Source organism: Gossypium arboreum, chromosome 7 (assembly GCF_025698485.1).
Source record: "Gossypium arboreum isolate Shixiya-1 chromosome 7, ASM2569848v2, whole genome shotgun sequence".
Classification (NCBI taxonomy): Eukaryota; Viridiplantae; Streptophyta; class Magnoliopsida; order Malvales; family Malvaceae; genus Gossypium; species Gossypium arboreum.
Genome location: NC_069076.1, coordinates 10,512,807 through 10,584,895, shown reverse-complemented (window position 1 = coordinate 10,584,895; position 72,089 = coordinate 10,512,807). Strand labels below are relative to the sequence as shown.

The 72,089-nt window shown below is 30.3% G+C and overlaps 1 protein-coding gene and 1 long non-coding RNA gene across 4 annotated transcripts; one reads left to right on the top strand and one right to left on the bottom strand.

Annotated features, from left to right (window-relative positions):
• The first annotated feature begins 12,867 nt into the window (after positions 1-12,867).
• Positions 12,868-43,466, top strand: LOC128295478 (uncharacterized). Its single transcript, XR_008285908.1, has 3 exons — positions 12,868-13,033; positions 13,953-13,994; positions 43,274-43,466. It is a non-coding gene; the product is annotated as an uncharacterized LOC128295478 (long non-coding RNA).
• Positions 43,467-45,605: 2,139 nt separating this feature from the next.
• Positions 45,606-52,648, bottom strand: LOC108465619 (uncharacterized). Of its 3 annotated transcripts, XR_008285485.1 has the most exons (7): positions 51,554-51,921; positions 50,345-50,436; positions 49,514-50,214; positions 49,354-49,424; positions 47,345-47,618; positions 47,014-47,132; positions 45,606-45,919 (listed from the first exon to the last, which is right to left on the bottom strand). XR_008285485.1 is itself a non-coding variant. In XM_053030420.1 (5 exons), the coding sequence occupies exons 1-5, from the start codon at positions 52,292-52,294 to the stop codon at positions 47,598-47,600; spliced, it is 885 nt and encodes a 294-aa protein (XP_052886380.1). In that variant the 5' UTR covers positions 52,295-52,648; the 3' UTR covers positions 47,274-47,597. The 3 variants fall into 3 exon arrangements, 2 of the variants coding, with proteins under 2 accessions (XP_052886380.1, XP_017621480.2); XM_053030420.1 differs by lacking the exons at positions 45,606-45,919; positions 47,014-47,132; positions 50,345-50,436; positions 51,554-51,921 and adding exons at positions 51,936-51,970; positions 52,238-52,648 and having other exon boundaries at positions 47,274-47,618; XM_017765991.2 differs by lacking the exons at positions 45,606-45,919; positions 47,014-47,132 and having other exon boundaries at positions 47,274-47,618.
• Between the last annotated feature and the right edge of the window lie 19,441 nt (positions 52,649-72,089).

Sequence of the window (72,089 nt, the reverse complement as noted above, 5' to 3'; positions counted from 1 at the left end):
GCTAGCACCGGTGTGTTCTGTTTACCAATACAATCAAACAAATCTGCGACTACCTCATCTATCGCCTTCGGGAAAATCACCAAGCCGTAAAGACTTAAGGCCAAAATGTTGACCTTCTTCTTCACATCTGGGCGTGTCAATATCAGATCCCTCAAATGGCCCAGGGAATGCACTTACTGTTGCCCTTTTGCTGCACTCGAGCTACAGCCCACTGCTCACTCATCCCTGTAATCATCACTAATTTCCTCACGAAAATTGGGAGACTAGCAGGCCTAACATAAGCTTTGTTACCTTGAATTCTCGGACAGCGAAGCAAGGTTGTATACTCCTCCAAAGTAGGCACTACATCTACCTCTCCAAATGTAAAGCAACTATAAGCAGGGTTCCAGAACTGTACCATAGCTCGAAACAAATGCTTATCTACCTTAATGTCTAGCAAATAAGAAAGATCTCCATAAGTCTGAAAGAAAAGCTATCTAGCCTCGTCATCTCATTGGGCCCAAATGTCCTTCATCTCCTGAAAATATTCTGTGTCGAACTGATACGAGTAAAGTCCCACAACTCTGATGTATATCCCTCGGTGACACTAGCTCCTTTCTCTAACTGGGTTTTCTCTGACCACGCGCAAACGGAAGAGTTGTCCTCCACTTTAAGATATTAGTTCCTTATTACAAACCTTCCTAACTCAGAAATCAAACCTTGAATCGACACCTTTTAATGATGAATGATATGCGATTATGACAAATAAAAAAAAACAAGTCAGTATCATATAAAAAGATGTAATAAACAAGCACTTATAAAGGTAGGTACTAAAGGACATCACCATACTACCTAGAGCAAGCACTTAAAGTTCACTATATGTAGTTCAGTTCTAAAGCAAGGGTACCTAAACCAGCAGATTCCTCGATCCTCGCCCATTATAAGCTCATATGGACCAAGTTCGTTTTAGGAGATACATTTCCCTATGACCATGCAGAGATGAAAATCTCACGAAGACATAGGCACAGATATATCCCAGAAGTAATCCACTAACTCATGCGGAGGTGAAAACCTCATGAAAGCTTAGCTTCTCACTCCCACTTAAGGGTGCGACCACAACGGTCATGCAAATGCAATGTGTGCTAGAAAAATAACATATGCAGCAAACACATGAAAAAAAAAAGATCATAATTTTCAAATTGAGTTTTCAAATTTCGATAAAAGGACAGAAATCAATCAATTTTACAGCTTGACTCTATTATTGGTTCCCAGTGGAGTCGCCAAGCTGTCGAAACCATTTTTTAAAGGGATGTTTGAAAAACGGGGATCGACTTTTGAAAAATGAAAATGGGAGTCGCCACCAACTTTTTTAGGTGTGATTGGATCACCTTATAAAACGTTTTGGTCTACGAAAATTAAGAAAATAGGTTCAGGAGTCAGTTACGTACGAGGAAGGATTAGCACCCTCGCAACGCCCAAAATTGGTACCCAATTGAATAGATTTTTGTAATGTCAAAAATTTGAAAGGATTTAAAAATAAGATCCCTTTTTTAAAACTGGAATTATTTAAGTTGAAAAATCGAGATTCCTTAGCTCCGAAAGAATACAAACATCACATCCAACATGATAGGACACAATATTCTTAAACTCTCGTAACTGAAATCATCTCGTGATTTACAAAACCTATTTAGAAGGATACTTTAGGCATTTAGACAAACAGGAAATCGCAACCCAGCATGTTATGGCACTATTTCCCAAATTCCTAAATACGAAAAACATTGCCTCATTTTAGAAAAACTTTTGGATAAAATATGACAATTAAATGAAATATATTTTTAAAATAATGATTTCAGTAAAATTTAAAAATAATTTACTAAGAGTAATACTAAAAAAATTATTAAAAATGAAATAGTTTGATATGATACTAAAATTATTAAAAATTAAAATATATAAAAAAATCAGGAAACATGGATTAAATCAAAATAAAAGGGTTGAAAATGAAAATGAACAAAGAATAAAACAAAAACAAACCGTAGAAAATAAGAACATAATAGGGAGAGAGATTTGAATGAAAACTCTCAAAAATTTTTATTGTTTTCCAAAACTCCAGTGTGTTTGCAATGAAGGGAGAGACCTCTATTTATAGTTGAACCTCCTCAAATCCAACAGTACAGATCAATTACATCAACAGTTAAGATTAAAAGGTATCTACAAATTAAATCTCTAAGATTACAAAATCATATCTTCTAAGATTGCATATCATATCTAAGATTGTAATCATATCTAAGATTGTATCATATCTAAGATTGCATATCATATCTAAGATTGCATATCATTGAAGATTATATTTCCATATGAGTCAAGCTTGTAGATGGACCAAAAATCTTTTCAAGTAATGGGTCATTCCGATCAGGCCAAATTATATTTGTAATTCTGGACTGAACTTGGACTTTTTTTTTGGGTTTATTATTTTTGTTTTTGGACTTATTTCTGGGCCCTGACAATATTGAGTGTCTACAGAGAGAAGTTACAATATTAACTAAATAGGTATATAATATTTCGGAAAATAAAAATATTTTTAAAAAAGTACCACGAATATCATGAATACTAATACCCCCATCCTTTTAGGCTGACACAAATTCTTCCACGGGAGTATCGCCCAATATTTTCCTCTTTCCTTTCCAGACCACCAAATTTTGCTTATCTTTCATAGAAGCTCCTCGATCACAATCCTACTTGTCCAAACCTACTTGTAATCGCAAATTTTCCAAAGTATGTTGTGTTTGTAACGCCCTAAAAATGGGTCTACTAGTTTTGAGTAAGTTTATCGGGTCCGGGTGAAAGCTAGGAGTTAATCGGGTTTACTAGTCATTTCTTTAAAAAAATTTAGTTAGCTTAATATTATTTTAAAATCGATAAATAATATTTTGGAAAATAAAAATATTTTTAGAGAAATCAATTTTATGGTTTTAAATTTTTTTTTTGTTAAAATAAATATTTTATTGAAAAATAAATTAAAATGGGGTTTCATTGAGAGAAGTTACAATATTAACTAAATAGGTTATAATATTCCGGAAAATAAAAATATTTTTAGAAAAATATCACGAATATCATGAATACTAATACCCCCATCCTTTTAGGCTGACACAAATTCTTCCACGGGAGTATCGCCTAATATTTTCCCCGTTCCTTTCCAGCCCACAAAATTCTGCTTATCTTTCATAGAAGCTCCTCGATCACAATCCTAATTGTCCAAACCTACTTGTAATCGCAAATTTTCCAAAGTATGTTGTGTTTGTAACGCCCTAAAAATAGGTATACTAGTTTTGAGTAAGTTTATCAGGTTCCGGGTGAAAGCTAGGAGTTAATCGGGTTTACTAGTCATTTCTTTAAAAAAAATTAGTTAGCTTAATTTTATTTTAAAATCGATAAATAATATTCTGAAAAATAAAAATATTTTTAGAGAAATCAATTTTATGGTTTTAAATATTTTTGGTTAAAATAAATATTTTATTGAAAAATAAATTAAAATGGGGTTTAATTGAGAGAAGTTACAATATTAACTAAATAGGAATACAATATTCTGGAAAATAAAAATATTTTTAGAAAAATATCACGAATATCATGAATACTAATACCCCCATCCTTTTAGGCTGACACAAATTCTTCCACAGGAGTATAGCCCAATATTTTCCTCTTTCCTTTCCAGACCACCAAATTCTGCTTATCTTTGATAGAAGCTCCTCGATCACAATCCTAATTGTCTAAACCTACTTGTAATCAAAAATTTTCCAAAGTATGTTGTGTTTGTAATGCCCTAAAAATAGGTCTACTAGTTTTGAGTAAGTTTATCGGGTCCGGGTGAAAGCTACGAGTTAATCGAGTTTACTAGTCATTTCTTTTAAAAAAAATTAGTTAGCTTAATTTTTTTTAAATCGATAAATAATATTCGGAAAATAAAAATATTTTTAGAGGAATCAATTTTATGGTTTTAAATATTTTTTTAAAATAAATATTTTATTGAAAAATAAATTAAAATGGGGTTTCATTGAGAGAAGTTACATTATTAACTAAATAGGTATATAATATTCGGAAAATAAAAATATTTTTAGAAAAATATCACGAATATCATGAATACTAATACCCCTATCCTTTTAGGCTGACACAAATTCTTCCACGGGAGTATCGCCCAATATTTTCCTCTTTCCTTTCCACACCACCAAATTCTACTTATCTTTCATACAAGCTCCTCGATCACAATCCTAATTGTCCAAGCCTACTTGTAATCGCAAATTTTCCAAAGTATGTTGTGTTTGTAACGCCCTAAAAATAGGTCTACTAGTTTTGAGTAAGTTTATTGAGTTTCGGGTGAAAGCTAGGTGTTAATCGGGTTTACTAGTCATTTCTTTTTAAAAAAAATTAGTTAGCTTAATTTCATTTAAAAATCGGTAAATAATATTCAAAAATAAAAATATTTTTAGAGAAATCAATTTTATGGTTTTAAATATTTTTGGTTAAAATAAATATTTTATTGAAAAATAAATTAAAATGGGGTTTAATTGAGAGAAGTTACAATATTAACTAAATAGGTATATAATATTCCGGAAAATAAAAATATTTTTAGAAAAATATCACTAATATCATGAATACTAATAACCCCATCCTTTTAGGCTGACACAAATTCTTCCACGGGAGTATCGCCCAATATTTTCCCCTTTCCTTTCCAAACCACCAAATTCTGCTTATCTTTGATAGAAGCTCCTTGATCACAATCCTAATTGTCCAAACCTGCTTGTAATCGCAAATTTTCCAAAGTATGTTGTGTTTGTAACGCCCTAAAAATAGGTCTACTAGTTTTGAGTAAGTTTATCGAGTTTCGGGTGAAAGCTAGGAGTTAATCAGGTTTACTAGTCATTTCTTTTTAAAAAAAATTAGTTAGCTTAATTTCATTTAAAAATCGGTAAATAATTTTCGAAAAATAAAAATATTTTTAGAGAAATCAATTTTATGGTTTTAAATATTTTTGGTTAAAATGAATATTTTATTGAAAAATAAATTAAAATGGGGTTTCATTTAGAGAAGTTACAATATTAACTAAATAGGTATATAATATTCCGGAAAATAAAAATATTTTTAGAAAAATATCACGAATATCATGAATACTAATACCCCCATCCTTTTAGGCTGACACAAATTCTTCCACGGGAGTATCACCCAATATTTTCCTCTTTCCTTTCCAGACCACCAAATTCTGCTTATCTTTGATAGAAGCTCCTCGATCACAATCCTAATTGTCCAAACCTACTTGTAATCGCAAATTTTCCAAATTATGTTGTGTTTGTAATGCCCTAAAAATAGGTCTACTAGTTTTGAGTAAGTTTATCGAGTTCCGGGTGAAAGCTAGGAGTTAATCGTGTTTACTAGTCATTTGTATAAAAAAAAATTAGTTAGCTTAATTTCATTTAAAAATAGGTAAATAATATTCGGAAAATTAAAATATTTTTAGAAAAATCAATTTTATGGTTTTAAATATATTTTGGTTAAAATAAATATTTTATTGAAAAATAAATTAAAATGGGGTTCCATTGAGAGAAGTTACAATATTAACTAAATAGGTATATAGTATTCCGGAAAATAAAAATATTTTTAGAAAAATATCACAAATATCATGAATACTAATACCCCCATCCTTTTATGCTGACACAAATTCTTCCATGGGAGTATCGCCCAATATTTTCCCGGCTCCTTTCTAGACCATCAAATTCTGCTTATCTTTCATAGAAGCTCTTCGATCACAATCCTAATTGTCCAAACCTACTTGTAATCGCAAATTTTCCAAAGTATGTTGTGTTTGTAACGCCCTAAAAATAGGTCTACTAGTTTTGAGTAAGTTTATCGAGTTCCGGGTGAAAGCTAGGTGTTAATCGGGTTTACTAGTTATTTATTTAAAAAAATTAGTTTGCTTAATTTCATTTAAAAATAGGTAAATAATTTTCGAAAAATAAAAATATTTTAGAGAAATCAATTTTATGGTTTTAAGTATTTTTGGTTAAAATAAATATTTTATTGAAAAATAAATTAAAATGGGGTTTCATTGAGAGAAGTTACAATATTAACTAAAGAAGTATATAATATTCGGAAAATAAAAAAATTTAGAAAAATATCACGAATATCATGAATACTGTAAGACCCAATTTGTGCCCGGGCTTACACAAAAACTAAAAAAACAAATCAAAATATAAAAAAATAATAAATAATAATAATAATAATCCAATGTCCATTTCTTACATAGCCCAGCAACCAAAATAACGGGCTCAAATTATTGAACTTAACCCAACTAGCCTAAATAACCCAAAATACCCCAAGCCCAAAATACCTATGGAATTTTCGGCAGAAACCCTAGAAGCTTCAGCCACCGATTCTTCCACTCGTGCCATGCTCCACGAACGACTCCTCCACGCCATACACACCTGCAACAGAAAATAACCACAAGCAATGGACAGCAAATGACAGCAAATGACAGTAATGAAATTTGTATTTTTTTATTCATTTATTTTCATTTTTCGGCTATAAAACTGAAGGAAAATTATGTAAATAGGGGATCTAGGGGTTTTTCCTTTTATTTTATTTTTTATTTTTCTTGATTCGGTTATAAAAGAGAACCGATTGTAATTTAGGGTGGATCTTCTTCTTTTCCAGAAATACACATTGCTTTAAAAAAAAAGGTTACTGAAATTAAAAGGTGATTGAAAGTTCTTGAGGCTCTTGATTTTCTTTTCAATTTATTCTTTTGTTCTTTTTAGTTTATTTTTCGCATTTAAAACAGAAAGAAAGAAACAAAAGAAGAGAAAAAAACTTACCGTGAGAATATGCCATGGATTTCTTCTCTTTGTTTTGTTGAAATCGAATCAACAGAGATTCCAAGGCTTAAAGGTTCCTCCAAAATTGAGAGCATTATGTGAAAATGAACCAACAGATAGAAGAAGGGAAAGGCTAGGGATTTGCTTCGGTTGATTGAAGGAATTGGCTAATTGCCATTTCATTTCCTTTAGTTAACTAAAACGGTACCGTTTGAAGAAGGAAAATCCGCGTGGAAAACAAATTCAAAAGCCAAATCTGCACCTTTTCATTTGAAATGGAAAATTTGCGCGTTACATCCTTCTCTTCATGCAAGAATTCAATCGCGCCACATTTGTTTTACTTGGTCTTTTTTAATTTGGATCTTTGATTCGTGTGTGTTTACATTTTAGTCTGCAGTACAGCATTGTGTTTTGGTCTTAGGAGTATTTCCAAGTCTAGTCCTCATACGTTTGTGTGGATTATTTGTTGGTCTTGTTTGTTATTATTTTTATTTGTAAATTATCCCTGTTATTTTGACTTCAATTTTAATTTGGTCTTTTATGTGTATAGTTTGCTTACTTAAAATGCGTTTAATATTTTTATACGTATTAATCCATGTTACTAATTTTGTTTGTTTATATTTGTTCAATTATTTGAGATTTTTTTATCTTATTATTTTTGCACTATGCATCCTATTTCTTTAAATATTATACATATATGGTTACTAATCGTTCTTATTATTTTTTTTATAATAACTATTATTTTGGAATGTTTAAATTTTCACATTACATTGTATAAATACCTTAATGTAAAGTGTTGTCAAAATATTTATATATATATGTTGATACATAAATTATTCAAAGTACTCCTTGATTTATAATACACTTAAACGTTTTTATGTACATATGATACGATTTTGAAACTCCATCTTTGTATTTATAAAATTGTTATTTTAATGCGTCTCAATGTTATGTTATCCAAGTATGTTATTTAGTATTTCTTATAAATATTTTTAGGTAAAATGATATGTATATAATCTATATGATAATATAATTTCACGTGTATTTATTTTTATATGTATGTTTTTTGAATTAGAAAATCTATTATGTGCGCTATACCTTGCAATGTATTATTATTTCTTCATATTTAATATATTATTTAAGTTATCATTAAGCATATATTTTTGTATTTATATTGAATTTACATACATTATCAAAATCATGATATTTTAAATATATAGTTTTTTAAATTTGTACCTAATTATTTTTATTAAATGCATAGAATGTAATAAAATTAAAGTTAATTTTATAATTCACATTTTATTTCCATGTTATTTAAATATACAATTATTTCTAAAGTGTCTTCACATGTATATAACGTATATTAAATTATTTTTACTATGGTGCATGTTATTATTCTCATATAACTACATGTAAATATTTTTATATGTATATATCCTCTTTTAAAGTTATTTATGTGTATAATATATTTCTTTTAAGAACCATATTTTAAATCATATAATTTATTTATTGTATACACTCTCATATTTCATTATCCTTATATGTATTATTTATATGTTCCATCACTCTAAATTAATTTGTTTAATGTAAAATTATATATTATTTGTTTCCAAATTCTCTTTATAAATATAATTTTATAAATACATATCACTAAATTTATGTGAAAATATAGTTTTGCTTTTTGTATATGACCTTGTTTTTTAGAAATTTTGTTACCTATATAACTTATATATTTACTTTGTATTATACCTAATTTTACTTGTATATACATGTTTCATAAATTTATTATGTATATTATTTTATATCATGTATTGTCATTCCTTCATATTTAATACATTATTTAAGTTCTCTTGTGGATTATCAATTTTTGAATGAATTTGTGTTTTAAATATTTCATACATAATTTGATTTGAACTTTGTATTTTATAATAACTATTTCAATAAACATGTATCCCAAGTTTTTATGCAAATTTGTCAACTTATATATATGTTACAGGCCAATTTTGGGCTATTCATAAATTACCCAACCCAAATACAAACAATAACCTACCCTCAGTCCAACACTAACCTAAACCCACTAATCCCCTTAACCCATTTGAACCCAATTCAGAAGCCCACTAACCCATACCCACTAACCGAAACCAACCAAACCCACCTAAACTAAAACCAAACCCACCGAAACCCTAGCCCCATTGTCAGCTCCCACTTGCCCACTTGCCCACTTGCACCTACCCGTGTCCCATCCACCACCGGCCTCTGCCACCACCAAAGACCGCCATACCTCAGAAGACAAAGAGCACACATAAACAAAGAAATTCTAAGGAAACAAAACAATGTAAAAATGGCTATAAAGAAAAAACACGACAATTGTAAAGGATTTGGCAGTTTGAAAACACAAAGAAATAAGAAAATCATTTCAAATCCAGAGCGATAATAGCAATTCCATCAGTATTTAGATACAAGGATAACATCAAAGCAAATCGAATATCAAAGGTTGAGGAATCAAAAAGAAAAAACCTAAGGTAATTTTTCATTTTAATTACTGTTTTATGCCATTTTTTTACACATAAACACTAAAAAAAAAACATAAAAAAATACATAGAAAGATATAAAACAAATAAATATAAAAAAATAAAAAGAAAAATAAAAAACTTACCTTGTACGGTGGCCGGTGCCGGCACCGACGGTGGTCCGGTGACGGACCGGTGACCGGCTCCCCACCGGATTTCCCTCCTTCCCCCTCTTCTCTCCTTCTTTCTTTTCTTTTTTTTCTTTCCCCAGTGCAAATGAATTTTTTTTTAAAAAAATTGTCTTTTATAGGGGACCAGGTTAAAAAAAAAACGACGTCGTTTAGCCTCGGGTCGGGTCGACCCGACCCGCTCCGAGCAGGATCCACGTGTTTTTAAAACGGAAGGGCTATTTGCGCAATCGGTCCTTCCGCTTTTTCATGCATTTACATTAAGGCTTTAAGTTTTAATTTGGCCCTAGAACTTTTCATGGTTTTCAATGTAGTCCCTCCGTGCAGCGCAGCGTTTTAACAGTCAGGAATATTGCACTTTTGGTCCCTTTAAGTCACACACGCGTTGCAATTTGGTCCGATTTCCCTATTTTGTTTCCAATTTCACCCCAAGAATTCTGTTTTGACTTCAATTTCGTCCTTTTTTTGTTTTTTTTTTATTCTTAAATAGCATTTGTAATATTAATTTCACTAGATTATTATATCATTGTTATTTAATATTATTATTATTATATTTACTCTTTTATTTAAAAATATTAGTGTATATTATTATGTACGTATATATATATAATTATCTTAATTACGTTATTTTAATATTATTATATTATATTTATTTTTATATTACATCATCATTTTTGTATTAATGTTATATAATATTAGTGTATATTTTATTATATATGCATACTTATATATTTGTATATAGTATCACTTTCTACTTTATTTTAATATTTTGTATTATGCCTATGTATGTGAATTTAATATATTTATGTATCATATTACATATATCTTTTATATACGTTATATATATGTTTAATACCATACTTTTATATATTATTATGTACACACATTAATATTGTTAGTTATGTATCTTTATACTATTATAGTATATTCCTAACACCATTATTATTTATATATATATATACTTTATGCAACATATTAATAGTTATTCTTTTATTATTATTATTATCTTCTTTGAAATATATGTATATTATATGTATTCTTTTAACATGTGCTGCATTTATATATATTTTATTCTATATATATATATATATATATATATATATATATATATATTTTCAATATTGTTGTTCAAATTATTTATATGTCATCTTATGTACATATTTTCAATATTCTTAAAGCTATATATATATATATATATATATATATATATATCTTTTCATATCACCTCATGTATATATTATTATCTTATTTATTCTGTTACATTTATTATTAACATTAGTACGTATATTTTATTACATGTATATATATATACTTTTCATATAGTGTTGTTTTGTATATCATATTATTCATTGTTATACCTATTATTTTATTCTAAGATTAATATGCCTTTATTTTTAAAGTGTATGTATTTATTTATGTCGTATCATTATTGTATATAATTTTTATGTTATTAATGTTTATAATGTATATTGTATATGTTCATTTTGTATATTATGTACGTATATATTATGTATGTGTTGTTAATATTATCATGTATTACTTTAATATATAATATTGTCCATAAGTGTCTTTCCATCACATTATTATCATTGCTAATGTACATATGTATCTTCTAACGATTTATTGTTATTTTTATTGTTATGCATGTATTGTGATACACGTATGTATATTTTATTATATATATTTCTCATGCTATTTCATGTATGTACCTTTATATAATCTTTATTGTTGTTATTAATACTATTACATATTTCATTATATACGTGTATATGTATATATAGTAGTTTTCATTATTTCATTTCAATATTTTGTATTACTTGTTTCTTTCTTTTGCATTATAATATTATTATTAAATATATTGGTGTATATATTTCTTATGTGCATACATTTTCAATATTTATTTTATACATATATATGTAAATATTATGTATATATTTTAACATTTCAAGTTATATTTTTACTATCTTAAGTATATTCTTCAAACACTATATGTAGTATACTTCTAACATCATTACTATTTATATACATATATATATATATACATGTTTTACATATATGTTCTTAATATCATTATCATGTATATACATTCATTGTTTCCATTCCATATTTAATTCTAGTATTACATATATCTTTATTGTTTGTAATATTATTGTCACACTTATATTTGCTTTGATATATTTCTAGCTCTTCCATTTATTTATGTTTATTCCATATCAATTTTGCTTTGCATTACGTCGAAAATCATATTCTTGCTTTCTAATTAATTTCAATAATCAAGGCAACGTACCGATTTAACATTAAGTCATCGAATTTCATCACTATGTTGGGTGAACATCAATTGACTTGTGTTAAAACGGTATGTCCTTCTAAAAACTGAAAAAACTAAAATTTCTCGTCCTTTCAATCAGATCACGACTAAATATTACATTGAACTCGTATTTTTGAAAATCAAGACAACACGTGTTTTACGAGATACCAATTTTGGGCGTCGTGATGGTGCTAATACCTTCCTCGCGCGTAACTGACTGCCGAACCCTACTTTACTCTGGTTTTCACGTAGACCTAAATTTAGCCTTCGTTTTTGTTCGAGAATAAATTTTCTTTTCAAAAAGATGATTTATTAGGTGTCCGATCACACCTATAAAAAGGATCGGTGGCGACTCCATTTTTTACTTCAAATCAAACTTCAGTTTTCAATTTTTCACTAAATTGCCACAATTAGCGACCAAGCTAAATTTTTACGTCGCTACAATATATATATATATATATATATATATATATATATTATGTGATCATTAATTCAGTACTATGTTGAAAATGTCATATTGATTTCTAATTCCATTTTGCTTCATACATATTTTTTTTTTTGCATCATTTTATTTTGTGTCATGTTAATTATCGTGTATATTATTTTTGTATTAATTACTCACTATCTGTAACGCCCCAATTTTCGGGAATTCTGTAAATGTTGGCAAAATTTCATGCTTTGATTTTGTCATTTGTGAGTGAAATTATGAAATAGGACCTATGTGAAAATGTTTGAAAATGCTATAGGCTAAATTGAAGTTGCCAAATAAATAGGAGTGCAAAATAGGAGGATTTGCATGACAAACCTCCCATTTTACATGAAGTGGCTAGCCATCATGTTATTGTAGACAAAATGTACACTTGATATCCATAATTTATGGTACAAATTGATACAAATTGATAATAGGTTAGGTAAATGTTCCATGATAATAGGTTAGGTAAATGTTCCATGATAATGGGTTAGGTAAATGTTTCATGATAATGGGTTAGGTAAATGTTTCATGATAAGAATTTCATGTCTTTTGTATTAAAGAATTAAATGGATGAAATATGAAGTTTTATTAAAAGAAAAAGGGGTGAAAAGAACAAAGTTTTGTCCATCTTTGTTGATCATAGCTGAAAGTTAGAGAAGAGAAAGGAGAGGAGAAAGCTCTTGAGTATTCGGTCATTAGGAGGAGGAAAATTGAAGGTAAGTTCTTGGTACCTTGTTTCTATTTTGAGGTTCATGAGTTCTTCTTGATTCGACCTTAACTCTTGAAGTATATTTTGATTTTTAGTTGTGTTGTGAGCATTTGGTCATGAATTAAAATGAAGGAAATGGTTGTTGTTTCATGTTCTTTTGATGAAAAATGGAAGATATGTGAAGTTGAGCCAAACAAATGAGCATGCATGTGCCTTAGATGCTAAAGGGAAAAATCGGCTAACATGTTGTGCTTTGAAATGATGAAATGGAGATTATGCTTAAGTAAAAATCATAGATATGTGATGATTGATTGGTGATATACATGTTTAAATAACATGCATGCAAGATAGGTGTATGAAAGAGTGATTTGGTAATAAATCTGCTTGGGACAGCAACAGTAACGTGACTTTAGAAAATCACCATAAATTGTGGGAGATGAATTAGAAGCTGAATAAATTATGTAATTAAAGCTTATTGAGTCTAGTTTCTAATGAAATAAACAAGAACATATTTTGAATTCTGTACAATGAGAAATTTGATTCGTAATGAAGAGTGGTCAGATTAGTCAAACAGTGAAACATGGGAAACTTTGAGAAAAATCTGGTATTGATTGGCTAAACTTAAAATTCTGAAAATTTTATGGATAGAATATATATGAGTCTATTTTCAAGGAAAATTAACGGAACTTGATTTGGAGTTTCGTAGCTCCAGTTATAAATGATTTAGTGACTGTTGCTCAAGAAGACAGCTTGCAGTGAAATTATGATTATGTGGTAAACATTGACAAAAATTTGTTAATGAGTTGCTTATTGTTTTCTTATAAGCTTACTATGATCTGTAGGTGTGGTTGGCCGAATATTGTAAGGGGTTAATACGTAGTTTGTATTTGAATAGTTAGATTAACGTGTTAGTAATCCAATTGTAGGTGGTTCGTGTGTGGATCTCGTCAGCATATCGTCGCAAACAGGTGTGTAACTAACACCCTCTTTCTTAGTCTAGATCGGCAAAAGTCGAAAAGCCAAAATGTGAAAACCGGTATTTTGTAGATTTATGAGTGTGCGAATGCTCGTGAGGTAAATCGATTAATGTTTTTGGTAAGCTGCAATGTTTGGACCGCAAAGTACATGATTTCGTGCCTCGATATTTTTGGGCTTAATGGGCCAAAATTGGAATGATGGGCCAACGGCCCAATTCGGTAAGAACCTTCAGTAGTGATTCTGTTAGTACGTGAAAGGTAGGAATATGCATGAAAACCCTAAAATAGATAAATTACTGAAATACCTTTAAAAGTGGAAAATTTACATTTTACCCCTAGGAGATAAATTACCGAAATACCTTTAGGGTTAAATTGACCTAAATGCATGTTTGACTGTTGTTATTTACTGCATGCCATGTTGTTATTATCTAATGCATGGACCTGGGATATTCACGAGGAAGTACTGAAAGTGACTTGTCCACGCGATTGGAGGCTTTACCTCAATTTATCGTTAACTAAACAAAGAAGGTCAGAATCGTGGAGTGTTAATGGGTGGGTTGAGCTATTCCCACATGGAGTGTATGGCTGGTACGGATGGAGTGTAGTGGTTGGTGGGTTGAGTAGTCTCCCAAATGGGCTTGCATATGTTTACTAATGTTGCATGTATTTTGAAATGGGCCTATGGGCCATATCATTATCTGAATAAGGGGCTAAGGCCCGGTTTATTGTAATCTGAAAAGGGCTCGCCCATACCACTGTTACTGAATGGGCTTAGCCCAATAGGCTTGAGCTGACTTGGGCTTTGAATGGGTTTTCCTTACACCGAGTTTCCCAAACTCACCCTTTTATTTTCATCCACGCAGAAATCTCCAACCATAGTGGGCTTGGAGCTATGAGGGAATTTGAGTGGCCACCCTTCTCGAAAGTTTGATTTTCTTCCGTGAACTGGACATCCTTTTACTTACGTTTGAAGTTTTGGGTTTTAAATGTAATAAGGCCGCTTAATTATTTTTGATGGTTTTAATATGTATTACTAAGATAGGTATTACTTATTTTAACTGTTGAAATTGGATAGCTTTAGGGCGCGTTTTCAAAAAAACAACAATTGATTTCAAAATAACACGACAACAAGCAAAGCTTCCGCAATGAAAGTATTTTCCAAAATTAATCACTTTTCCTAAAAATGACTTAATCAAATCGGTTTCCTAGAAATATCCATGATGTTAAGGTGTGGAAATGGCGGTATGCATGTCTAGGATTGGATCCAAAGGGAGCTTGGTACTTAAGCAGTCCTATGGACTCACCACCTCTTTTCCAGTTTCCTACCTGGTGCACAGCTTCCATTCACTTTAACCCTTAATGAATTAATCTTTTGAACATCAAGTACGATTTTCTGGACTTAGAATAGAAATTTTTTTTAACGTTTTTGATGTGGCATGCCCGATCCGGCCATAACTTCTGGGCCTGGATTGGGGTGCTACATTTAGTGGTATCAGAGCCTAGGTTACAACAACTCGGCTGTGGAATGGGTTTACAAAAACAAAGATTTTTGAAAGCGAAAATTTTATAAAGAATGCGAAAAACTTGATTTTCAAAATTTAGATCTTTAGAAGGTGGCATTCCGAATCTCCAGCTCAAGTCTGTAAGTATTCTGAATTTTTCTGAATATTTTCCTGAATTATCTGTCTGTACTGAAACCCTAATAGGACACTCTAGGTAGGATGATACTGAAACCATAGAAAAATCTGATAAGAGATTGAAACTGTAGCTAGACTTCGATTCTGCGAAAACAAACTCGAACTCATCATTCGATTCATAAAACATCTGTAATAAACACTGGAATATTAATTGATGCATAAAAATTTGTACTCAAGATAATACGATATGAGTACAAGAGTCCGTAGACGGAGCCGAGGAAGTGCTCAAGTGGATCTTCGTCTTCTGAACACATACCCACTGGAGTAGCACGACCACCACCGACGGATGAGAATGGGCCGTATGATCGGGCCGCCGAGGATGATGCCTTGTCACAGGCAATGCTTCATGTTCTGGAAAGGGTTGTTTGACAAGTTCGGCAACGAAATTGTGGATCAATTTCGAATGACTTGGGACTAACGAAATGAAATCTTTAAGGCGTGTCTCGGTATAGCCCGAATGTGGCGGAATATTGGTTGGAGGCCACGAATGGATTATGGACGACTTGGACCGCTCTCGAGGAGATTGTGAATGGGGTATCTGTACTAAGTCCCTTGGGTCACTTTCGGTTAGGGTAGACAAACTGTATAGGGATGTACCCTTAGAAACTCAAGGTAGGATTTTCCCTGGAGATCTGATGGAGTTACCGTTCGGAGAGTTTGATCTCATTTTGGGAATGGACTAGCTTGTTAAGCATAAGGCGACCCTGGATTGTACTGCTAAACGAATGGTGTTAAGGACCACAAAGGATGAGGAGGTTATGGTGATAGGTGAGCGAAGGGATTATTTGTCCAATGTGGTGTCGGCATTAAGGGCCGAAAAGTGGATTCGGAAAGGTTGTGAGGTCTATTTGGTATTTGTAAGTCAGTCGAAAGAGGAGGGACTGACAGTGGATAAGGTTAGGACCGTAAAGGAGTTCCAAGATGTTTTTCCGGAGGAGCTTCCAGGATTGCCTCCGAATCGAGAAGTTGAGTTTGGAATAGACTTGTTGCTTGGAATGGCGCTTGTGTCTATCGCACCGTATAGGATGGCACCGAAGGAGTTAGTAGAGTTAAATGCTCAAATTCAAGAGTTGTTGGATAGGGGCTTTATTAGGCCAAACGTGTCTCCATGGGGAGCACCAGTGCTATTCGTGAAAAAAAAGGATGGTACGATGCGGATGTGCATTGATTATCTCCAGTTGAACAAACTGACGATTAAGAATAAGTATCCACTGCCAAGGATTGACGATCTATTCGACCAGCTTAGAGGAGCTTCTGTATTTTCCAAGATCGACCTTCGATCTGGATATCATTAGTTAAGGGTCAAGGAGGCAGACATCCAAAAGACAACATTCAGGACTCGGTATGGTCATTACGAGTTTCTGGTTATGCCATTTGGACTAACGAACGCTCCTGCAGCATTTATGGATCTGATGAATCGTGTGTTCCAACCATTTTTGGATCAGTTCGTAGTCGTCTTTATTGATGATATCCTGGTATATTCTGAAACTGAAACGAAACATGATGAGCATCTCCGTATAGTGCTGTAAGTGTTAAGGGAGAAGGAACTTTTGTGAAGTTCAGCAAGTCTGAACTTTGGTTGAGGGAGGTAACCTTCTTAGGACATGTGGTCTCTGCTGAGGGGATTAAGGTGGACCCTCGGAAAATTGAAGTGATTTTGGAGTGGAAGCCGCCTAGGTCAATGTCAGAAATACGGAGTTTTCTAGGACTGGCAGGATACTACAGAAGGTTTGTGGAAGGTTTTTTTTCTATGATGGCAGCACCTCTGACAAAACACATAAGGAAGGGAGTACCGTTTGTATGGACTAAGAAACAGCAGGAAGCTTTTGAGAAGTTGAAGAAAGTTCGATCAAGCACTTGTGTTAATTCAATGAGTCTGGGAATGATTTTATCTGTATCAAAGTGACGCATCACACGTAGGTTTGGGCTGCGTGTTAATGCAAGAGGGTAAGGTGGTTGCATATGCATCACGATAGCTTAAGCCTCATGAGGGAAACTATTTGACTCATGATTTAGAGTTGGCGCAGATGATATTTGCACTTAAGATTTGGAGACATTACTTGTACGGAGAAAGGTGTATTATATACACTGACCATAAGAGTCTTAAGTATTTGTTGACTCAGAAGGAGCTGAACCTTAGGCAAAGGAGATGGATTGAGTTGCTTAAGGATTATGACTGTTCGATCGAGTATCACCCAAGCAAGGCTAATGTGGTGGCTGATGCTCTAAGTTGTAGAGCTGTATCTGATCTGAGAGCAATGTTTGCTCATCTGAGTCTATATGATGATGGAAGTCTGTTGGCTGAGTTGCAAGTGAGGCCAACCTGGGTGGATCAAATTAAGGAAAAACAGTTGAACGATGAGTCTTTGGTCGCTCGTTTTCAACAAGTTAAGGAAGGGGAAACTTCTGAGTTTGGGAGCCAGAAGAGACGATGCAACAGCAATACCCTTATCTGTTTGGATTAGGTAAATTTCGAGGATGAAATTTCTTTAAGGAGGGTAGAGTTGTAACGCCCCAATTTTCGGGAATTCTGTGAACGTTGGCAAAATTTCATGCTTTGATTTTGTCATTTGTGAGTGAAATTATGAAATAGGACCTATGTGAAAATGTTTGAAAATGCTATAGGCTAAATTGACGTGGCCAAATAAATAGGAGTGCAAAATAGGAGGATTTGCATGACAAACCTCCCATTTTACATGAAGTGGCTAGCCATCATGTTATTGTAGACAAAATGTACACTTGATATCCATAATTTATGGTACAAATTGATACAAATTGATAATAGGTTAGGTAAATGTTCCATGATAATAGGTTAGGTAAATGTTCCATGATAATGGGTTAGGTAAATGTTTCATGATAATGGGTTAGGTAAATGTTTCATGATAAGAATTTCATGTCTTTTGTATTAAATAATTAAATGGATGAAATATGAAGTTTTATTAAAAGAAAAAGGGGTGAAAAGAACAAAGTTTTGTCCATCTTTGTTGATCATAGCTGAAAGTTAGAGAAGAGAAAGGAGAGGAGAAAGCTCTTGAGTATTCGGTCATTAGGAGGAGGAAAATTGAAGGTAAGTTCTTGGTACCTTGTTTCTATTTTGAGGTTCATGAGTTCTTCTTGATTCTACCTTAACTCTTGAAGTATATTTTGATTTTTAGTTGTGTTGTGAGCATTTGGTCATGAATTAAAATAAAGGAAATGGTTGTTGTTTCATATTCTTTTGATGTAAAATGGAAGATATGTGAAGTTGAGCCAAACAAATGAGCATGCATGTGCCTTAGATGCTAAAGGGAAAAATCGGCTAACATGTTGTGCTTTGAAATGATGAAATGGAGATTATGCTTAAGTAAAAATCATAGATATGTGATGATTGATTGGTGATATACATGTTTAAATAACATGCATGCAAGATAGGTGTATGAAAGAGTGATTTGGTAATAAATCTGCTTGGGACAGCAGCAGTAACGTGACTTTGGAAAATCACCATAAATTGTGGGAGATGAATTAGAAGCTGAATAAATTATGTAATTAAAGCTTATTGAGTCTAGTTTCTAATGAAATAAACAAGAACATATTTTGAATTCTGTACAATGAGAAATTTGATTCGTAATGAAGAGTGGTCAGATTAGTCAAACAGTGAAACATGGGAAACTTTGAGAAAAATCTGGTATTGATTGGCTAAACTAAAAATTCTGAAAATTTTATGGATAGAAGATATATGAGTCTATTTTCAAGGAAAATTAACGGAACTTGATTTGGAGTTTCGTAGCTCCAGTTATAACTGATTTAGTGATTGTTGCTCAGGAAGACAGCTTTGCAGTGAAATTATGATTATGTGGTAAACATTGACAAAAATTTGTTAATGAGTTGCTTATTGTTTTCTTATAAGCTTACTATGATCTGTAGGTGTGGTTGGCCGAATATTGTAAGGGGTTAATACGTAGTTTGTATTTGAATAGTTAGATTAACGTGTTAGTAATCCAATTGTAGGCGGTTCGTGTGTGGATCTTGTCAGCATATCGTCACAAACAGGTGTGTAACTAACACCCTCTTTCTTAGTCTAGATCGACAAAAGTCGAAAAGCCAAAATGCCGAAAACCGGTATTTTGTAGATTTATGAAAAGCGAATGCTCGTGAGGTAAATCGATTAATGTTTTTGGTAAGCTGCAATGTTTGGACTGCAAAGTGCATGATTTCTGTGCCCTCGATATTTTTGGGCTTAATGGGCCAAAATTGGAATGATGGGCCAACGGGCCCAATTTGGTAAGAACCCTCGGTACTGATTTTGTTAGTACGTGAAAGGTAGGAATATGCATGAAAAACCCTAAAATAGATAAATTACTGAAATACCTTTAAAATGGAAAATTTACGCTTTTACCCTAAGAGATAAATTACCAAATACCCCTAGGGTTAAATTGACCTAAATGCATGTTTGATGTTGTTATTTATTGCATGCCATGTTGTTATTATCGATGCATGGGACTGGGATATTGACGGAGGAAGTACTGAAAGTGGCTTGTCCACGATTGGAGGCTTTGCCTCAATTTATCGATAATCGAGCAAAGCAAGGCAAGCAATCGTGGAGTGTTAATGGGTGGGTTGAGCTATTCCCACATGGAGTGTATGGGTGGTACGGTGGAGTGTAGTGGTTGGTGGGTTGAGTAGTCTCCCAAATGGGCTTGCAGATGTTTCTTGATGTTGCATGTATTTTGAAATGGGCCTATGGGCCATCTTGTTATCTGAATAAGGGCTAAGACCTAGTTTATTATAATCTGAAAGGGCTCGCCCAGACCACTGTTACACTGAATGGGCTTAGGCCCAATAGGCTTGAGTGACTTGGGCTTTGAATGGGTTTTGCTTACACCGAGTTTCCCAAACTCACCCTTTTATTTTCATCCACGCAGAAATCCCCAACCATAGTGGGCTTGAGTCGTGAGGGAATTCGGAGTGGCCACCCGCTCGAAAGTTTGATTTTCTTCGGTGAATTGGACATCCTTTTATTTACGTTTGAAGTTTTGGGTTTTTAAATGTAATAAGGCCGCTTAATTATTTTTGATGGTTTTAATATGTATTACTAACATAGGTATTACTTATTTTAACTGTCAAAATTGGATAGCTTTAGGGCGCGTTTTCAAAAAAAAAAAACAACAATTGATTTCAAAATAACACGACAACAAGCAAAGCTTCCGCAATGAAAGTATTTTCCAAAATTAATCACTTTTCCTAAAAATGACTTAATCAAATCGGTTTCCTAGAAATATCCATGACGTTAAGGTGTGGAAATGGCGGTATGCATGTCTAGGATTGGATCCGAAGGAGCTTGGTACTTAGCAAATCCGATGGACTCACCACCTCTTTTCAGTTTCCTACTACGGTGCATGACTTCCATTCACTTTAACCCTTAATGAATTAATCTTTTGAACATCAAGTACGATTTTCTGGACTTAGAATGGAAATTTTTTTTTAACGTTTTTGATGTGGCATGCCGGATCCGACCATAACTTCTGGGCCGGGTTTGGGGTGCTACACTATCCATGCTTAAAGAATTTTTGGTTACATTATACCTAGAATAATTGTATATAATTGTTAGATGTATTAAGTGAGGTTTATTGTACTTTATGTATATTATTTCATATTCATGAACCCTTTTTTATATATATATGTTTTCTTACACTGCATTAAATATTTCATCTATTTTAAAATGAATAAACATGTTTTTGAGCAAATTTTTAATTTTCTGTTATTCAACAATTCTGAAATAAGGCAATATCTAATATTTGGGGAATTCGGAAAATCGTGCTCAATCGTACTGGGTAAGACTTTTTCAGTGAACCAAATATTTTGATAACCTTTTATAATTTTAATGTATGAGTTTTTAAGTCGAAAATCAATCGCATCTTAAAGGTATAAGGGATCGTATCCAATCGTACTGGGTATGAAACCGTATATCTTTGAAACGAAAGATTTTTGACCGCTAATTTGAGCTATTCAAACATTTTAAAAAACAATCATACTTCGGAAAATCTTTTCTTTTAAAACTTTTGACATAAGGACAGCATCAAATCAATTTGGTACCAATTTTTGGGCGTAATGAGGGTGCTAACCCTTCCTCATGCGTGAACTTAACTCTGAACCCATTTTTTTATTTTACATGAACCAAATTTATTTTCATTGAATAAAGAGTTTTAATAGGTGGTCCAATCACACCTAAATCAAGAGATTGGTGGCGACTCCACATTTTTGTTTTCACAAGTCGATCCCCATTGTTTTCAAAATAAAAAGGGTTTCGACAAAAACTAATACCCCCATCCTTTTAGGCTGACACAAATTCTTCCACGGGAGTATCGCCCAATATTTTCCCCTTTCCGTTCCAGACCACCAAATTCTGCTTATCTTTGATAGAAGCTCCTCGACCACAATCCTAAATGTCCAAACCTACTTGTAATCGCAAATTTTCCAAAGTATGTTGTGTTTGTAACGCCCTAAAAATAGGTCTACTAGTTTTGAGTAAGTTTATTAGGTTCCGGGTGAAAGCTAGGAGTTAATCGGGTTTACTAGTTATTTATTTAAAAAAAAATTAGTTAGCTTAATTTCATTTAAAAATCGATAAATAATTTTTCGGAAAATAAAAATATTTTTAGAGAAATCAATTTTATGGTTTTAAATATTTTTGGTTAAAATAAATATTTTATTGAAAAATAAATTAAAATGGGGTTTCATTAAGAGAAGTTACAATATTAACTAAATAGGTATATAATATTCGGAAAATAAAAATATTTTTAAAAAAAATCACGAATATCGTGAATACTAATACCCCCATCCTTTTAGGTTGACACAAATTCTTCCAAGGGAATATCGCCCAATATTTTCCTCTTTCCTCTATAGACCACCAAATTCTGCTTATCTTTTATAGAAGCTCCTCGATCACAATCCTAATTGTCCAAACCTACTTGTAATCGCAAATTTTCCAAAGTATGTTGTGTTTGTAACGCCCTAAAAATAGGTCTACTAGTTTTGAGTAAGTTTATCGAGTCCGGGTGAAAGCTAGGAGTTAATCGGGTTTACTAGTCATTTCTTTAAAAAAAATTTAGTTAGCTTAATTTTATTTTAAAATCGATAAATAATATTCCGGAAAATAAAAATATTTTTAGAGAAATCAATATTATGGTTTTAAATATTTTTTGTTAAAATAAATATTTTATTTAAAAATAAATGAAAATGGGGTTTCATTGAAAGAAGTTACAATATTAACTAAATAGGTATATAATATTCGAGAAAATAAAAATATTTTTAGAAAAATATCACGAACATCATGAATACTAATACCCCCATCGTTTTAGGCTGACACAAATTCTTCCACGGGAGTATCGCCCAATATTTTCCTCTTTCCTTTACAGACCACCAAATTCTACTTATCTTTGATAGAAGCTCCTCGATCACAATCCTAATTGTCCAAACCTAATTGTAATCGCAAATTTTCCAAAGTATGTTGTGCTTGTAAAGCCCTAAAAATAGGTCTACTAGTTTTGAGTAAGTTTATCAGGTTCCGAGTGAAAGCTAAGAGTTAATCGGGTTTACTAGTCATGTTTTTTTAAAAAAAATTAGTTAGCTTAATTTCATTTAAAAATCGGTAAATAATATTCCAAAAAATAAAAATATTTTAGAGAAATCAATTTTATGGTTTTAAATATTTTTGGTTAAAATAAATATTTTATTTAAAATAAATTAAAATGGGGTTTCATTAAGAGAAGTTACAATATTAACTAAATAGGTATATAATATTCCGGAAAATAAAAATATTTTTAAGAAAATATCACGAATATCATGAATACTAATACCCCCATCCTTTTAGGCTGACACAAATTCTTCCACGGGAGTATCGCCCAATATTTTCCTCTTTCCTTTCCAGACCACCAAATTCTGCTTATCTTTCATAGAAGCTCCTCGATCACAATCCTAATTGTCCAAACCCACTTGTAATCGCAAATTTTCCAAAGTATGTTGTGTTTGTAACGCCCTAAAAATAGGTCTACTAGTTTTGAGTAAGTTTATTGGATTCCGGGTGAAAGCTAGCAGTTAATCGGGTCTACTAGTCAATTCTTTTAAAAAAATTAGTTAGCTTAATTTCATTTAAAAATCGGTAAATAATTTTCCGAAAAATAAAAATATTTTTAGAGAAATCAATTTTATGGTTTTAAATATTTTTGGTTAAAATAAATATTTTATTGAAAAATAAATTAAAATGGGGTTTCATTGAGAGAAGTTACAATATTAACTAAATGGGTATATAATATTCGGGAGAATAAAAATATTTTTAGAAAAATATCATGAATATCATGAATACTAATACCCCCATCCTTTTAGGCTGACACAAATTCTTCCACGAGAGTATCGCCCAATATTTTCCTCTTTCCTTTCCAGATCACCAAATTATGCTTATCTTTGATAAAAGCTCCTCGATCACAATCCTTATTCTCCAAGCCTACTTGTAATCGCAAATTTTCCAAAGTATGTTGTGTTTGTAATGCCCTAAAAATAGGTCTACTAGTTTTGAGTAAATTTATCGGGTTCCGGGTGAAAGATAGGAGTTAATCAGGCTTACTAGTCATTTCTTTAAAAAAAAATTATTTAGCTTAATTTCATTTAAAAAACGGTAAATAATATTCCGGAAAATAAAAATATTTTTAGAGAAATCAATTTTATGGTTTTAAATATTTTTGGTTAAAATAAATATTTTATTGAAAAATAAATTAAAATGCGGTTTCATTGAGAGAAGTTACAATATTAACTAAATCGGCATATAATATTCGGGAAAATAAAAATATTTTTAGAAAAATATTACGAATATCATGAATACTAATACCCCATCCTTTTAGGCTGACACAAATTCTTCCACGGGAGTATCGCCCAATATTTTCCCCTTTCCTTTCCAGACCACCAAATTCTGCTTATCTTTCATAGAAGCTCCTTGATCACAATCCTAATTGTCGAAACCTACTTTTAATCGCAAATTTTCCAAAGTATGTTGTGTTTGTAACGCCTTAAAAAGAGCAATACTAGTTTTTAGTAAGTTTATTGAGTTCCGGGTGAAAGTTAGGAGTTAATCAGGTTTACTAGTCATTTCTTTAAAAAAAATTAGTTAGCTTAATTTTATTTAAATATCGATAAATGATATTCGAAAAATAGAAATATTTTTAGAGAAATCAATTTTATGGTTTTAAATATTTTTGGTTAAAATAAATATTTTATTGAAAAATAAATTAAAATGGGGTTTCATTGAGAGAAGTTACAATATTAACTAAATTGATATTTAATATTCGGGAGAATAAAAATATTTTTAGAAAAATATCACAAATATTATTAATACTAATACCCCCATCCTTTTAGGCTGACACAAATTCTTCCACGGGAGTATCGCCCAATATTTTCCTCTTTCCTTTCCAGACCACCAAATTCTGCTTATCTTTCATAGAAGCTCCTCGATCACAATTCTAATTGTCCAAACCCACTTTTAATCGCAAATTTTCCAAAGTATGTTGTGTTTGTAACGCCCTCAAAATAGGTCTACTAGTTTTGAGTAACTTTATCGGATTCCGGGTGAAAGCTAGGAGTTAATCGGGTTTAGTAGTCATTTCTTTTAAAAAATAATTAGTTAGCTTAATTTCATTTAAAAATCGGCAAATAATTTTCTGAAAAATAAAAATATTTTTAGAGAAATCAATTTTATTATTTTAAATATTTTTGGTTAAAATAAATATTTTATTGAAAAATAAATAAAATGGGTTTCATTGAGAGAAGTTACAATATTAACTAAATAGGTATATAATATTCGGGAGAATAAAAATATTTTTAGAAAAATATCACGAATATCATGAATACTAATACCCCCATCCTTTTAGGCTGACACAAATTCTTCCACGAGAGTATCGCCCAATATTTTCCTATTTCCTTTCCAGACCACCAAATTATGCTTATCTTTGATAGAAGCTTCTCGATCACAATCCTAATTGTCCAAGCCTACTTGTAATCCCAAATTTTCCAAAGTATGTTGTGTTTGTAACGCCCTAAAAATAGGTCTACTAGTTTTAGGTAAGTTTATCGGGTTCCGGGTGAAAGTTAGGAGTTAATCAAGCTTACAAGTCATTTCTTTAAAAAAAATTTATTTAGCTTAATTTCATTTAAAAATCGGTAAATAATATTCCGGAAAATAAAAATATTTTAGAGAAATCAATTTTATGGTTTTAAATATTTTTGGTTAAAATAAATATTTTATTGAAAATTAAATTAAAATGCGGTTTCATTGAGAGAAGTTATAATATTGACTAAATAGGTATATAATATTCGGGAAAATAAAATATTTTTAGAAAAATATTACGAATATCATGAATACTAATACCCCATCCTTTTAGGCTAACACAAATTCTTCCACGGGAGTATCGCCCAATATTTTCCCCTTTCCTTTCCAGACCACCAAATTTTGCTTATCTTTCGTAGAAGCTCCTTGATCACAATTCTAATTTTGAAACCTACTTTTAATCGCAAATTTTCCAAAGTATGTTGTGTTTGTAATGCCTTAAAATAGCTCTACTAGTTTTGAGTAAGTTTATTGAGTTCGGGTGAAAGCTAGGAGTTAATAGGGTTTACTAGTCATTTCTTTAAAAAATTAGTTAGCTTAATTTCATTTAAATATCGGTAAATATTATTCGGAAAATAAAAATATTTTTAGAGAAATCAATTTTATGGTTTTAAATATTTTTTGGTTAAAATAAAAATTTTATTGAAAAATAAATTAAAATACGTTTCATTGAGAGACATTACAATATCGACTAAATAGGTAGATAATATTCGGGAAAATAAAAATATTTTTAGAAAAATATCACGAATATCATGAATACTAATACCCCCATCCTTTTAGGCTGACACAAATTCTTCCACGGGAGTATCGCCCAATATTTTCCTCTTTCCTTTCCAGACCACCAAATTCTGCTTATCTTTAATAAAAGCTCCTCGATCACAATCCTAATTGTCCAAACCCACTTTTAATCGCAAATTTTCCAAAGTATGTTATGTTTGTAACACCCTAAAAATAGGTCTACTTGTTTTGAGTAAGTTTATTGGATTACAGGTGAAAGCTAGGAGTTAATCGGGTTTACTAATTATTTCTTTTAAAAAAAAATTAGTTAGCTTAATTTCATTTAAAAATCGGTAAATAATTTTCCGAAAAATAAAAATATTTTAGAGAAATCAATTTTATGGTTTTAAATATTTTTGGTTAAAATAAATATTTTATTGAAAAATAAATTAAAATGGGGTTTCATTAAGAGAAGTTACTATATTAACTAAATAGGTATATAATATTCGGAGAATAAAAATATTTTAGAAAAATATCACGAATATCATGAATACTAATACCCCATCCTTTTAGGTGACACAAATTCTTCCACGAGTATCGCCTAATATTTTCCTATTTCCTTTCCGCACCGCCAAATTGTGCTTATCTTTGATAGAAGCTCCTCGATCACAATCCTAATTGTCCAAGCCTACTTGTAATCCCAAATTTTCCAAATTATGTTGTGTTTGTAACGCCCTAAAAATGGGTCTACTAGTTTTAGGTAAGTTTATCGGGTTCCGGGTGAAAGTTAGGTGTTAATCAGGCTTACAAGTCATTTCTTTAAAAAAAAATTATTTAGCTTAATTTCATTTAAAAATCGGTAAATAATATTCCGGAAAATAAAAATATTTTTAGAGAAATCAATTTTATGGTTTTAAATATTTTTGGTTAAAATAAATATTTTATTGAAAATTAAATTAAAATGCGGTTTCATTGAGAGAAGTTACAATATTGACTAAATAGGTATATAATATTCGGGAAAATAAAAATATTTTTAGAAAAATTTTACGAATAACATGAATACTAATACCCCATCCTTTTAGGCTAACACAAATTCTTCCACGGGAGTATCGCCCAATATTTTCCCCTTTCCTTTTTAGACCACCAAATTCTGCTTATCTTCCATAGAAGCTCCTTGATCACAATTCTAATTGTCGAAACCTACTTTTAATCGCAAATTTTCCAAAGTATGTTGTGTTTGTAATGCCTTAAAAATAGCTCTACTAGTTTTGAGTAAGTTTATTGAGTTCCGGGTGAAAGCTAGGAGTTAATAGGGTTTACTAGTCATTTCTTTAAAAAAAATTAGTTAGCTTAATTTCATTTAAATATCGGTTAATATTATTCCGGAAAATAAAAATATTTTTAGAGAAATCAATTTTATGGTTTTAAAAATTTTTTGTTTAAAATAAAAATTTTATTGAAAAATAAATTAAAATGCGGTTTCATTGAGAGACGTTACAATATCGACTAAATAGGTAGATAATATTCGATAAAATAAAAATATTTTTAGAAAAATATCACGAATATCATGAATACTAATACCCCCATCCTTTTAGGCTGACACAAATTCTTCCACGGGAGTATCGCCCAATATTTTCCTCTTTCCTTTCCAGACCACCAAATTCTGCTTATCTTTAATAGAATCTCCTCGATCACAATTCTAATTGTCCAAACCCACTTTTAATCGCAAATTTTCCAAAGTATGTTATGTTTGTAACACCCTAAAAATAGGTGTACTAGTTTTGAGTAAGTTTATCGGATTACAGGTGAAAGCTAAGAGTTAATCGGGTTTATTAGTTATTTCTTTTAAAAAAAAATTAGTTAGCTTAATTTCATTTAAAAATCGGTAAATAATTTTCCGAAAAATAAAAATATTTTTAGAGAAATCAATTTTATGGTTTTAAATATTTTTGGTTAAAATAAATAATTTATTGAAAAATAAATTAAAATGGGGTTTCATTAAGAGAAGTTACTATATTAACTAAATAGGTATATAATATTCGGGAGAATAAAAATAGTTTTAGAAAAATATCACGAATATCATGAATACTAATACCCCCATCCTTTTAGGCTGACACAAATTCTTCCACGAGAGTATCGCCTAATATTTTCCTATTTCCTTTCCAGACCACCAAATTATGCTTATCTTTGATAGAAGCTCCTCGATCACAATCCTAATTGTCCAAGCCTACTTGTAATCCCAAATTTTCCAAATTATGTTGTGTTTGTAACGCCCTAAAAATAGGTCTACTAGTTTTAGGTAAGTTTATCGGGTTCCGGGTGAAAGTTAGGTGTTAATCAGGCTTACAAGTCATTTCTTTAAAAAAAAAATTATTTAGCTTATTTTCATTTAAAAATCGGTAAATAATATTCCGGAAAATAAAAATATTTTTAGAGAAATCAATTTTATGGTTTTAAATATTTTTTGGTTAAAATAAATATTTTATTGAAAATTAAATTAAAATGCGGTTTCATTGAGAGAAGTTACAATATTGACTAAATAGGTTTATAATAGTCGGGAAAATAAAAATATTTTTAGAAAAATATTACGAATACCATGAATACTAATACCCCATCCTTTTAGGCTAACACAAATTCTTCTACGGGAGTATTGCCCAATATTTTCCCCTTTCCTTTCCAGACCACCAAATTCTGCTTATCTTTCATAGAAGCTCCTTGATACAATTCTAATTGTCGAAACCTACTTTTAATCGCAAATTTTCCAAAGTATGTTGTGTTTCTAATGCCTTAAAAATAGCTCTACTAGTTTTGAGTAAGTTTATTGAGTTCCGGGTGAAAGCTAGGAGTTAATAGGGTTTACTAGTCATTTCTTTAAAAAAAATTAGTTAGCTTAATTTCATTTAAATATCGGTAAATATTATTCCGGAAAATAAAAATATTTTAGAGAAATCAATTTTATGGTTTTAAAAATTTTTGTTTAAAATAAAAATTTTATTGAAAAATAAATTAAAATGGGGTTTAATTGAGAGAAGTTACAATATTAACTAAATAGGTATATAATATTCGGGAGAATAAAAATAGTTTTAGAAAAATATCACGAATATCATGAATACTAATACCCCCATCCTTTTAGGCTGACACAAATTCTTCCACGAGAGTATCGCCTAATATTTTCCTATTTCCTTTCCAGACCACCAAATTATGCTTATCTTTAATAGAAGCTCCTCGATCACAATCCTAATTGTCCAAGCCTACTTGTAATCCCAAATTTTCCAAATTATGTTGTGTTTGTAACGCCCTAAAAATAGGTCTACTAGTTTTAGGTAAGTTTATCGGGTTCCGGGTGAAAGTTAGGTGTTAATCAGGCTTACAAGTCATTTCTTTAAAAAAAAAATTATTTAGCTTATTTTCATTTAAAAATCGGTAAATAATATTCGGAAAATAAAAATATTTTAGAGAAATCAATTTTATGGTTTTAAATATTTTTGGTTAAAATAAATATTTTATTGAAAATTAAATTAAAATGCGGTTTCATTGAGAGAAGTTACAATATTGACTAAATAGGTATATAATATTCGGGAAAATAAAAATATTTTTAGAAAAATATTACGAATACCATGAATACTAATACCCCATCCTTTTAGGCTAACACAAATTCTTCTACGGGAGTATCGCCCAATATTTTCCCCTTTCCTTTCCAGACCACCAAATTCTGCTTATCTTTCATAGAAGCTCCTTGATACAATTCTAATTGTCGAAACCTACTTTTAATCGCAAATTTTCCAAAGTATGTTGTGTTTGTAATGCCTTAAAAATAGCTCTACTAGTTTTGAGTAAGTTTATTGAGTTCCGGGTGAAAGCTAGGAGTTAATAGGGTTTACTAGTCATTTCTTTAAAAAAAATTAGTTAGCTTAATTTCATTTAAATATCGGTAAATATTATTCCGGAAAATAAAAATATTTTTAGAGAAATCAATTTTATGGTTTTAAATATTTTTTGTTAAAATAAATATTTTATTGAAAAATAAATTAAAATGGGGTTTCATTTAGAGAAGTTACAATATTAACTAAATAGGTATATAATATTCGGGAGAATAAAAATATTTTTAGAAAAATATCACGAATATCATGAATACTAATACCCCCATCCTTTTAGGCTGACACAAATTCTTCCACGGGAGTATCGCCCAATATTTTCCTCTTTCCTTTCCAGACTACCAAATTCTGCTTATCTTTAATAAAAGCTCCTCGATCACAATCCTAATTGTCCAAACCCACTTTTAATCGCAAATTTTCCAAAGTATGTTATGTTTGTAACACCCTAAAAATAGGTCTACTTGTTTTGAGTAAGTTTATCGGATTACAGGTGAAAGCTAGGAGTTAATCGGGTTTACTAGTCATTTCTTTTAAAAAAAATTAGTTAGCTTAATTTCATTTAAAAATCGGTAAATAATTTCGAAAAATAAAAATATTTTTAGAGAAATCCATTTTATGGTTTTAAATATTGTTAGTTAAAATAAATATTTTATTTAAAAATAAATTAAAATGGGGTTTCATTGAGAGAAGTTACAATATTAACTAAATAGGTATATAATATTCGGGAGAACAAAAATATTTTTAGAAAAATTTCACGAATATCATGAATACTAATACCCCCATCCTTTTAGGCTGACACAAATTCTTCCACGGGAGTATCGCCCAATATTTTCCTTTTGCCTTTCTGGACCACCAAATTATGCTTATCTTTGATAGAAGCTCCTCGATCACAATCCTAATTGTCCAAGCCTACTTCTAATCGCAAATTTTCCAAAGTATGTTGTGTTTGTAACGCCCTAAAAATAGGTCTACTAGTTTTGAGTAAGTTTATCGGGTTCCGGGTGAAAGCTAAGAGTTAATCAGTCTTACTAGTCATTTCTTCAAAAAAAATTATTTAGCTTAATTTCATGTAAAAATCGGTATATAATATTCCAGAAAATAAAAATATTTTAAAGAAATCAATTTTATGGTTTTAAATATTTTTGGTTAAAATAAATATTTTATTGAAAAATAAATTAAAATGCGGTTTCATTGAGAGAAGTTACAATATTAACTAAATAGGTATATAATATTCGGGAAAATAAAAATATTTTTAGAAAAATATTACAAATATCATGAATACTAATACCCCATCCTTTTAGGCTGACACAAATTCTTCCACGGGAGTATCGCCTAATATTTTCCCCTTTCCTTTCCAGACCACCAAATTCTGCTTATCTTTCATATAAGCTCCTTGATCACAATCCTAATTGTCGAAACCTACTTGTAATCGCAAATTTAGCAAAGTATGTTATGTTTGTAACGCCTTAAAAATAGCTCTACTAGTTTTGAGTAAGTTTATTTAATTCCGGGTGAAAGCTAGGAGTTAATCGGGTTTACTAGTCATTTCTTTAAAAAAATTAGTTAGCTTAATTTCATTTAAATATCGGTAAATAATATTCGAAAAATAAAAATATTTTTAGAGAAATCAATTTTATGGTTTTAAACATTTTTTTGTTAAAATAAATATTTTATTGAAAATTAAATTAAAATGCGGTTTCATTTAGAGAAGTTACAATATTAACTAAATAGGTATATAATATTCGAAAATAAAAATATTTTAGAAAAATATCACGAATATAATAAATACTAATACCCCCATCCTTTTAGGCTGACACATATTCTTCCACGGGAGTATCGCCCAATATTTTCCCCTTTCCTTTCCAGACCACCAAATTCTGCTTATCTTTCATAGAAGCTCCTTGATCACAATTCTAATTGTCGAAACCTACTTTTAATCGCAAATTTTCCAAAGTATGTTTTGTTTGTAATTCCTTAAAATTTGTTTGTAATTCCTTGAAAATAGCTCTACTAGTTTTGAGTAAATTTATTGAGTTCCGGGTGAAAACTAGGAGTTAATAGGGTTTACTAGTCATTTCTTTAAAAAAAATTAGTTAGCTTAATTTCATTTAAATATCGGTAAATATTATTCCGGAAAATAAAAATATTTTTAGAGAAATCAATTTTATGGTTTTAAATATTTTTTGGTTAAAATAAAAATTTTATTGAAAAATAAATTAAAATGCGGTTTCATTGAGAGACGTTACAATATCGACTAAATAGGTATATAATATTCGGGAAAATAAAAATATTTTTAGAAAAATATCACGAATATCATGAATACTAATACCCCCATCCTTTTAGGCAGACACAAATTCTTCCATTAGAGTATCACCCAATATTTTCCTCGTTCCTTTCCAGACCACCAAATTATGCTTATCTTTCATAGAAGCTCCTCGATCACAATCCTAATTGGCCAAGCCTACTTGTAATCGCAAATTTTCCAAAGTATGTTGTGTTTGTAAGGCCCTAAAAATAGGTCTACTAGTTTTGAGTAAGTTTATCGGGTTCCAGGTGAAAGCTAAGAGTTAATCAGGCTTACTAGTCATTTCTTTAAAAAAAATTAGTTATCTTAATTTCATTTAAATATCGGTAAATAATATTCCGGAAAATAAAAATATTTTTAGAGAAATCAATTTTATGGTTTTAAATATTTTTGGTTAAAATAAATATTTTATTGAAAAATAAATTAAAATGGGGTTTCATTTAGAGAAGTTACAATATTAACTAAATAGGTATATAATATTTGGGAGAATAAAAATATTTTTAGAAAAATATCACGAATATCATGAATACTAATAGCCCCATCCTTTTAGGCTGACACAAATTCTTCCACGAGAGTATCGCCCAATATTTTCCTATTTCCTTTCCAGACCACCAAATTCTGCTTATCTTTCATAGAAGCTCCTCGATCACAGTCCTAATTGTCCAAACTCACTTGTAATCGCAAATTTTCCAAAGTATTTTGTGTTTGTAACGCCCTAAAAATAGATCTGCTAGTTTTGAGTAAGTTTATCGGATTCCGGGTGAAAGCTAGGAGTTAATCGGGTTTACTAGTTATTTCTTTTTAAAAAAAATTAGTTAGTTTAATTTCATTTAAAAATAGTAAATAATTTTCCGAAAAATAAAAATATTTTCAGAGAAATCAATTTTATGGTTTTAAATATTTTTCGGTTAAAATAAATATTTTATTGAGAAATAAATTAAAATGGGGTTTAATTGAGAGAAGTTACAATATTAACTAAATAGGTATATAATATTCGGGAAAATAAAAATATTTTTAGAAAAATATCACGAATATCATGAATACTAATACCCCCATCATTTTAGGCTGACACAAATTCTTCCACAGGAGTATCGACCAATATTTTCCTCTTTCCTTTCCAGACCACCAAATTCTGCTTATCTTTCATAGAAGCTCCTCGATCACAGTCCTAATTGTCCAAACCCACTTGTAAACGCAAATTTTCCAAAGTATGTTGTGTTTGTAACGCCCTAAAAATAGATCTACTAGTTTTGAGTAAGTTTATCGGATTCCGGGTGAAAGCTAGGAGTTAATCGGGTTTACTAGTCATTTCTTTTTAAAAAAAATTAGTTAGCTTAATTTCATTTAAAATCGGTAAATAATTTCGAAAAATAAAAATATTTTAGAGAAATCCATTTTATGGTTTTAAATATTGTTGGTTAAAATAAATATTTTTTGAAAAATAAATTATAATGGGGTTTTATTGAGAGAAGTTATAATATTAACTAAATAGGTATATAATATTCGGGAGAATAAAAATATTTTTAGAAAAATATCACGAATATCATTAATACTAATAACCCCATCCTTTTAGGCTGACACAAATTCTTCCACGTGAGTATCGCCCAATATTTTCCTATTTCCTTTCCAGACCACCAAATTCTGCTTATCTTTCATAGAAGCTCCTCGATCACAGTCCTAATTGTCCAAACTCACTTGTAATCGCAAATTTTCCAAAGTATGTTGTGTTTGTAACGCCCTAAAAATAGATCTGCTAGTTTTGAGTAAGTTTATCGGATTCCGGGTGAAAGCTAGGAGTTAATCGGGTTTACTAGTCAATTCTTTTTAAAAAAAATTAGTTAGTTTAATTTCATTTAAAAATCGGTAAATAATTTTCCGAAAAATAAAAATATTTTCAGAGAAATCAATTTTATGGTTTTAAATATTTTTCGGTTAAAATAAATATTTTATTGAGAAATAAATTAAAATGGGGTTTAATTGAGAGAAGTTACAATATTAACTAAATAGGTATATAATATTCGGGAAAATAAAAATATTTTTAGAAAAATATCACGAATATCACGAATACTAATACCCCCATCCTTTTAGGCTGACACAAATTCTTCCACAGGAGTATCGACCAATATTTTCCTCTTTCCTTTCCAGACCACCAAATTCTGCTTATCTTTCATAGAAGCTCCTCGATCACAGTCCTAATTGTCCAAACCCACTTGTAATCGCAAATTTTCCAAAGTATGTTGTGTTTGTAACGCCCTAAAAATAGATCTACTAGTTTTGAGTAAGTTTATCGGATTCCGGGTGAAAGCTAGTAGTTAATCGGGTTTACTAGTGATTTCTTTTTAAAAAAAATTAGTTAGCTTAATTTCATTTAAAAATCGGTAAATAATTTCCGAAAAATAAAAATATTTTTAGAGAAATCAATTTTATGGTTTTAAATATTGTTGGTTAAAATAAATATTTTATTGAAAAATAAATTAAAATGGGGTTTCATTTAGAGAAGTTATAATATTAACTAAATAGGTATATAATATTCGGGAGAATAAAAATATTTTTAGAAAAAATATCACGAATATCATGAATACTAATACCCCCATCCTTTTAGGCTGACACAAATTCTTCCACGGGAGTATCGCCTAATATTTTACTTTTGCCTTTCTGGACCACCAAATTATGCTTATCTTTGATAGAAGCTCCTCGATCACAATCCTAATTGTCCAAGCCTACTTCTAATCGCAAATTTTCCAAAGTATGTTGTGTTTGTAACGCCCTAAAAATAGGTCTACTAGTTTTGAGTAAGTTTATCGGGTTCCGGGTGAAAGCTAGGAGTTAATCAGGCTTACTAGTCATTTCTTTAAAAAAAATTATTTAGCTTAATTTCATGTAAAAATTGGTAAATACTATTCCGAAAAATAAAAATATTTTTAGAGAAATCAATTTTATGGTTTTAAATATTTTTTGGTTAAAATAAATATTTTATTGAAAAAAAAATTAAAATGCGGTTTCATTGAGAGATGTTACAATATTGACTAAATAAGTATATAATATTCGGGAAAATAAAAATATTTTTAGAAAAATATTACGAATATCATTAATACTAATACCCCATCCTTTTAGGCTGACACAAATTTTTCCACGGGAGTATCGCCTAATATTTTCCCCTTTCCTTTCCAGACCACCAAATTCTACTTATCTTTCATAGAAGCTCCTTGATCACAATCCTAATTGTCGAAACCTACTTGTAATCGCAAATTTACCAAAGTATGTTGTGTTTGTAACGCCTTAAAAATAGCTCTACTAGTTTTGAGTAAGTTTATTTAGTTCCGGGTGAAAGCTAGGAGTTAATCGGGTTTACTAGTCATTTCTTTAAAAAAAATTAGTTAGCTTAATTTCATTTAAATATCGGTAAATATTATTCCGAAAAATAAAAATATTTTCATAGAAATCAATTTTATGGTTTTAAATATTTTTTGTTAAAATAAATATTTTATTGAAAATTAAATTAAAATGCGGTTTCATTAAAAGAAGTTACAATATTAACTAAATAGGTATATAATATTCCGGAAAATAAAAATATTTTTAGAAAAATATCACGAATATCATGAATACTAATACCCCCATCCTTTTAGGCTGACACATATTCTTCCACGGGAGTATCGCCCAATATTTTCCCCTTTCCTTTCCAGACCACCAAATTCTGCTTATCTTTCATAGAAGCTCCTTGATCACAATTCTAATTGTCGAAACCTACTTTTAATCGCAAATTTTCCAAAGTATGTTGTGTTTGTAATTCCTTAAAAATAGCTCTACTAGTTTTGAGTAAGTTTATTGAGTTCCGGGTGAAAGCTAGGAGTTAATAGGGTTTACTAGTCATTTCTTTAAAAAAAATTAGTTAGCTTAATTTCATTTAAATATCGGTAAATAATATTCCGGAAAATAAAAATATTTTTAGAGAAATCAATTTTATGGTTTTAAATATTTTTGGTTAAAATAAATATTTTATTAAAAATAAATTAAAATGGGGTTTCATTTAGAGAAGTTACAACATTAACTAAATAGGTATATAATATTAGGAGAATAAAAATATTTTTAGAAAAATATCACGAATATCATGAATACTAATACCCCCATCCTTTTTGGCTGACACAAATTCTTCCACGAGAGTATCGCCCAATATTTTCCTATTTCCTTTCCATACCACCAAATTCTGTTTATCTTTCATAGAAGCTCCTCGATCACAGTCCTAATTGTCCAAACCCACTTGTAATCGCAAATTTTCCAAAGTATGTTGTGTTTGTAACGCCCTAAAAATAGATCTGCTAGTTTTGCGTAAGTTTATCGGATTCCGGGTGAAAGCTAGGAGTTAATCGGGTTACTAGTCATTTCTTTTAAAAAAAAATTAGTTAGCTTAATTTCATTTAAAAATCGGTAAATAATTTTCCGAAAAATAAAAATATTTTAGAGAAATCAATTTTATGGTTTTAAATATTTTTGGTTAAAATAAATATTTTATTGAAAAATAAATTAAAATAGGGTTTCATTGAGAGGAGTTACAATATTAACTAAATAGGTATATAATATTAGGAAAATAAAATATTTTTAGAAAAATATTACGAATATCATGAATACTAATACCCCCATCCTTTTAGGTGACACAAATTCTTCCATGAGAGTATCACCCAATATTTTCCTCGTTCCTTTCCAGACCACCAAATTATGCTTATCTTTCATAGAAGCTCCTCGATCACAATCCTAATTGGCCAAGCCTACTTGTAATCATAAATTTTCCAAAGTATGTTGTGTTTGTAAGGCCCTAAAAATAGGTCTACTAGTTTTGAGTAAGTTTATCGGGTTCGGGTGAAAGCTAGGAGTTAATCGGGTTTACTAGTCATTTCTTTAAAAAATTAGTTATCTTAATTTCATTTAAATATCGGTAAATAATATTCGGAAAATAAAAATATTTTTAGAGAAATCAATTTTATGGTTTTAAATATTTTTGGTTAAAATAAATATTTTATTGAAAAATAAATTAAAATGGGGTTTCATTTAGAGAAGTTACAATATTAACTAAATAGGTATATAATATTTGGGAGAATAAAAATATTTTTAGAAAAATATCACGAATATCATGAATACTAATACCCCTATCCTTTTAGGCTGACACAAATTCTTCCACGAGAGTATCGCCCAATATTTTCCGATTTCCTTTCCAGACCACCAAATTCTGTTTATCTTTCATAGAAGCTCCTCGATCACAGTCCTAATTGTCCAAACCCACTTGTAATCGCAAATTTTCCAAAGTATGTTGTGTTTGTAACGCCCTAAAAATAGATCTGCTAGTTTTGAGTAAGTTTATCGGATTCCGGGTGAAAGCTAGGAATTAATCGGGTTTACTAGTCATTTCTTTTTAAAAAAAATTAGTTAGTTTAATTTCATTTAAAAATCGGTAAATAATTTTCCGAAAAATAAAAATATTTTCAGAGAAATCAATTTTATGGTTTTAAATATTTTTCGGTTAAAATAAATATTTTATTGAGAAATAAATTAAAATGGGGTTTAATTGAGAGAAGTTACAATATTAACTAAATAGGTATATAATATTCGGAAAATAAAAATATTTTTAGAAAAATATCACGAATATCATGAATACTAATACCCCATCCTTTTAGGTGACACAAATTCTTCCACGGAGTATCGACCAATATTTTCCTCTTTCCTTTCCAGCACCACCAAATTCGCTTATCTTTCATAGAAGCTCCTCGATCACAGTCCTAATTGTCCAAACCCACTTGTAATCATAAATTTTCCAAAGTATGTTGTGTTTGTAACGCTCTAAAAATAGATCTACTAGTTTTGAGTAAGTTTATCGGATTCGGGTGAAAGCTAGGAGTTAATCGGGTTTACTAGTAATTTCTTTTTAAAAAATTAGTTAGCTTAATTTCATTTAAAATCGGTAAATAATTTCCGAAAAATAAAAATATTTTAGAGAAATCAATTTTATGGTTTTAAATATTTTTGGCTAAAATAAATATTTTGTTGAAAAATAAATTAAAATGGGGTTTCATTGAGAGAAGTTATAATATTAACTAAATAGGTATATAATATTCAGGAGAATAAAAATATTTTTAGAAAAATATCACGAATATCATGAATACTAATACCCACATCCTTTTAGGCTAACACAAATTCTTCCACGGGAGTATCGCCCAATATTTTCCTTTTTCCTTTCTGGACCACCAAATTATGCTTATCTTTGATAGAAGCTCCTCGATCACAATCCTAATTGTCCAAGCCTACTTCTAATCGCAAATTTTCCAAAGTATGTTGTGTTTGTAATGCCCTAAAAATAGGTCTACTAGTTTTGAGTAAGTTTATCGGGTTCCGGGTGAAAGCTAGGAGTTAATCAGCTTACTAGTCATTTCTTTAAAAAAATTATTTAGCTTAATTTCATGTAAAAATCGGTAAATAATATTCGGAAAATAAAAATATTTTAGAGAAATCAATTTTATGGTTTTAAATATTTTTGGTTAAAATAAATATTTTATTGAAAAAGAAATTAAAATGGGGTTTCATTGAGAGATGTTACAATATTGACTAAATAGGTATATAATATTCGGGAAAATAAAAATATTTTTAGAAAAATATTACGAGTATAATGAATACTAATACCCCATCCTTTTAGGCTGACACAAATTCTTCCACGGGAGTATCGCCCAATATTTTCCCCTTTCCTTTCCAGACCACCAAATTCTGCTTATCTTTCATAGAAACTCCTTGATCACAATCCTAATTGTCGAAACCTACTTGTAATCGCAAATTTTCCAAAGTATGTTGTGTTTGTAACGCCTTAAAAATAGCTCTACTAGTTTTGAGTAAGTTTATTCAGTTCCGGGTGAAAGCTAGGAGTTAATCGGGTTTACTAGTCATTTCTTTAAAAAAAATTAGTTAGCTTAATTTTATTTAAATATCGGTAAATAATATTCCGAAAAATAACAATATTTTTAGAGAAATCAATTTTATGGTTTTAAATATTTTTTTGTTAAAATAAATATTTTATTGAAAAATAAATTAAAATGGGGTTTCATTGAGAGAAGTTACAATATTAACTAAATAGGTATATAATATTTCAGAAAATAAAATATTTTTAGAAAAATATCACGAATATCATGAATACTAATACCCCAATCCTTTTAGGCTGACACAAATTCTTCCACGGGAGTATCGCCCAATATTTTCCTCTTTCCTTTCCAGACCACCAAATTCTGCTTATCTTTCATAGAAGCTCCTCGATCACGATCCTAATTGTCCAAACCCACTTGTAATCGCAAATTTTCCAAAGTATGTTGTGTTTGTAACGCCCTAAAAATAGGTCTACTAGTTTTGAGTAAGTTTATCGAATTCCGGGTGAAAGATAGGAGTTAATCGGGTTTACTAGTCATTTCTTTTAAAAAAAAATTAGTTAGCTTAATTTCATTTAAAAATCGGTAAATAATTTTCCGAAAAATAAAAATATTTTTAGAGAAATCAATTTTATGGTTTTAAATATTTTTGGTTAAAATAAATATTTTATTGAAAAATAAATTAAAATGGGGTTTCATTGAGAGAAGTTACTATATTAACTAAATAGGTATATAATATTCGGGAGAATAAAAATATTTTTAGAAAAATATCACGAATATCATGAATACTAATACCCCCATCCTTTTAGGCTGACACAAATTCTTCCCCGAGAGTATCGTCTAATATTTTCCTCTTTCCTTTCTAGACCACCAAATTATGCTTATCTTTGATAGAATCTCCTCGATCACATTCCTAATTGTCTAAGCCTACTTGTAATCCCAAATTTTCCAAAGTATGTTGTGTTTGTAATGCCCTAAAAATAGGTCTACTAGTTTTGAGTAAGTTTATCGGGTTCCGGGTGAAAGCTAAGAGTTAATCGGGCTTACTAGTCATTTCTTTAAAAAAAAATTATTTAGCTTAATTTCATTTAAAAATCGGTAAATAATATTCCGGAAAATAAAAATATTTTTAGAGAAATCAATTTTATGGTTTTAAATATTTTTTTGTTAAAATAAATATTTTATTGAGAAATAAATTAAAATGGGGTTTCATTGAGAGATGTGTAACGCCCCAATTTTTGGGAATTCTGCGAATGTTGGCATAGGTTTAATTATGTTAGTGGGCATCTAGAAGGCCCAAGCTTAAGATAGAACCCGGTAATTTTAGTTACTTTTTGTTCCATAAGAAAAAGGGGGTGAAATTATGAAATAAGACCTATGTGAAAATGTTTGAAAATGCTATAGGCTAAATTGAAGTGGCCAAATAAATAGGAGTGCAAAATAGGAGGATTTGCATGACAAACCTCCCATTTTACATGTAGTGGCTGGTTATCATGTTGTTGTAGACAAAATGTGCACTTGATACCCATAATTTATGGTACAAATTGATACAAATTGATAATGGGTTAGGTAAATGTTCCTTGATAATGGGTTAGGTAAATGTTCCATGATGGGAATTTCATGTCTTTTGTATTAAAGAATTAAATGGATGAAATATGAAATTTTATTAAAAAAAAAAGGGGTGAAAAGAACAAAGTTTTGTCCATCTTTGTTCATCATAGCCTAAAGTTAGAGAAGAGAAAGGAGAGGAGAAAGCTCTTGAATGTTCGGTCACTTGGGAAAGAAAAATTGAAGGTAAGTTCATGGTAGTTTGCTTTTATTTTGAGGTTCATGAGTTCTTCTTGATTCTACCTTCACTCTTGAAGCATATTTTGGTTTTTAGTTGTATTGTGAGCATTTAGTCATGAATTAAAATGAAGGAAATGGTTGTTGTTTCATGTTCTTTTGATGAAAAATCTAAGATAGGTGAAGTTGAGCCAAACAAATGAGCATGCATGTGCCTTAGATGCTAAGGGGAAAAATCGGCTAACATGTTGTTCTTTAAAATGATGAAATGGAGATTATACTTAAGTAAAATCATAGATATGTGATGATTGATTGGTGATATACATGTTTAAATAACATGCATGCAAGTTATGTGTGAAAGAGTGAATTTGGTAATAAATCTGCTTGGGACAGCAGCAGTAACGTGACTTTGGAAAATCACCATAAATTTTGGGAGATGAATTAGAAGTTGAATAAATTATGTAATTAAATCTTGTTGAGTCTAGTTTCAAATTAAATAAACGAGAACATATTTTGAATTCTGTACAATGAGAAATTTGATTCGTAATGAAGAGTGGTCAGATTAGTCAAACAGTGAAACATGTGAAACTTTGAGAAAAATCTGGTATTGATTGGCTAAACCAAAAATTCTGAAAATTTTATGGATATAAGATATATGAGTCTATTTTCAGGGAAAATTAACGGAACTTGATTTGGAGTTTCGTAGCTCCAGTTCTAAATGATTTAGTGACTGTTGCTCAGGAAGACAGCTTGCAGTGAAATTATGATTATGTGGTAAACATTGACAAAAATTTGTTAATGAGTTGCTTATTGATTTCTTATAAGCTTACTATGATCTGTAGGTGTGGTTGGCCGAATATTGTAAGGGGTTAATACGTAGTTTGTATTTGAATAGTTAGATTAACGTGTTAGTAATCCAATTGTAGGCGGTTCGTGTGTGGATCTCGTCAGCATATCGTTGCAAACAGGTGTATAACTAACACCCTCTTTCTTAGTCTGGATCGGCAAAAGTTGAAAAGCCGAAATGCCGAAAACCGGTATTTTGTAGATTTGCGAGTGTGCGAATGCTCGTGAGGTAAATCGATTAATAATTTTGGTAAGCTGCAAAATTTGGACTGCAAAGTGCATGATTTCTGTGCCCTCGATATTTTTGGGCTTAATGGGCCAAAATTGGAATGATGGGCCAACGGGCCCAATTCGGTAAGAACTCTCGGTACGTGATTCTGTTAGTACGTGAAAAGTAGGAATATGCATGAAAAACCCTAAAATAGATAAATTACTGACATACCTTTAAAAGTGGAAAATTTACAGTTTTACCCCTAGTAGATAAATTACCGAAATACCCCTAGGGTTAAATTGACCTAAATGCATGTTTGACTGTTGTTATTTACTGCATGCCATGTTGTTATTATCTGATGCATGGAATTGGGATATTGACGGAGGAAGTACTGAAAATGGCTTGTCCACGTCTTTGGAGGCTTTGCCTCAATTTATCGTTAGCGAGCAAAGAAGGCTTCAACTGTGGAGTGTTGAAATTTGGGTGGGTTGAGTTATTCCCACATGGAGTGTAGGGCTGAAATGCGGTGGAGTGTAGTCGTTGGTGGGTTGAGTAGGCTCCCAAATGGGCTTGTATATGTTATTGATGTTGCATGTATTTTGAAATGGGCCTATGGGCCATACTGTTATCTAAATAAGGGGCTAAGGCCCAGTTTATTGTAATCAATGAAAAGGGCTCTGGTCCAGTACCATTGTTACCTGAATGGGCTTAGGCCCAATAGGCTTGAGCTGACTTTGGCTTTGAAGGGGTTTTCCTTACACACTGAGTTTCCCCAAACTCACCTTTTTTTATTTTCATCCACGTAGGTAATCCCCAACCATAGTGGGCTTGGAGCTGTGAGGGAATTCGGAGTGGCCACCCGTTCTGAAAGTTTGATTTTCTTCTAGTGAACTGGACATCCTTTTATTTACGTTTGAAGTTTTGGGTTTTTAAAAGTAATAAGGCCGCTTAATTATTTTTGATGGTTTTAATATGTATTACTAAGATAGGTATTACTTATTTTAACTGTTGAAATTGGATAGCTTTAGGGCGCGTTTTCAAAAAAAAAACAACAATTGATTTCAAAATAACACGAAAACAAGCAAAGCTTCCTCAATGAAAGTATTTTCCAAAATTAATCACTTTTCCTAAAAATGACTTAATAAAATCGGTTTCCTAGAAATATACATGACGTTAAGGTGTGGCAATGGCGGTGTGCATGTCTAGGATTGGATCCGAAGGGAGCTTGGTACTTAAGTAGTCCGATAGACTCACCTCCTCTTTTCCGGTTTCCTACCTGGTGTACAGCTTCCATTCACTTTAACCTATAATGAAATTATCTTTTAAAATACTAAGTAGGTTTTTCTGGATCAATAATAAAAAAATGTTTTGAACGCTTCGATGTGGCATCCGGCCATAACGTCTGGGCCGGGTTTGGGGTGTTTCAAGAAGTTACAATATTGACTAAATAGGTATATAATATTCGGGAAAATAAAAATATTTTTAGAAAAATATTACGAATATCATGAATACTAATACCCCATCCTTTTAGGCTGACACAAATTCTTCCACGGGAGTATCGCCCAATATTTTCCCCTTTCCTTTCCAGACCACCAAATTCTGCTTATCTTTCATAGAAGCTCCTTAATCACAATCCTAATTGTCTAAACCTACTTTTAATCACAAATTTTCCAAAGTATGTTGTGTTTGTAACGCCTTAAAAATAGCTCTACTAGTTTTGAGTAAGTTTATTGAGTTCCGGGTAAAAGCTAGGAGTTAATCGGGTTTACTAGTCATTTCTTTAAAAAAAAATTAGTTAGGTTAATTTCATTTAAATATCGGTAAATAATATTCCGAAAAATAAAAATATTTTTAGAGAAATCAATTTTATGGTTTTAAATATTTTTTGGTTAAAATAAATATTTTATTGAAAAATAAATTAAAATGAGGTTTCATTGAGAGATGTTACAATATCGACTAAATAGGTATATAATATTCGGGAAAATAAAAATATTTTTAGAAAAATATAACGAATATCATGAATACTAATACCCCCATCCTTTTAGGCTGACACAAATTCTTCCACGGGAGTATCGCCCAATATTTTCCTCTTTCCTTTCCAGACCACCAAATTCTGCTTATCTTTCATAGAAGCTCCTCGATCACAATCCTAATTGTCCAAACCCACTTGTAATCGCAAATTTTTCAAAGTATGTTATGTTTGTAACGCCTTAAAAATAGCTCTACTAGTTTTGAGTAAGTTTATTGAGTTCTGGGTAAAAGCTAGGAGTTAATCGGGTTTACTAGTCATTTCTTTTAAAAAAAAAATCAGTTAGCTTAATTTCATTTAAAAATCGGTAAATAATTTTCCAGAAAATAAAAATATTTTAGAGAAATCAATTTTAAGGTTTTAAATATTTTTGGTTAAAATAAATATTTTATTGAAAAATAAATTAAAATGGGGTTTTATTGAGAGAAGTTACAATATTAACTAAATAGGTATATAATATTCGGAGAATAAAAATATTTTTAGAAAAATATCACGAATATCATGAATACTAATACCCCCATCCTTTTAGGCTGACACAAATTCTTCCACGACAGTATCGCCCAATATTTTCCTCTTTCCTTTCCAGACCACCAAATTATGCTTATCTCACTACAGCAAAACTGACTTTTAGCGGCGTTTTTTTAGACGTTTAGCGGCGCTTTTAAGTGCCACTAAAACTATTTGCGGCGTTTTTTCAAGCGCCGCTAAAAACGCCTTTGTTTCCGCCGCCGCTGAATTTTGCGGCGTTTATTTGAAAAAAATGCCGCTAAAGATCATGACCTTTAGCGGCGCTTTTTGGGTAAACGCCGCAAAAGATCATGACCTTTAGAGGCGCTTTTCCCACTAACGCCGCTAAAGGCCATGACCTTTAGCGGCGCTTTTCCCACAAACGCCGCTAAAGGTCATGAAATTCAAAAAAAAAATTATAAAATGTTATAAAAGTCGTGAAAAATATAAAAATTTAAAATTCATTATCAAAATATTGAATGTAATAAATATAAAAATTTTCTATTAAAATTTTAACTTTAAAACTAAATACAAAAATTAATGAATTTAAATTTAGAATTTAAAATAATAAATTAATAACACAATTAAAATCCAAAAGTTAGAACTCAAGTTATCTTAAATATTAAAATAAAAATAAAATTTAGAATCAAAACTAAAATAAATAATAAAACTAGATTAAATATAAAAATATGAATAAAATAAGACATTATAATAAAGTTACTTAAATGAAATAAGGAAATGCATTAGATTTGGCGACCTTTTCTCTCCACCCTTTCTCGACGAGCTCTTATTTCCCAAATTGCTGTTAATTTCATTTGAGGCAATAGTGCTTCTTCACTTTCTCCTTCTTCATGCGTGTCCATACCGAATTACATTTGTCCGCTTCCTTTTGATATTGTGATGCTAACTTCTTAGCCTCGAGTAAAAAAATTATGTAAAAATTATAACAATTAAGCATTAGTGACATACAATTAACGATTAAAATAAAATAAAACATATATGTAACAAATAAATTGTTGGTCAGAAAAAGTTGTAAAAAATGAAAAATGGCATTTGCAATCAATCTTAAAATTAGAGGTGATCTAAAAGGCATAGAAAATCAAATGTAAAATTTCTTTGTATTAAGTTACTTTGTCCCATTTTCCAATAAATACATCCATCCATGACAGAGAAACAGGAAACTGACCTGTAAAGGAAGCATTGCTCAGTCATGCATTAATTAAAGATAGAACCATAAAATTAGCTTAATTCTACTGGGCAAAATTGCCAAAGATCAGATAATTAACATTTCCAAATACCCGATTGCCATCTTTAATAAAAATGGAAACTTGGAACTTTGCAGGGCAAGTAGCATAGAGAATGCTAATACAAAGCAACAAACATAATAGAAAGAAAGGCTAACAACAGCTTGCCATGCATGTAAGCATTCATAAAACAGGCATGAGTTTCAACTTTCAATAAATAGCTGCATAACTACCAAGCAAAACCCCATAGCCAAGGAAATGCATAAAAAACATGACAACTGGGACAAGTGGCTTTGGCAAAAAAAGAAAAAAAGAAAATGCAAAACAAAGGAACTAATAGCATAACAAGGGACAAAGAATTGATTGACACTACTATCATCTAAAAATTCAAAATGAAAGACATAAATGTAGAAATTCGACATTAAAGGACATAAATGCCAATGTTAAAGAAACTGGACCACAGGTTAAACCAGTTGGTTTGATTGTTTCTTATTTTATTTTTTATGTTTAAACATTAATTTAATTTAAAATAAATAGTTAATATAATTAATAGTTAACAATAATATGCATTTACCTTAATGGCATGGTCTTTAATTTAAGAAAAAGGGAAAAAAATATTGGTTTTTTACCTGTTCAATAAATAATGGCATGGTCTGTTTCATATTTTGTATCTACTATATGGTATTACAGTGTTCTAGCCTCTAAAACCCTCCACTATAAAAACATAATAAGGAAAAAAAAGAAAATGCAAGAAAAAGATAAAAACCTTTTGTAATGTAATTCCAGCAGCTTCTCTTCTCTTTCCCGTTGCTTTTTCAGCTCAACCTCTGCCCATTTTTGCTGCTGCTTCAGCAGCTAAGATTTGAGCTTCAATCTTTGCCTTTTCTGTGAAGGTTCAATCATCATCTATAAGATCTCATAGTAGTAGACATATTTAAATTAAACTAATAAAAACGACGAATTAAAACATTATAATTAAATATTATAAATATTTATAATGAATCAATTTTTATTAAGTAAATATACCATAATTTCGTATCTTTTTATCAGCTTGATCAAGTTTGGCTTTTATAGCCGGATCTTCGTAGAAGCGATACCTAATAAAATGAAAAGAGTGGATCTGCTTAGGTGCAGGCCACTCGTTGACCACATCCTTCGGAAAGTGGGGATCAAATGCACCATTCTCTTCTTCCTTATCTGGTTCCTCACTATGTGAATCAACTTCAATGGGGTTATTATAAACTGGATCCTTATCTAGTTTCCCATTTTCATGAAGAAATGATTTGTCTACTTCAGTCACTTTGTCAATAGACAATTGTGCCAGGTCTGAGTCAACAACCTCAACACCCATTAAACACAAATTTGAGCTACCTGAAAACATCCAAAAGCAAAGATTATGATACCATGTCATATAACAACAAATATAAATATAAAAATTATTTCATTCATAAAATAAAAATTTTAAAACCAGACACCTGATAGACATGTATAAAACAATATATATTAAAAATAAATAATTTTTAAAGAACAGTGTAGCCAATACAATTTGAAATGGTGCAATCTAAAGCCATTCCTTTAGCTAGTATTCTCATTAATCAAATCAAAGGAGTGAACAAACAGTAGAATTGCAAAAATAGATGTAAATATTCTAAATAAATGATCAACTATAACGGAAAAAACCAATAATCAGATAAAATCTAGATCAAAACTAAATTATAAGTACATTAGCTCATGCTACAACAAAAGATCAAGCCTTTATCCATCAAGATAATTAACATGCAAAATCATATGAAACTAATAGAAAAGAAAAAAAAACCCAGAAATTTACAAACATGAGATAAAATGAAAAACAAAAAACCCTGAAACAAAAACATGAGAAATGAAAGAAAAACTATATGATTAGCCTTTTAGAGGGATTATTAAGAGGTGAAAGACCCTTTTTGTGGAGTAAAAGGGTGTAAAGAAAATATAGAAGAGAGTTTGGAAATAAAGGAGAAATGGGGTCAAATCTCAGTTTTGTTTCTCTCCAATTTCAGTTCTTCTTCATCACTAGAAAGAGAAACGTACGAAAAGGAAGGAATTTCTGAAAGGGAAAGATTTTAGCTTTATATTAATGCTTGTCTTCTAGAGAGAGAAATTCAACAGATTGAACTTTTTTAAGGTAATTCAAAAATAACAAATTGATTATGATTTTAAATACTGATTAGTATTTTTTTAATATAAAAATAATATTTTATACAATGGAACTGGTTGGTCTTAAAAAATAAGGGCATAAATTTTCAGCAGCAGGATCAAGGTTCACAATATGTATTGACTGTCCAAGGGTTTCACAATGCTGGCACAGACTAAAGCAGTAGGTTGACTGGCTCCAAAAACACGGATACTCACTTTAGGACGCAATTATACATCATGATGTAAATAAAAACTCATTTACTAAGCAGACCAAAAACAAACGATGATTTTATTTCCCCATTTTACAAAAGACACTGGAAAATACAGGGAAGATAGACCCTATCTCAAGCCTTAAACAGAATAATCGATAGACTAGCACACCTTTCCACTGCCTGCAGGACCAATAACTAGTTGTGCATATCCCATTACAGCGTTCCACACCATTCAAATTGCTTTACTGACTCAGAATGAATAGATTGAATTGAAGATGTGCAAAGACGCCACAACAGCGACAGTAATATATGCAGTACACCACACACCGACAGTAAACAAAAATTCAAGAAACTAGAGTGGCCCATATACAATGGCAATAAAGATACTCAAACATCAACTAACCTGATTTGTCAATATCAAAGAACAAAAAAAACGGAATTAAATGTTATTTACATTATGCATAAAACAGGGAAAAATGCCATCCTCAGCTTTCAGTATCGATAGCAATGTTGATAAAACAACTTAAACATAAACTCAATAGAGGAAATAAGCAGATGAGAATGCTGTAGTGAGGGTATAAATAAAACGTAATATCATCAGTTCTTGACAATAGAAGGTCCTCGATCAATCTATACTTGAATCTTTATAATATATCTAGAAAATGAAGGGAGAACGTATAAAGAAAGAATGAAACGATAAGCTCATGAGGCACACAACTTACTTGCACCAAGAGATAGAAAAATATCCCCATAGTAATGCAATATAACCCACCAAGATCGGCAAGGAAACCCACTACAAGTCGAATAAAACAATATCGCATTAATACATGGAACAGCAACAGGAATTAAACAAAATACGCACAGGCAAGGAATATTACTCACCAGCACCTATTATATTTTGATTTTCGGTCTCAATGATGTAGGAAGAAAGATAGTTGACGTATAACGTAGTGTTGATTACTCCATCATTAGCATTCTCAAGTGAGGCTCGGAGCTGAGAAGTGTTACGCAAAGATGACCCTGGGACGAATTCATGAAAGAGAGGTTGAATTAGCCTCAGATTTTTTGCACTGCGGTATATACGGGGAAACAAATTGAATATCAATATGTTTGTGTCTGTCCCTCTGAATGTAACCGGGCTATTATCAAAGTTGCTTCCATTCATCAATGTTCCACTAACGAAACTCACATGATCCCTCCTAATATGATCTTTTGCAGTTACATTGAACTGAAAACCTACAGCACTTGCAGGGCTGTTCGGAAGATCGAAAAATTGCCATGAAATGGACATAAAATCTTGATTGAGTCGACAATTGCTGCACTTGAGAGTTATAGTTGGCCCTAAACTTGTGTTATGACATGAAACATTGAGAATATCCGAAATAGGGAGAAATTTGTCTTCAAGGAAACTGGAACTTCCGGAAAGTAAAGTAGTAGGACTCCGTAAATTCGAGCAACTCATACTAGAAACAGCGGTCATGTTAAATTCAACGTCATTCCTGAAGGAAGCTAGGTCAGGCGCATTTGTCGCTTTCACGTTATGTACTTCAATGGTTCTCTTTGCGATGAGTTGGTAAAGCAACCTAAGATAAATCACAAAGACAAGGAGGAAAACATAAATCAATGTTTATTCATATGTCAAAAGGGTTTAAGAAAACATCCATAAGAATTCGAAAATCAAATGCTCGCTTCGAGAACATTATCCTCACTCACACAGCAAACAGCCCAGTGAAAAGTATCCAACTAGCAATCGAGAAAGTTCCACCGAGTTCTGTTTTCCGTTTCACAACCAATTTTTGATCATCCTAAATAACAAACGATACAAATCAAAGCTTATCAGGTTTATACATCAAGAAAACATGTTTAACATACATTTATTCTAGTTCCCAAAATCATAATTGTAATCATTCCTTAGACATACGAATTTCAATTTCGACAACGCCGTCTTTCAACCTTCCTAAGTAAGATCCAAATGACCAGTTTCAACAATAATACACCCGAATCCAAGCATGCAAAAGTTAAATACTTCTCAATAAAACACATTATCAAGGACTTCTTCATTAGCTTAACATAAACCAATACCTAGGTCACTCCAAAATTTTCAAGACAATCTAAACTCGAGCACACGCTATCATCCTATACATCTATGTTGCTCTGACTCTTCATTTTGCTTGAAATACCACGGCACATATTTGAATATGGATATGAAATATGACCTTCTAAAGGTCCTTCAAATACATGAAAAACATTGAATAAAAAACTAAATATTCCCATATTGGATACATACCCTATCGGACACTTACATAGCTTATAAAAACACATTAATAAGGACTTCTTAATTAGCTAACAAAAATAAATCCCTAGGTCACCCCAAAATTTTCAAAGCACTCCAAAATCTCAACCATCATCCTATACATCTATGTCGCTCAGACTCTTCATTTTACTTGAAATATCCAGCACATTTTTCGAAAATGACCTCCCAAAGATCCTCCAAATACACTAAATATACCCGTATTGGATACATACCTATCGGACACTTACACCCAAGTCCAAAACCATCCAAATAACATAGCTATAAATACTTGTTGACTGCAAAAAAGAAATCCCACTTAGGAAAAACACATATAAATCCATTTGGGCCCCGTAAAGTGGAAAATTGCTGCTTTAGTCCCTCCAAATTTATAAAATCCTAAATGAATATATGTTAAAATTGTAGTTTGACACAAAAATGCTAGAATTTCAATTTAGTCCTTCTAGAAACCATAAAGATATAAGCCAATACAACATTGAAATTGCATTTGGAGCATTTAAAAATGCCTCAAGTTCGAATCGTAGAAAGGCAATATGCCCCCTTTTTTTTTCACTTTCTAGTACATTAAAAAGAATTCATTACTGTAAGAAGATTAAAAGAAAGGGACTAACCAGCCAATGCCTAGTAGCAAAGCAAACATTCAAACGACTAATCCACCACCTAATCTTAAACCAAACATTTCTTCCATCACCAAGCTTCATAAACCTCAAAAAGAAGCAAAAAACAAGCCAAGAAAGCAACATCACAAGCGTAGCTTCCAAGAAAACAGCTTGGGATTGAGTAAACTTCTTGATGTAGGAATTTTGATCATCCAAAGAACAGTAACATAATCTAAAGAAGCAAACATGCAAATAGTTTCTCATAAAAAGAACCCCAAATTAAAAAAAAAACGAAAAGGAGCTATTATTAGGATCAAAATCATTAGATTACATGACTATTCCAAATTCTCAATGCAACCAGAAAGAAGTTAACCAAGCAGCAAAGGAGACCTACCTATTTTGGCTGCCTTCCAAAAGAAACCATGAAACCTATCAAACAAGCATATTACACCAAATTAGCTCCAATTCTCAACACTTCCTACCAATAATTTTTGATTCCAAAGTAGAAGCTATAAATACTAGAAACAAAAACGTTAATATAACCAGTTTAGATACCAAAAAGAAAAGACAAAGAGGGCCAAGATTAACTGGAGTTATGCAACTTTAATTAATCCCATCGTTAATTAATCCCATCGTTAACTGAAGCTATGGTATAACAAAGAGGGCCAGAGCAAGTAAAAGGAGAATGAAAGCAACTCTTTGATCAATGGAAGTACTATCGTTGGACGGAAGTGGTGCAAGCGATGAACCCATCTTCACTACTAGGCGTCACTGGCTCTTTCTTCTCAGCCGAATCTCGACTAGATTTCCTAGAACTCCCCTTTCTACTACTACCTTTGACCTTTTTAGTCCCTTCATCTTCACTCTCTTCTTCTTCCTCCTCCCCCGTCTTCTCTTTATCTTCTTCTTTTTCTTCTTCCTCGTTCTCCTTCTCTTTAATAACTATTTGTTTCTCCAAAACCCTAATAGATCGATAGAAAAGAGTAGCTATGGTGGGTGAATTCAAATTTTGAGAGTAAAAGGAGCATTTGGGGATTTGGTTAATGAGCGGGTAAACAATTTGGATGAGTGGGATTTTGCTTTTTTTTTATAAAAAATAATGGCTTTTGTGGCGTTTTTTAAAAAAACGCCAGTAATTCTTTAATTTTTTGCGGCGTTTTCACTAAAAACGCTACTATTGTTTAATTTTATTTTTTTATTTTTAACATATTTTTTTATTTTTTCTTTCAAAATTTTTGTGTTGAGATTATCAATTTTAGATTTTTAAAATTTTGAATATTAAACCTTTTAACTGAAATATGGACTAAAATTTTAAATTTTAAATATTAAATTTTAAGTTTTTATTCTTGATTTAATCATAGAGATTTTAAAAATAAATACATTAATATATTTTTATATTGAATAAATATAAATATTTATGTATGCAATATATAAATATAAAATGATGTTATATCAATAATTGTGTTAAAAATTTATAAGAACTAGATTAAATTAAAGTTCATATATACAATTGCACCCGATCCCCATATTTATCCCTAAACACCTGAAAACTAAACCCTAAATCATAAGTCTTAAACCATAAACTCTAAACTATAACTATAATTAACTCAATAATTTAAAATTAATACTCTTTTTATAATTATATAATAAAATATTTATCATATAAATTAAAAATACTAATTAATTTAAACCCTAAATTTCTAATCCTAAACCATAAATCCTAAAACATAAACCCTAAATCATGAACCCTTAACCCTTAACCTCTAACCCCTAACCCCTAACCCTAACACCTAACACCCAAACCTTAAACCCCAACCCTTAAACCTCACTTAAACCATAATCCCTAAACCTGCTTAAAATAGTAACTCATAGACATTAAACCATTAACCATATATGTAAACCCTAAACTATAATGCTAATTAGTTCAATATTTTAAAATTAATACAATCTCTTTTACAATTATATAAGAAAATATTTAACATATAAATTAAAAATAATTTGTCATATACCAAAAATAATTACGGGTATTGATTTGGAAGGTGGTGGGAGGGTGAATCTTGGGATTTCAAATCGGGAAAATCGTTAGGGATTTGGGATGTCGAATTCAGAATGGGTGATAATACTTTAGGGATTTAGGATGAGGAAAAGGGGAAGTAGAAATGGGAAAAATGGGAAAATGATAGATGGGATTACGGGATATTGACGGGAAGGCGGTGGGAGGGTGAATCTTGGCGGTGGGAGGGTTTAGGTTTTAGGGATATAATTTAGTGTTTAGGGTTTTTAAGGTTTAAGCGTTTACTCTTTTAAGGGTTATAGATTAGTGTTTATGATATTTTTTGGGGTTTAAGATTTTAAGGGTTATATGACTTTTAGCGGCGTTTTACCAAAAGCGCCGCTAATGCTCTGGTTTTTAGCGGCGTTTTACCAAAAGCGCCGCTAATGCTCTGGTTTTTAGCGGGGTTTTACCAAAAGTGCCGCTAATTCTCTGGTTTTTAGCAGCGTTTTACCAAAAGCGCCGCTAATGCTCTGATTTTTAGCGACGTTTTACCAAAAGCGCCGCTAATGCTCTGGTTTTTAGCGGCGTTTTACCAAAAGCCCCGTTATTTCTCTGTTTTTAGCGGCGTTTTAACAAAAAACGCCGGTATTGCTCCATTTTTAGCGGCGCTTTTGGTAAAACGCCGCTATTGCTCTGTGTTTTACAATTTTTGCGGCGTTTTTTTATTAAACGCCGCTAAAAATTCCGATAAAGCCCTATTTTCCTGTAGTGTCTTTGATAGAAGCTCCTCAATCACAATCCTAATTGTCCAAGCCTACTTGTAATCCCAAATTTTCCAAAGTATGTTGTGTTTGTAACGCCCTAAAAATAGGTCTACTAGTTTTGAGTAAGTTTATCGGGTTCCAGGTGAAAGCTAGGAGTTAATCAGGCTTACTAGTCATTTCTTTAAAAAAAATATTTAGCTTAATTTCATTTAAAAATTGGTAAATAATATTCCGGAAAATAAAAATATTTTTAGAGAAATCAATTTTATAGTTTTAAATATTTTTTGGTTAAAATAAATATTTTATTGAAAAATAAATTAAAATGCGGTTTCATTGAGAGAAGTTACAATATTGACTAAATAGGTATATAACATTCGGGAAAATAAAAATATTGCTAGAAAAATATTATGAATATCATGAATACTAATACCCCATCCTTTTAGGCTGACACAAATTCTTCCACGGGAGTATCGCCCAATATTTTCCCCTTTCCTTTCCAGACCACCAAATTCTACTTATCTTTCATAGAAGCTCCTTGATCACAATCCTAATTGCCGAAACCTACTTTTAATCGCAAATTTTCCAAAGTATGTTGTGTTTGTAACGCCTTAAAAATAGCTCTACTAGTTTTGAGTAAGTTTATTGAGTTCCGGGTGAAAGCTAGGAGTTAATCGGGTTTATTAGTCATTTCTTTAAAAAAAATTAGTTAGGTTAATTTCATTTAAATATCGGTAAATAATATTCCAGAAAATAAAATATTTTAGAGAAACCAATTTTATGGTTTTAAATATTTTTGTTTAAAAAAATATTTTATTGAAAAATAAATTAAAATGCGGTTTCATTGAGAGACGTTACAATATAGACTAAATAGGTAGATAATATTCGGGAAAATAAAAATATTTTTAGAAAAATATCATGAATATCATGAATACTAATCCCCCATCCTTTTAGGCTGACACAAATTCTTCCACGGGAGTATCGCCCAATATTTTCCTCTTTCCTTTTCAGACCACCAAATTCTACTCATCTTTCATAAAAGCTCCTCAATCACAATACTAATTGTCCAAACCCACTTGTAATCGCAAATTTTCCAAAGTATGTTGTGTTTCTAACGCCCTAAAAATAGGTCTACTAGTTTTGAGTAAGTTTATCGGATTCCGGGTGAAAGCTAGGAGTTAATCAGGTTTACTAGTCATTTCTTTTAAAAAAAAATTAGTTAGCTTAATTTCATTTAAAAATCGGTAAATAATTTTCCGAAAAATAAAAATATTTTTAGAGAAATCAATTTTATGGTTTTAAATATTTTTAGTTAAAATAAATATTTTATTGAAAAATAAATTAAAATGCGGTTTCATTGAGAGAAGTTACAATATTGACTAAATAGTTATATAATATTCGGGAAAATAAAAATATTTTTAGAAAAATATTACGAATATCATGAATACTAATACCCCATCCTTTTAGGCTGACACAAATTCTTCCACGGGAGTATCGCCCAATATTTTCCCCTTTCCTTTCCAGACCACCAAATTCTGCTTATCTTTCATAGAATCTCCTTGATCACAATCCTAATTGTCGAAACCTACTTTTAATCGCAAATTTTCCAAAGTATGTCGTGTTTGTAACGCCTTAAAAATAGCTCTACTAGTTTTGAGTAAGTTTATTGAGTTCCGGGTGAAAGCTAGGAGTTAATCGGGTTTACTAGTCATTTCTTTAAAAAAAAATTAGTTAGCTTAATTTCATTTAAATATCGGTAAATAATATTCCGGAAAATAAAAATATGTTTAGAGAAATAATTTTATAGTTTTAAATATTTTTTGGTTGAAATAAATATTTTATTGAAAAATAAATTAAAATGCGGTTTCATTGAGAGACGTTACAATATCGACTAAATAGGTATATAATATTCGGGAAAATAAAAATATTTTTAGAAAAATATCACGAATATCATGAATAGTAATACCCCATCCTTTTAGGTCGACACAAATTCTTCTACGGAGTATCGCAATATTTTCCCCTTTCCTTTCCAGACCACCAAATTTCGCTTATCTTTCATAGAAGCTCCTCGATCACAATCCTAATTGTCCAAACCCACTTGTAATCGCAAATTTTCTAAAGTATGTTGTGTTTGTAACGCCCTAAAAATAGGTCTACTAGTTTTGAGTAAGTTTATCGGATTCCGGGTGAAAGCTAGGAGTTAATCGGGTTTACTAGTCATTTCTTTTAAAAAAAAATTAGTTAGCTTAATTTCATTTAAAAATCGGTAAATAATTTTCCGAAAAATAAAAATATTTTAGAGAAATCAATTTTATGGTTTTAAATATTTTGGTTAAAATTAATATTTTATTGAAAAATAAATTAAAATGGGGTTTCATTGAGAGAATTTACAATATTAACTAAATAGGTACATAATATTCGGGAGAATAAAAATATTTTTAGAAAAATATCACGAATATCATGAATACTAATACCCCCATCCTTTTACGCTGACACAAATTCTTCCATGAGAGTATCACCCAATATTTTCCTCGTTCCTTTCCAGACCACCAAATTATGCTTATCTTTCATAGAAGCTCCTCGATCACAATCCTAATTGGCCAAGCCTACTTGTAATCGCAAATTTTCCAAAGTATGTTGTGTTTGTAAGGCCCTAAAAATAGGTCTACTAGTTTTGAGTAAGTTTATCGGGTTCCGGGTGAAAGCTAGGAGTTAATCAGGTTTACTAGTAATTTCTTTAAAAAAAATTAGTTATCTAAATTTCATTTAAATATCGGTAAATAATATTCGGAAAATAAAAATATTTTAGAGAAATCAATTTGATGGTTTTAAATATTTTTGGTTAAAATAAATATTTTATTGAAAATAAATTAAAATGGGGTTTCATTTAGAGAAGTTACAATATTAACTAAATAGGTATATAATATTCGGGAGAATAAAAATATTTTTAGAAAAATATCACGAATATCATGAATACTAATACCCCTATCCTTTTAGGCTGACACAAATTCTTCCACGAGAGTATCGCCCAATATTTTCCTATTTCCTTTCCAGACCACCAAATTCTGCTTATCTTTGATAGAAGCTCCTCGATCACAGTCCTAATTGTCCAAACCCACTTGTAATCGCAAATTTTCCAAAGTATGTTGTGTTTGTAACGCCCTAAAAATAGATCTACTAGTTTTGAGTAAGTTTATCAGATTCCGGGTGATAGCTAGGAGTTAATCGGGCTTACTAGTCATTTCTTTTTAAAAAAAATTAGTTAGTTTAATTTCATTTAAAAATCGGTAAATAATTTTCGAAAAATAAAAATATTTTCAGAGAAATCAATTTTAAGGTTTTAAATATTTTTGGTTAAAATAAATATTTTATTGAGAAATAAATTAAAATGGGGTTTAATTGAGAGAAGTTACAATATTAACTAAATAGGTATATAATATTCGGAAAATAAAAATATTTTTAGAAAAATATGACGAATATCATGAATACTAATACCCCATCCTTTTAGGTGACACAAATTCTTCCACAGGAGTATCGACTAATATTTTCCTCTTTCCTTTCCGCACCACCAAATTATGCTTATATTTGATAGAAGCTTCTCGATCACAATCCTAATTGTCCAAGCCTACTTGTAATCGCAAATTTTCCAAAGTATGTTGTGTTTGTAACGCCCTAAAAATAGATCTACTAGTTTTGAGTAAGTTTATCAGATTCCGGGTGAAAGCTAGGAGTTAATCGGGTTTACTAGTCATTTCTGTAAAAAAAAAATTAGTTAGCTTAATTTCATTTAAAAATCGGTGAATAATTTCCGAAAAATAAAAATATTTTTAGAGAAATCAATTTTATGGTTTTAAATATTGTTAAAATAAATATTTTATTGAAAAATAAATTAAAATGGGGTTTCATTGAGAGAAGTTACAATATTAACTAAATAGGTATATAATATTCGAGAGAATAAAATAATTTTAGAAAAATATCACGAATATCATGAATACTAATACCCCATCCTTTTAGGTCGACACAAATTCTTCCACGGAGTATCGCCTAATATTTTCCTTTTTCCTTTCTGGACCCCCAAATTTTGCTTATCTTTGATAGAAGCTCCTCGATCACAATCCTAATTGTCCAAGCCTACTTCTAATCGCAAATTTTCCAAAGTATGTTGTGTTTGTAACGCCCTAAAAATAGGTCTACTAGTTTTGAGTAAGTTTATCGGGTTCCGGGTGAAAGCTAGGAGTTAATCGGGCTTACTAGTCATTTCTTTAAAAAAAATTATTTAGCTTAATTTCATGTAAAAATCGGTAAATAATATTCCGGAAAATAAAAATATTTTTAGAGAAATCAATTTTATGGTTTTAAATATTTTTTGGTTAAAATAAATATTTTATTGAAAAAGAAATTAAAATGCGGTTTCATTGAGAGAAGTTACAATATTGACTAAATAGGTATATAATATTCGGAAAATAAAAATATTTTTGGAAAAATATTACGAATATCATGAATACTAATACCCCATCCTTTTAGGTGACACAAATTCTTCCACGGGAGTATACCCCAATATTTTCCCCTTTCCTTTCCGGACCACCAAATTATGCTTATCTTTGATAGAAGCTCCTCAATCACAATCCTAATTGTCCAAGCCTACTTGTAATCGCAAATTTTCCAAAGTATTTTGTGTTTGTAACGCCTAAAAATAGGTCTACTAGTTTTGAGTAAGTTTATCGGGTTCCGGTGAAAGCTAGGAGTTAATTAGGCTTACTAGTCATTTCTTTAAAAAATATTTAGCTTAATTTCATTTAAAAATTGGTAAATAATATTCGGAAAATAAAAATATTTTAGAGAAATCAATTTTATGGTTTTAAATATTTTTGGTTAAAATAAATATTTTATTGAAAAATAAATTAAAATGCGGTTTCATTGGGAGAAGTTACAATATTGACTAAATAGGTATATAACATTCGGAAAATAAAAATATTGCTAGAAAGATATTATGAATATCATGAATACTAATACCCCATCCTTTTAGGCGGACACAAATTCTTCCAAGGGAGTATCGCCCAATATTTTTCTCTTTCCTTTCCAGACCACCAAATTCTGCTTATCTTTCATAGAAGCTCCTTGATCACAATCCTAATTGTCGAAACCTACTTTTAATCGCAAATTTTCCAAAGTATGTCGTGTTTGTAACGCCTTAAAAATAGCTCTACTAGTTTTGAGTAAGTTTATTGAGTTCCGGGTGAAAGCTAGGAGTTAATCGGGTTTATTAGTCATTTCTTTAAAAAAAATTAGTTAGCTTAATTTCATTTAAATATCGGTAAATAATATTCCGGAAAATAAAAATATTTTTAGAGAAATCAATTTTATGGTTTTAAATATTTTTTAGTTAAAATAAATATTTTATTGAAAAATAAATTAAAATGCGGTTTCATTGAGAGACGTTACAATATAGACTAAATAGGTAGATAATATTCGGGAAAATAAAAATATTTTCAGAAAAATATCACGAATATCATGAATACTAATCCCCCATCCTTTTAGGCTGACACAAATTCTTCCACGGGAGTATCGCCTAATATTTTCCTCTTTCCTTTTCAGACCACCAAATTCTACTCATCTTTCATAGAAGCTCCTCGATCACAATACTAATTGTCCAAACCCACTTGTAATCGCAAATTTTCCAAAGTATGTTGTGTTTGCAACGCCCTAAAAATAGGTCTACTAGTTTTGAGTAAGTTTATCGGATTCCGGGTGAAAGCTAGGAGTTAGTCGGGTTTACTAGTCATTCCTTTTAAAAAAAAAATTAGTTAGCTTAATTTCATTTAAAAATCGGTAAATAATTTTCCGAAAAATAAAAATATTTTAGAGAAATCAATTTTATGGTTTAAAATATTTTTGGTTAAAATTAATATTTTATTGAAAAATAAATTAAAATGGGGTTTCATTGAGAGAAGTTACAATATTGACTAATTAGTTATATAATATTCGGAGAATAAAAATATTTTAGAAAAATATCACGAATATCATGAATACTAATACCCCATCCTTTTAGGTTGACACAAATTCTTCCACGAGAGTATCACCCAATATTTTCCTCGTTCCTTTCCGACCACCAAATTATGCTTATCTTTCATAGAAGCTCCTCGATCACAATCCTAATTGTCCAAGCCTACTTGTAATCGCAAATTTTCCAAAGTATGTTGTGTTTGTAAGGCCCTAAAATAGGTCTACTAGTTTTGAGTAAGTTTATCGGGTTCGGGTGAAAGTTAGGAGTTAATCAGTTTACTAGTCATTTCTTTAAAAAAATAGTTATCTTAATTTCATTTAAATATCGATAAATAATATTCAGAAAATAAAAATATTTTTAGAGAAATCAATTTTATGGTTTTAAATATTTTTGGTTAAAATAAATATTTTATTGAAAAATAAATTAAAATGCGGTTTCATTGAGAGACGTTGCAATATCGACTAAATAGGTATAAAATATTATGGAAGATAAAAATATTTTTAGAAAAATATCACGAATATCATGAATACTAATACCCCCATCCTTTTAAGCTGACACAAATTCTTACACGGGAGTATCGCCCAATATTTTCCCCTTTCCTTTCCAGACCACCAAATTCTGCTTATCTTTCATAGAATCTCCTTGATCACAATCCTAATTGTCGAAACCTACTTTTAATCGCAAATTTTCCAAAGTATGTCGTGTTTGTAACGCCTTAAAAATAGCTCTACTAGTTTTGAGTAAGTTTATTGAGTTCCGGGTGAAAGCTAGGAGTTAATCGGGTTTACTAGTCATTTCTTTAAAAAAATTAGTTAGCTTAATTTCATTTAAATATCGGTAAATAATATTCGGAAAATAAAAATATGTTTAGAGAAATAATTTTATAGTTTTAAATATTTTTGGTTGAAATAAATATTTTATTGAAAAATAAATTAAAATGCGGTTTCATTGAGAGACGTTACAATATCGACTAAATAGGTATATAATATTCGGGAAAATAAAAATATTTTTAGAAAAATATCACGAATATCATGAATACTAATACCCCATCCTTTTAGGCTGACACAAATTCTTCTACGGGAGTATCGCGCAATATTTTCCCCTTTCCTTTCCAGACCACCAAATTCTACTTATCTTTCATAGAAGCTCCTCGATCACAATCCTAATTGTCCAAACCCACTTGTAATCGCAAATTTTCCAAAGTATGTTGTGTTTGTAACGCCCTAAAAATAGGTCTACTAGTTTTGAGTAAGTTTATCGGATTCCGGGTGAAAGCTAGGAGTTAATCGGGTTTACTAGTCATTTCTTTTAAAAAAAAATTAGTTAGCTTAATTTCATTTAAAAATCGGTAAATAATTTTCCGAAAAATAAAAATATTTTTAGAGAAATCAATTTTATGGTTTTAAATATTTTTGGTTAAAATTAATATTTTATTGAAAAATAAATTAAAATGGGGTTTAATTGAGAGAATTTACAATATTAACTAAATAGGTACATAATATTCGGGAGAATAAAAATATTTTTAGAAAAATATCACGAATATCATGAATACTAATACCCCATCCTTTTTACTGACACAAATTCTTCCATGAGAGTATCACCCAATATTTTCCTCGTTCCTTTCCAGACCACCAAATTATGCTTATCTTTCATAGAAGCTCCTCGATCACAATCCTAATTGGCCAAGCCTACTTGTAATCGCAAATTTTCCAAAGTATGTTGTGTTTGTAAGGCCCTAAAAATAGGTCTACTAGTTTTGAGTAAGTTTATCGGGTTCGGGTGAAAGCTAGGAGTTAATCAGGTTTACTAGTAATTTCTTTAAAAAATTAGTTATCTAAATTTCATTTAAATATCGGTAAATAATATTCGGAAAATAAAAATATTTTAGAGAAATCAATTTGATGGTTTTAAATATTTTTGGTTAAAATAAATATTTTATTGAAAAATAAATTAAAATGGGGTTTCATTTAGAGAAGTTACAATATTAACTAAATAGGTATATAATATTCGGAGAATAAAAATATTTTAGAAAAATATCACGAATATCATGAATACTAATACCCCTATCCTTTTAGGTGACACAAATTCTTCCACGAGAGTATCGCCTAATATTTTCCTATTTCCTTTCCGGACCACCAAATTCGCTTATCTTTGATAGAAGCTCCTCGATCACAATCCTAATTGTCCAAACCCACTTGTAATCACAAATTGTCCAAAGTATGTTGTGTTTGTAACGCCTAAAAATAGATCTGCTAGTTTTGAGTAAGTTTATCGATTAGGGTGATAGCTAGGAGTTAATCGGGTTTACTAGTCATTTCTTTTTAAAAAAATTAGTTAGTTTAATTTCATTTAAAATCGGTAAATAATTTTCCGAAAAATAAAAATATTTTCAGAGAAATCAATTTTAAGGTTTTAAATATTTTTTGGTTAAAATAAATATTTTATTGAGAAATAAATTAAAATGGGGTTTAATTGAGAGAAGTTACAATATTAACTAAATAGGTATATAATATTCGGGAAAATAAAAATATTTTTAGAAAAATATGACGAATATCATGAATACTAATACCCCCATCCTTTTAGGCTGACACAAATTCTTCCACAGGAGTATCGACTAATATTTTCCTCTTTCCTTTCCAGACCACCAAATTATGCTTATATTTGATAGAAGCTTCTCGATCACAATCCTAATTGTCCAAGCCTACTTGTAATCATAAATTTTCCAAAGTATGTTGTGTTTGTAACGCCTAAAAATAGATCTACTAGTTTTGAGTAAGTTTATCAGATTCAGGGTGAAAGCTAGGAGTTAATCGGGTTTACTAGTCATTTCTGTAAAAAAAAAATTAGTTAGCTTAATTTCATTTAAAAATCGGTGAATAATTTCCGAAAAATAAAAATATTTTTAGAGAAATCAATTTTATGGTTTTAAATATTTTTGGTTAAAATAAATATTTTATTGAAAAATAAATTAAAATGGGGTTTAATTGAGAGAAGTTACAATATTAACTAAATAGGTATATAATATTCGGAGAATAAAAATAATTTTAGAAAAATATCACGAATATCATGAATACTAATACCCCCATCCTTTTAGGCTAACACAAATTCTTCCACGGGAGTATCGCCCAATATTTTCCTTTTTCCTTTCTGGACCCCCAAATTTTGCTTATCTTTGATAGAAGCTCCTCGATCACAATCCTAATTGTCCAAGCCTACTTCTAATCGCAAATTTTCCAAAGTATGTTGTGTTTGTAACGCCCTAAAAATAGGTCTACTAGTTTTGAGTAAGTTTATCGGGTTCCGGGTGAAAGCTAGGAGTTAATCGGGCTTACTAGTCATTTCTTTAAAAAAAATTATTTAGCTTAATTTCATGTAAAAATCGGTAAATAATATTCGGAAAATAAAAATATTTTAGAGAAATCAATTTTATGGTTTTAAATATTTTTTGGTTAAAATAAATATTTTATTGAAAAAGAAATTAAAATGCGGTTTCATTGAGAGAAGTTACAATATTGACTAAATAGGTATATAATATTCGGGAAAATAAAAATATTTTTGGAAAAATATTACGAATATCATGAATACTAATACCCCATCCTTTTAGGCTGACACAAATTCTTCCACGGGAGTATACCCCAATATTTTCCCCTTTCCTTTCCAGACCACCAAATTATGCTTATCTTTGATAGAAGCTCCTCAATCACAATCCTAATTGTCCAAGCCTACTTGTAATCGCAAATTTTCCAAAGTATTTTGTGTTTGTAACGCCTAAAAATAGGTCTACTAGTTTTGAGTAAGTTTATCGGGTTCGGTGAAAGCTAGGAGTTAATTAGGCTTACTAGTCATTTCTTTAAAAAAATATTTAGCTTAATTTCATTTAAAATTGGTAAATAATATTCGGAAAATAAAAATATTTTTAGAGAAATCAATTTTATGGTTTTAAATATTTTTGGTTAAAATAAATATTTTATTGAAAAATAAATTAAAATGCGGTTTCATTGGGAGAAGTTACAATATTGACTAAATAGGTATATAACATTCGGGAAAATAAAATATTGCTAGAAAGATATTATGAATATCATGAATACTAATACCCCATCCTTTTAGGCGGACACAAATTCTTCCAAGGAGTATCGCCCAATATTTTCTCTTTCCTTTCGCACCACCAAATTTCGCTTATCTTTCATAGAAGCTCCTTGATCACAATCCTAATTGTCGAAACCTACTTTTAATCGCAAATTTTCCAAAGTATGTCGTGTTTGTAACGCCTTAAAAATAGCTCTACTAGTTTTGAGTAAGTTTATTGAGTTCGGGTGAAAGCTAGGAGTTAATCGGGTTTATTAGTCATTTCTTTAAAAAAATTAGTTAGCTTAATTTCATTTAAATATCGGTAAATAATATTCGGAAAATAAAAATATTTTTAGAGAAATCAATTTTATGGTTTTAAATATTTTTAGTTAAAATAAATATTTTATTGAAAAATAAATTAAAATGCGGTTTCATTGAGAGACGTTACAATATAGACTAAATAGGTAGATAATATTCGGGAAAATAAAAATATTTTCAGAAAAATATCACGAATATCATGAATACTAATCCCCCATCCTTTTAGGCTGACACAAATTCTTCCACGGGAGTATCGCCTAATATTTTCCTCTTTCCTTTTTAGACCACCAAATTCTACTCATCTTTCATAGAAGCTCCTCGATCACAATACTAATTGTCCAAACCCACTTGTAATCGCAAATTTTCCAAAGTATGTTGTGTTTGCAACGCCCTAAAAATAGGTCTACTAGTTTTGAGTAAGTTTATCGGATTCCGGGTGAAAGCTAGGAGTTAGTCGGGTTTACTAGTCATTCCTTTTAAAAAAAAAATTAGTTAGCTTAATTTCATTTAAAAATCGGTAAATAATTTTCCGAAAAATAAAAATATTTTTAGAGAAATCAATTTTATGGTTTAAAATATTTTTGGTTAAAATTAATATTTTATTGAAAAATAAATTAAAATGGGGTTTCATTGAGAGAAGTTACAATATTGACTAATTAGTTATATAATATTCGGAGAATAAAAATATTTTTAGAAAAATATCACGAATATCATGAATACTAATACCCCCATCCTTTTAGGTTGACACAAATTCTTCCACGAGAGTATCACCCAATATTTTCCTCGTTCCTTTCCGCACCACCAAATTATGCTTATCTTTCATAGAAGCTCCTCGATCACAATCCTAATTGTCCAAGCCTACTTGTAATCGCAAATTTTCCAAAGTATGTTGTGTTTGTAAGGCCCTAAAAATAGGTCTACTAGTTTTGAGTAAGTTTATCGGGTTCGGGTGAAAGCTAGGAGTTAATCGGGTTTACTAGTCATTTCTTTAAAAAAATAGTTATCTTAATTTCATTTAAATATCGATAAATAATATTCGGAAAATAAAAATATTTTTAGAGAAATCAATTTTATGGTTTTAAATATTTTTGGTTAAAATAAATATTTTATTGAAAAATAAATTAAAATGCGGTTTCATTGAGAGACGTTGCAATATCGACTAAATAGGTATAAAATATTATGGAAGATAAAAATATTTTTAGAAAAATATCACGAATATCATGAATACTAATACCCCCATCCTTTTAAGCTGACACAAATTCTTACACGGGAGTATCGCCCAATATTTTCCCTTTCCTTTCCGGACCACCAAATTTCGCTTATCTTTCATAGAATCTCCTTGATCACAATCCTAATTGTGAAACCTACTTTTAATCGCAAATTTTCCAAAGTATGTCGTGTTTGTAACGCCTTAAAAATAGCTCTACTAGTTTTGAGTAAGTTTATTGAGTTCCGGTGAAAGCTAGGAGTTAATCGGGTTTACTAGTCATTTCTTTAAAAAAATTAGTTAGCTTAATTTCATTTAAATATCGGTAAATAATATTCGGAAAATAAAAATATGTTTAGAGAAATAATTTTATAGTTTTAAATATTTTTGGTTGAAATAAATATTTTATTGAAAAATAAATTAAAATGCGGTTTCACTGAGAGACGTTACAATATCGACTAAATAGGTATATAATATTCGGGAAAATAAAAATATTTTTAGAAAAATATCACGAATATCATGAATACTAATACCCCATCCTTTTAGGTGACACAAATTCTTCTACGGAGTATCGCAATATTTTCCCTTTCCTTTCCGGACCACCAAATTCTACTTATCTTTCATAGAAGCTCCTCGATCACAATCCTAATTGTCCAAACCCACTTGTAATCGCAAATTTTCCAAAGTATGTTGTGTTTGTAACGCCCTAAAAATAGGTCTACTAGTTTTGAGTAAGTTTATCGGATTCCGGGTGAAAGCTAGGAGTTAATCGGGTTTACTAGTCATTTCTTTTAAAAAAAAATTAGTTAGCTTAATTTCATTTAAAAATCGGTAAATAATTTTCCGAAAAATAAAAATATTTTAGAGAAATCAATTTTATGGTTTTAAATATTTTTGGTTAAAATTAATATTTTATTGAAAAATAAATTAAAATGGGGTTTAATAGAGAGAATTTACAATATTAACTAAATAGGTACATAATATTCGGGAGAATAAAAATATTTTTAGAAAAATATCACGAATATCATGAATACTAATACCCCATCCTTTTACGCTGACACAAATTCTTCCATGAGAGTATCACCCAATATTTTCCTCGTTCCTTTCCGGACCACCAAATTATGCTTATCTTTCATAGAAGCTCCTCGATCACAATCCTAATTGGCCAAGCCTACTTGTAATCGCAAATTTTCCAAAGTATGTTGTGTTTGTAAGGCCCTAAAAATAGGTCTACTAGTTTTGAGTAAGTTTATCGGGTTAGGGTGAAAGCTAGGAGTTAATCAGTTTACTAGTAATTTCTTTAAAAAAATTAGTTATCTAAATTTCATTTAAATATTGGTAAATAATATTCTGGAAAATAAAAATATTTTTAGAGAAATCAATTTGATGGTTTTAAATATTTTTGGTTAAAATAAATATTTTATTGAAAAATAAATTAAAATGGGATTTCATTTAGAGAAGTTACAATATTAACTAAATAGGTATATAATATTCGGGAGAATAAAAATATTTTTAGAAAAATATCACGAATATCATGAATACTAATACCCCTATCCTTTTAGGCTGACACAAATTCTTCCACGAGAGTATCGCCCAATATTTTCCTATTTCCTTTCCAGACCACCAAATTCTGCTTATCTTTGATAGAAGCTCCTCGATCACAGTCCTAATTGTCCAAACCCACTTGTAATCACAAATTGTCCAAAGTATGTTGTGTTTGTAACGCCCTAAAAATAGATCTGCTAGTTTTGAGTAAGTTTATCAGATTCCGGGTGATAGCTAGGAGTTAATCGGGTTTACTAGTCATTTCTTTTTAAAAAAAATTAGTTAGTTTAATTTCATTTAAAAATCGGTAAATAATTTTCCGAAAAAGAAAAATATTTTCAGAGAAATCAATTTTAAGGTTTTAAATATTTTTTGGTTAAAATAAATATTTTATTGAGAAATAAATTAAAATGGGGTTTAATTGAGAGAAGTTACAATATTAACTAAATAGGTATATAATATTCGGGAAAATAAAAATATTTTTAGAAAAATATGACGAATATCATGAATACTAATACCCCCATCCTTTTAGGCTGACACAAATTCTTCCACAGGAGTATCGACTAATATTTTCCTCTTTCCTTTCCAGACCACCAAATTATGCTTATATTTGATAGAAGCTTCTCGATCACAATCCTAATTGTCCAAGCCTACTTGTAATCGCAAATTTTCCAAAGTATGTTGTGTTTGTAACGCCCTAAAAATAGATCTACTAGTTTTGAGTAAGTTTATCAGATTCCGGGTGAAAGCTAGGAGTTAATCGGGTTTACTAGTCATTTCTGTAAAAAAAAAATTAGTTAGCTTAATTTCATTTAAAAATCGGTGAATAATTTCCGAAAAATAAAAATATTTTTAGAGAAATCAATTTTATGGTTTTAAATATTTTTGGTTAAAATAAATATTTTATTGAAAAATAAATTAAAATGGGGTTTAATTGAGAGAAGTTATAATATTAACTAAATAGGTATATAATATTCGGGAGAATAAAAATAATTTTAGAAAAATATCACGAATATCATGAATACTAATACCCCCATCCTTTTAGGCTAACACAAATTCTTCCACGGGAGTATCGCCCAATATTTTCCTTTTTCCTTTCTGGACCCCCAAATTTTGCTTATCTTTGATAGAAGCTCCTCGATCACAATCCTAATTGTCCAAGCCTACTTCTAATCGCAAATTTTCCAAAGTATGTTGTGTTTGTAACGCCCTAAAAATAGGTCTACTAGTTTTGAGTAAGTTTATCGGGTTCCGGGTGAAATTTAGGAGTTAATCGGGCTTACTAGTCATTTCTTTAAAAAAAATTATTTAGCTTAATTTCATGTAAAAATCGGTAAATAATATTCGGAAAATAAAAATATTTTAGAGAAATCAATTTTATGGTTTTAAATATTTTTGGTTAAAATAAATATTTTATTGAAAAAGAAATTAAAATGCGGTTTCATTGAGAGAAGTTACAATATTGACTAAATAGGTATATAATATTCGGGAAAATAAAAATATTTTTGGAAAAATATTACGAATATCATGAATACTAATACCCCATCCTTTTAGGCTGACACAAATTCTTCCACGGGAGTATACCCCAATATTTTCCCCTTTCCTTTCCAGACCACCAAATTATGCTTATCTTTGATAGAAGCTCCTCAATCACAATCCTAATTGTCCAAGCCTACTTGTAATCGCAAATTTTCCAAAGTATTTTGTGTTTGTAACGCCCTAAAAATAGGTCTACTAGTTTTGAGTAAGTTTATCGGGTTCCAGGTGAAAGCTAGGAGTTAATTAGGCTTACTAGTCATTTCTTTAAAAAAAATATTTAGCTTAATTTCATTTAAAAATTGGTAAATAATATTCCGGAAAATAAAAATATTTTTAGAGAAATCAATTTTATGGTTTTAAATATTTTTTGGTTAAAATAAATATTTTATTGAAAAATAAATTAAAATGCGGTTTCATTGGGAGAAGTTACAATATTGACTAAATAGGTATATAACATTCGGGAAAATAAAAATATTGCTAGAAAGATATTATGAATATCATGAATACTAATACCCCATCCTTTTAGGCGGACACAAATTCTTCCAAGGGAGTATCGCCCAATATTTTTCTCTTTCCTTTCCAGACCACCAAATTCTGCTTATCTTTCATAGAAGCTCCTTGATCACAATCCTAATTGTCGAAACCTACTTTTAATCGCAAATTTTCCAAAGTATGTCGTGTTTGTAACGCCTTAAAAATAGTTCTACTAGTTTTGAGTAAGTTTATTGAGTTCCGGGTGAAAGCTAGGAGTTAATCGGGTTTATTAGTCATTTCTTTAAAAAAATTAGTTAGCTTAATTTCATTTAAATATCGGTAAATAATATTCGGAAAATAAAAATATTTTTAGAGAAATCAATTTTATGGTTTTAAATATTTTTTAGTTAAAATAAATATTTTATTGAAAAATAAATTAAAATGCGGTTTCATTGAGAGACGTTACAATATAGACTAAATAGGTAGATAATATTCGGGAAAATAAAAATATTTTCAGAAAAATATCACGAATATCATGAATACTAATCCCCCATCCTTTTAGGCTGACACAAATTCTTCCACGGGAGTATCGCCTAATATTTTCCTCTTTCCTTTTCAGACCACCAAATTCTACTCATCTTTCATAGAAGCTCCTCGATCACAATACTAATTGTCCAAACCCACTTGTAATCGCAAATTTTCCAAAGTATGTTGTGTTTGCAACGCCTAAAAATAGGTCTACTAGTTTTGAGTAAGTTTATCGGATTCCGGGTGAAAGCTAGGAGTTAGTCGGGTTTACTAGTCATTTCTTTTAAAAAAAAAATTAGTTAGCTTAATTTCATTTAAAAATCGGTAAATAATTTTCCGAAAAATAAAAATATTTTTAGAGAAATCAATTTTATGGTTTAAAATATTTTTGGTTAAAATTAATATTTTATTGAAAAATAAATTAAAATGGGGTTTCATTGAGAGAAGTTACAATATTGACTAATTAGTTATATAATATTCGGGAGAATAAAAATATTTTTAGAAAAATATCACGAATATCATGAATACTAATACCCCCATCCTTTTAGGTTGACACAAATTCTTCCACGAGAGTATCACCCAATATTTTCCTCGTTCCTTTCCAGACCACCAAATTATGCTTATCTTTCATAGAAGCTCCTCGATCACAATCCTAATTGTCCAAGCCTACTTGTAATCGCAAATTTTCCAAAGTATGTTGTGTTTGTAAGGCCCTAAAAATAGGTCTACTAGTTTTGAGTAAGTTTATCGGGTTCCGGGTGAAAGCTAGGAGTTAATCAGGTTTACTAGTCATTTCTTTAAAAAAAAATAGTTATCTTAATTTCATTTAAATATCGATAAATAATATTCCGGAAAATAAAAATATTTTTAGAGAAATCAATTTTATGGTTTTAAATATTTTTTGGTTAAAATAAATATTTTATTGAAAAATAAATTAAAATGCGGTTTCATTGAGAGACGTTGCAATATCGACTAAATAGGTATAAAATATTATGGAAGATAAAAATATTTTTAGAAAAATATCACGAATATCATGAATACTAATACCCCATCCTTTTAAGTCGACACAAATTCTTACACGGAGTATCGCCAATATTTTCCCTTTCCTTTCCGGACCACCAAATTCTGCTTATCTTTCATAGAAGCTCCTTAATCACAATCCTAATTGTCTAAACCTACTTTTAATCACAAATTTTCCAAAGTATGTTGTGTTTGTAACGCCTTAAAAATAGCTCTACTAGTTTTGAGTAAGTTTATTGAGTTCCTGGTAAAAGCTAGAAGTTAATCGGGTTTACTAGTCATTTATTTAAAAAATTAGTTAGCTTAATTTCATTTAAATATCGGTAAATAATATTTGAAAAATAAAAATATTTTTAAAGAAATCAATTTTATGGTTTTAAATTTTTTTTGGTTAAAATAAATATTTTATTGAAAAATAAATTAAAATGAGGTTTCATTGGGAGACGTTACAATATCGACTAAATAGGTATATAATATTCGGGAAAATAAAAATATTTTTAGAAAAATATAACGAATATCACGAATACTAAAACCCCCATCCTTTTAGGCTGACACAAATTCTTCCACGGGAGTATCGCCCAATATTTTCCTCTTTCCTTTCCAGACCACCAAATTCTGCTTATCTTTCATAGAAGCTCCTCGATCACAATCCTAATTGTCCAAACCCACTTGTAATCGCAAATTTTCCAAAGTATGTTGTGTTTGTAAAGCCCTAAAAATAGGTCTACTAGTTTTGAGTAAGTTTATCGGGTTCCGGGTGAAAGCTAGGAGTTAATCGGGTTTACTAGTCATGTTTTTTTAAAAAAAATTAGTTAGCTTAATTTCATTTAAATATCGGTAAATAATATTTGAAAAATAAAAATATTTTTAGAGAAATCAATTTTATGGTTTTAAATATTTTTTGTTAAAATAAATACTTTATTGAAAAATAAATTAAAATGGGGTTTAATTGAGAGAAGTTACAATATTAACTAAATAGGTATATAATATTCAGGAAAATAAAAATATTTTTAGAAAAATATCACGAATATCATGAATACTAATACCCCTATCCTTTTAGGCTGACACAAATTCCTCCACTGGAGTAT

What these genes read in the sequence shown, in the direction of transcription:
- LOC108465619 (XM_017765991.2), bottom strand. Translation starts at nt 51,805, where the DNA reads ATGAGAAACTATTTGCATGTTTGCTTCTTTAGATTATGTTACTGTTCT. An exon ending in TTGCTACTAGGCATTGGCTG is followed by an intron (nt 50,437 to 51,553) that starts GTTAGTCCCTTT and finishes TTTGTTATTTAG; the next exon opens with GATGATCAAAAATTGGTTGT. An exon ending in TCAAAATATAATAGGTGCTG is followed by an intron (nt 49,425 to 49,513) that starts GTGAGTAATATT and finishes TTCGACTTGTAG; the next exon opens with TGGGTTTCCTTGCCGATCTT.